Source organism: Coptis chinensis, chromosome 1, assembly GCF_015680905.1.
Source record: "Coptis chinensis isolate HL-2020 chromosome 1, ASM1568090v1, whole genome shotgun sequence".
Lineage (NCBI taxonomy): Eukaryota > Viridiplantae > Streptophyta > Magnoliopsida > Ranunculales > Ranunculaceae > Coptis > Coptis chinensis.
This window is the reverse complement of record NC_141456.1, coordinates 80,130,205-80,202,293: the sequence shown is the minus strand read 5'-3', so window position 1 is coordinate 80,202,293 and position 72,089 is coordinate 80,130,205. Positions and strand designations below refer to the sequence as shown.

General features: G+C 36.4%; 1 protein-coding gene and 1 long non-coding RNA gene across 4 annotated transcripts in view; one reads left to right on the top strand and one right to left on the bottom strand.

Annotated features, from left to right (window-relative positions):
* Positions 1 to 14,914: 14,914 nt before the first annotated feature.
* On the bottom strand, positions 14,915 to 19,577 carry LOC147525369 (uncharacterized). Of its 3 annotated transcripts, XR_015198036.1 has the most exons (4): positions 19,537 to 19,577; positions 19,155 to 19,188; positions 16,367 to 16,829; positions 14,915 to 15,131 (listed from the first exon to the last, which is right to left on the bottom strand). It is a non-coding gene; the product is annotated as an uncharacterized LOC147525369 (long non-coding RNA). The 3 variants fall into 3 exon arrangements; XR_015198040.1 differs by lacking the exon at positions 19,155 to 19,188 and having other exon boundaries at positions 19,537 to 19,563; XR_015198034.1 differs by lacking the exons at positions 19,155 to 19,188; positions 19,537 to 19,577 and having other exon boundaries at positions 16,367 to 16,956.
* A 46,313-nt stretch (positions 19,578 to 65,890) lies between these two features.
* LOC147525368 (uncharacterized) overlaps positions 65,891 to 72,089 on the top strand; it is an 8,451-nt gene continuing 2,252 nt past the window's right edge. Inside the window, exons 1-3 of the mRNA XM_086606743.1 lie at positions 65,891 to 66,117; positions 68,828 to 69,065; positions 69,148 to 69,252. Coding sequence (XP_086462869.1) covers positions 68,882 to 69,065; positions 69,148 to 69,252 — 289 coding nt within the window. The 5' untranslated portion in view covers positions 65,891 to 66,117; positions 68,828 to 68,881. The remainder of the gene's footprint in view (positions 66,118 to 68,827; positions 69,066 to 69,147; positions 69,253 to 72,089) is intronic.

Here is a 72,089-nt window from a genome sequence, read left to right as displayed (position 1 = left end):
ATTAGCTTAGACTCCATTAATTAGTTTTATTACATTGTTTTTAATTTAGTTATTGAATCATTGATAATTCTTCATTAGATTAATAAAAGTCGTTAGTTATTCATAAATTTAGTTTTGGGTTATTAAATTACTTAGATCTAAATTCAATTATTAGTTGTTAATCATTTCTTAATTGTTAATTCAGTTGTGAATCCTTGAGTAGTTCAAATTAGTAAATTTATAATCTTTATATCATGTCTTGGTTAAATTCATATAGAAATGATAATTTAATGATTCAAGGCTAAATGAAAACTTGATTTTGTTAGCTTAGAAATCATCGTGATAATCTATTCAATTCTAGAAAGTAATTAGTTCACCATGAGAATGGGTTTGATTGCTTCACATGCTAGTTATTATTTGGTAGAGATTGCCATAAATAATTAGGGATTAGAAATACCAGTTTGTTATGCGAAAGCACTGAAAATTGGATTACGACATTTCTTTGTTAGTTGAATTAAGTTGAATCAAGGTGGAATCGAATTCCCCTAATTCATTCTCTATTGTCAAGTTAGTATTTGAATTCCGTCATTTCGTGATTCGCATATTGATTAGTAGTTTCCCATCGTAGTATTTTTCTATCGTTACTTTGATTAACCTTGATAGACTGATAATCGTAGTTAAATTAGACTTCTAAAGAACTAGGAGTGGAACGAATCTTTTATTCCAACTGTATTGTAATAGCATCGAGAGTAGAAAACTTTGATAACATTAAGCACAAAAATAGTTCTAGTTTTACTTACGTTTGAGTCTCATTCCTTATGCGTAGGTAAAACTAGCGTTTTTTGCTTTTATCAAGGAGCAAAGGTTGGTTGCTAAGAAGTTCTATGATTAAAGGCCAAGATTCAAGGAGAGAAAGCCTCTTTAAAGCCCGGTCAAAGCTAAAAAGTCAAAGTCAACGCGGGCAGAAATAGCACAAAAGTCAGTAGAACTTTCAAATGCCGTATCTTTGGACTGAGACCTCGGAATTGGGCCTACCTTATATCAAAACGACCAGCTTGGAAAGCTATTTCTAATGGTTCAAGCCTTGACCCAATCAAAAGAGCATAAGTGGATGAAAAGACTGGTTAAGTAATTTCTAGCTGAAAACCCCTTTGTGGACTGAATTAATGAGGTTTTGGGCTCGATTTTTCGGCCCAAAATATGGCTCCTCAGCCCATACACGAAATTGTGGATCTAGCTTCTTCTATATAAAGAGACTAAGACTTAGCTCTTAAGATGCTTAGTTTTAACTTAGAGATAATTCATAGAATTAGTTTTGACATTCTAGAAATTAGTTTATATCTAGTTAAGTATCAAGAAATTAGTTGTTAGAATAAGAATTTAGTTTTTAGAATCAATTACTTAGTTTATATTTCAAGTTTTAGTTTCTAATTGAATTCTTAGTTAATTTTAGTTTTGTCTTAATTTCATAATTAGTTTAGTCATAAACTCAAGTTCTAAATTAGTTTTAATTTAATATTAATCCATTTCGAATCATTAGACTATTGTTCAATTAGATTTATAAAGTTAATTACTTATTCAATAATGACTTGTTCTTATTGCTTTTGTTTTAAAAATGATAGTACAATGATTCAAGGCTAAAACCTCCATTAGAGGGGTTTGAGGAAACCTTGATGATGACTTGATTTTCGATTAGCATGGATATAGTTGTAATGTTCTATTCTACTGTAGAAAGTAATTAGTTCACCATGAGAATGGGTTTGATTACTTCACATGCTAGTTATTATTTGGTAGAAATTACCATAAATAATTAGGGATTAGAAACACCCAACCTTTACGTGAAAATGTAAAGATTAGGATTACAACATATTCTATGCTATTTTATTAAGTCGAATAAAGGTGGAATCAAATCCCCCTAATTCCCCCTCATATTGTCAATTTAGTATTTTCGTAGTTGATTTATATCATCTTGATTGTTAATTCACATCGTAGTTAAATTTAATTCCATTACTCTCACGACTTCGTTAGCTTACGCGAACTAGGAAACTTTATATCTAAACAAGCTAGGAGTGGAACGAATTCTCTACTCTAAATATATTGCATTGATACGATAGTAGATAATTTTGATATATAAGTACGAAAATAGTTTTAGTTTTACTTACATTTGAGTTTCATCACTTATTCGTAGGTAAAACTATCGTTTTTTCCATTTATCAGTGACTCACTTACATAGGACCACAAAAAGAGTGATTGGATTCCAACCTTTCGTTCATATTCTCTAGATGCTCACCATATATATATAATAACTGATCTCCATAGTTGGCTCGGTCCTCTTCATTACCAATTTGCAATATTTGATTTTGCCTACCTTAACCAAAAAAAAAATTGTCGGTCTAAAATTGGTTTTCACTTTGCCGATCCAAATGGTTGGCAAGAAAAAAATTGTCTTAATTGATTTTTCAATTTTGGTACTCAAACAAATTTTACTTTGAAAAAGCTTATTCAACTTAATTGGTCGGCAAGCAAAAAGAATATTGATTAGATCTCATTTTTATTATGATTCTCTTATATTGAGTAGATCAGAATCTAATATTGAGCATATCAATCATTTTGAGTAGCTCAATGATAAAGATGAAACTTCAGTAACTACGAGAAATTGACATGCAACAAGAAATGGTTGACCTCATAATGGAACTCACATAGTCGATAGTAATCCAAACCTTAGGGCTCATCGACATGTTGATTTGTCCATATGATGATCTCGATAGCTTTCTATTTGTTGCCTCACTGAAGAATGGATCGACATATAACAAGGAGTGGTTAACTTCATCGTGGAACTCGCACAATTGATAATAGCCCAAAATGTTAGGGCTCATCGATATCCTCTTCTATCTATAGCCTTTTATTTGTTACCTCACTGAAGAAAGGATCGGAGCTAGAAGTGATTGACTCGTCATGGAACTCGCACAATCGATAGTAGCCCAAACCTTAGGGCTCATCGACATGCTGATCAGTCCATATATATGATGATGTCGATAGCCTTCTATTTGTTGCCTCACTGAAGAATAGATCGGCGTATAGTTGAAGTGATTAACCTCATCATGGCACAGTGGTCATCTAAGTTTATGGCTCATCGACATGTTGACCAGTCCAATATGATGATGTCGATATTCTTCTGTCTATAGCCTCACTGAATAATGGATTGGTATACAACAAGAAGTTATTGATCTCGTCAAGGAACTCGCACAATTGATAACATGTCAAGCCTATGGCTCATCCACATGTCGATTAGTCCAATATGATGATATCGATATTCTTCTGTTTATAGCCTAAATAAAGAATGGATCAACCATACAACAAGAAGTTTTTTACCACTGCTCAAAGAATGATGATACTTACAATTCTTCTGCCTCAAAGTCATATTGATTCACTGCAAAAAATATTGCAATTTATAAGGAATGACGACATTCACTTTATTACAAAAAGGGGACAGAGTCTCACATAGTCAAAATGAAAGACCATACATACATAGGGGCATCTTAAATATCATTTTACATTTATAATTTATCTATTATTCATACATGCATACATTTAAATTAGTATTCATATATAGCATTTCATTCAAAGTATTTTAATCATTGTACTATTGGGGCAGCGACACCCCAAATTTCATTACGTTATCATTACACTTTGGGGGCGGCGACACCCCAAATTTTATTACGTTATCATTATATCATTAGGGGGGGGGGGGGGGGGTGACACCCCAAATTCCATTACGTTATCATTACAGTACTATGGAGGCGACAACCCCCCAAATTCCATTACGTTATTGTTACACTATGAAGGCGGCGACACCTCAAATTTCTTACGTTATCAGTACACTATGGGGGTGGCGACACCTCAAACTTCAATACATTATCATTACAATATGAGGGCGGCGCCTCAAATTTCTTACGTTATTAGTGCAATATGGGGTGGCGACACCTCAAATTTCTTACGTTATCAGTACACTATGGAGGCGGCGACACCTCAAACTTCAATACATTATCATTACAATATGAGGGTGGCGACATCTCAAATTTCTTACCTTATCAGTACACTATGGGGGGCGGTGATGCCTCAAATTAACTTCAATACATTATCATTACAATCTGGGAGCAGCAACACCCAAAATTTCATTAAATTATCATTGCTATATATGGGGCGACATCACCACCCCAAATTTTTGAACACTTTCGATGAAGTGTTCAGCTTCGATAAAAACCGACATATATGGTAACCAATCCATTTTTAAATACAAGGACCTGCCAAAAACTTTGAGTTGATTTGAATTTGGTTCAGTTGACCAAGTTTCTCGTAGTAGTACTATTTCTCTAGTACTTTTTACACAAATTTGGCTTATCACTTTTATAGCTCGGTTTTTACGGTCCTCTATTTTTTTTCAACTCTAATTTGCATGTCAATCAATCCAAAACAAATTTCCGATCAATGCTATAAATACAATCCAAACCCGATCAACTTTTCGAAATCCGCCAAATTGCTTTCAACTCGATAGAAATTACCAATCAATCCTAATTTAATTAAATTGCCAACAAGCGGCAACTGAGTAGTGGTTATGATCCAACATTTAAATAGCCAATCTATCTATCAACCCATTTCAATAATTTCCGATCAAACCAAAGCCCGATTTTCTATGAACCCAATTTTACATACCGATCAAAAACATATACTTAACTAAACACACTTCAAGTACCAAAAATAATAAAAATAATAATCAATAAATCAATAAATTTACTTCTTTAGCCACACAGGCTTTGCCCATGTAATAAAGAGAGGGAGATATTCCGGCCCCCACAAATGCAGCACAATAAAAGCCCAATTCAATACAAACCCACACTCAGAATCCACGCTCAAAACCAGCCTACTTACCTACCTACAATAAAACTCATGCTCAGAGCCCAAAAAGCCCACGCTCAGAGCCCATGCTCAGACTCAATTTATAGCCTACCTACCCACATACCGCAAAGGATATTCAATTAAATATGTGTCTTGAACATTTGCGAGGAAGTTGTTTAACCGAATCAATCAATTTCCACAACTTCGTCCACATTCAAGATTCACTTCCATCAACATCAGATCGTGTGACGGTTCTCCAGCAAGTTCTCCAATTTCATCCCACGATTGGAATATTGGAGAACGATGAAGTAACTATCACCAATCCAACATAAAATCCAACATTGGTCATTTTCTAGAACTACGCAATCGAGACTTGATCCCAAAGCAATACAACATTTGGGTCTAAGCAGTTAAAATTGGTTTTCAAAACTAATCGGTGGAGGAGCGATACGCAATTAATCGGTTAATCGGTGATTTAATCGGTTATATCGGATGTATATATTTGACGTTTTCAAAATATATAATAGTATAATCATACCAAATATTTCTAAACAGTGATCCGAGATACAACAAAAAATATCAAATTCTCATAATCACATCTAACGAGCTCAATTTTGGAGTACTACAGATATGTCAAATACAAAAATTACGTTAAATATTTAAAGGAATAAGGGGATAGAGATGCGATAATATTTATTAGAGAGATAATACAATAATTTGTATATTTAACTTTCGTTAAGGAGGGGAAAATAAGTAAACTCTTAGCTTTGTGTATTGATTGGATTCTATTATTATTAATACGGTTTAAGAATCCAATTCGTTAATTTTACGTATTTTTTTGGATGGGGAACCGATATTTTTAATAATTTTTTTTTCTCGATTTAGCAAGAAATCGGTCGTCTCGGCCGATTAATCAGTTAATTCGGTGATTAAATCGGTTTGGTGAGAAAAAGTTAAAAAATTGGTAAAAACTAATTGGTTTACAAGCGATATGTGATTAATCGGCCAAGATATCCGATATTGATAGCATATATTTGGGTACATAGGCAACTTCAAACCGAAGTCTAGTCTCAACTCTCACCAACAACCATCCCCTTCGCAATCTCTTCCGAAAAGATCACTTCCAACCCAACTGGTGTGTTTTGGCAAAACTTGCTGAAACAGTCTTCATTAATTACCTCCCTCCCTGATGGTAACATCAAGAAATCAATCATGGATACAAAAGTGAATAGATATCTAGATAAAGATGAGGTTGTCTGGTCTCCAAGTAGATCTGGTGGGTTCTCGATTAAGTCAGCATATGCAGTCCTCATGAGAGTTCGTGCTAAGGTCAAATAGTATAGAGTTGTATAGGCCGGGGTAAGCTGTCCATTCCTAAACATTCCTTCACTCTATGGCAACTTCTTGCTAATTGTCTGCCCACACAAGACAGATTGATCCAAAAGAAAATTTTGCACCAATATATCTCAGTGTAGCTTTTGCAATTCTTCTACAAAACATTCCAAGAATCTTTTCTTCGACTGTCAGTACTCGAGCATCTTTTCTTCAACTGTCAGTACTCGAAAAAGTTTGGAAAATGGTCAAAAGCAACATTGGTATATCTAGTATTGTCAAGAACTCTACGGAAGAATGGTACAACATCTATCTTTAGGATATGTAGGCATAATTCTTCAACTGTGGAGATATACAAAGCTTTTGTTGGAGCCATGATGCATGAACTCTGGTGCGAAAGAAATAAAAGAAAGAAAAAGAACCTTAAGCTCACAGAACAGCAACTAATTAGTTTCAAGATCATGTCATATATGAAGATATATCTTCACCGAAACTTGTCGGATGTGAATGACTCACCAGCAAATCGAGCCATGCTGCTAGACTGGGACTAGACCTTAACTTCACTGTTCATGAGCAAATCGGTTGCACTTGGAAGGTCCCAGAGGAAGATAATTATATGCTCAACACAGATTGTTCAGTTCAGCAATCAAGTAATGGGTATGGAGGTACTATCAGAGACTCTCAGGGGAATGTTCTTTTGGGGTTTGCGGGCAGCTCATCTAAACCTTCTGTCATCTTCCAAGAACTCTTTGCTATAGTTGAGGGCCTTAAACAAGCCCAATTTTTAAGTATAGCAAAACTGGAAATAAATTCTGACTCTCTAGGTGCTATCAACATCATCAATGGCCTTGTTCGAAGTCCGTGGTACTACACCAATATAGTGGCCCTGATAATATACCTTAAAAGTTCTTTTGTGGATTGTATTTTTAAGCATGTTTATAGAGAGGGTAATCAGACAGCTAACTACCTTCCGAAGTTGTATAGATCATCAGTTGATCAGGTTATTTCCTTCTCCCCTCCTCTGGATTTTAAGTTACACACTATTATAGAAAAGGACAGGAAAGGAACTATGTACTTCAGAGATTATCTCAATACAGGTTGAGGTCGCCCATGACCTCTAAACTTTTAAAAAAAAAGTTTTCGAATATCACATGATCGATGGTTTTGTGACATGATTGTTTTGATGGATATTTTGAAAAGGATGGAAGGGTATTATAATGTGTATTTCCATATTTTGATTAGAGAAATTTGATTGTTGTTGTATGTGTTTGACCTTGGAAACAATCCTAGCCTTCTACCACAACTTTTGAAGATTATTGTGTTCTTGTTATTTATCCACGGTTGGATGTTTTATACCCAGGTGAATGTAGATCTTTCGATGTGTCATATTACCCTTATACGGGGAGGCTGTGAGGGAACCCAATGCCTTCGTATGAGGAGGAGTTTGACACAGTCGATGACAAATGTATTATTCTGATCCATAACCGTGGTGAACCGGCCGGATTATTTGATTATTATGCGTGCACTCATATACCTCTGACCGTTCAGTGTATCTTGAAGTGGTTGTCATGAATATATATGAGAGGAGACCCAATGTCATTTGGGGTAGGCTGGCAATGTGTGTAGTACGTGAGCGGCTATTGTGGACAAATTAGGCTGAGGACTATTTTTATGACATGAATTGCTAGGTTTATAAAAATAGTGTTTTGTGATATTATTTATAGGTACCTAGGTAGGCAAATAAATTAACTTTTATGCAGGGAATTGCCTACCTTATACAATCATCAAAATGGTAATTATAAGTGATTAGGTTTACTTATGAATATATTATTGTGCACGAGACATGATTTGTTGTGTTATGGTTTAATTCACACCAACTTTGCCTGACCAAGTGTGTACTTTTGGGCACTCTAGGTGCGTTTTGGTCCCGTAACGTAGATGAAAGTAGCCAGATCGAATTAAGAGCAGGATGCTGGAGAGCAGTGTTAGTTACTTTTGGAAGATTTTTTGTATAGTCATGTTTACTATTAGGATTACATTGTATATTTACGTATTTTGTGAGAAATATTATAGTGATCTTGTAGAAGTACATGTGTTTATTTTCCAGTGTATATATAAAGACTTTTTGCTGTGATATATAAGCGCTTTTGGTTTGAGATTGAATGCATTGCAGTTGGCGAGTATTGTTTATATACATTTGAGGTTCCATATCTCGTTACAAGTTTTGTAATGGCTGGAAATGCTACGGCCTACGTGTCTTATGCATTCAATTATTATGAAATTTGGGACGTAACAACTAGAGTATTTACTAGACTAGTAAATTGTAGGAGCACTGGAGAGAAAATAACATTTGTGCAAGCGAATAATGAATGAGTGTTGAGATTATTCCACCCCAATTTCTAGGTGTGTCCTGCTTATTTCTCTCCTGAGCCTCCTCTCATATTAATAGAATTGACCATTCACATAAGTTTGAGCTTATGGAGAAATTGACAATTTAACATGGTATTAGAGCACAGGTTTATAAGAGGTCTCGGGTTCAAGTCTTGCTAGGTGAAAGTTAAACAAAAAAAAAATAAAAAATGCTCACTTGTGTTTATTTCCTGCATGTCCCGATGTCCCGCTGAGGGGGAGTTTTGAGATTATTCCACCCCAATTTCTAGGTGTGTCCCACCTATTTCTCTCCCGAGCCTCCTCTCATATTAATAGAATTGACCATTTACATAAGTTCGAACTTATGAAGAAATTGGCAATTTAATAATGAGCGTCATAATCTCATAAGGTAAGTATGCTAGTGTCTACAGACATAACCTTTATTGTTAAGAACGTCAGCACTTATATATTGCTTTGCAATCTTACTATATGATTGCTCGAGGACTAGGCATTGTCACCAAATTTGGTGTTTTTTTGAAAAAAAACGCGTTTAAAAGCCCGAGATATTGGCAAGGCGTCTTTGTTCCAGCTTAAAACCCGGGTTTTTCCAAAAAAACACGTTTTAAACCCGTTTTAAACTTAAAAATCGTTTAAAACCCGAGATTTTGAAAATCTCCCTTTTAAAACTATATTAAAACTTTTTTTTTGTTAATCTAAAAGAAAACATGAGAAGAAAAAGGGGTTTTGGAGTTTACCTTTTTGAAGAGTGGGCGTTAGATTGACTTATTGAGACAGTTCTATTTTGCTTTGGACTATTAATAATTGGAAATTTTAAAATTATTAACTTATTTGTAGTACTTGATTATGTCATTATGGTTGGTATTTAGTAGCATCTTATTTAGAGTCGTGTTTTGGTACTGAATCTAAAACTTCTAGTATTTAAATTTGATACTTTCATGTATTTGAATTTTCTTTCATTTGTATTATTTTTATTTTTATTTTATGTGCCTATTCTTTTTTACACTTTTATAAAAAATCAAACTCCTTATCTATTATATTCTTTATCATCGGTTTTTACCGTTTCTTTTACGTATTATACATTTTAAACCCGTTTTACCGTTTTAAACCCGTTTTTTATGCCCTACGCTTTTTTCCATTTTTTTTCCCAATACGTTCCGTTTAAAACACGAACTATGTTTTTTTTAAGTACACCGTTTTAAACCCGTACTGTACTTGGTGACAATGGGACTGGGACTAAAATGAACCGAGATAGAGGGTGATAAAAGGGAAAACGCTAGTTTTACCTACGCATAAGTACGAAACTCAACACAAGTAAAACTAAAGCTAATTTCTACTTAAGGTTATCAAAGTTTTCTACTCTCGATGTTATTGCAATATAGTTGGAATAGAAGATTCGTTCCACTCCTAGTTCTTTAGAATTTTAAGTTAACTACGATTATCAATCTATCAAAATCAATGAGAGTAACGATGAAAATTATACTACGATGGAAATTGTACAAAAAAAGATACGATAATTCAAACTACGGAATTACTAATTTGACGATATGAAAAGGAATTAGGGGGATTTGATTCCACCTTAACTCGACTTAATTTACTAACGAAGAATTGTCGTAATCCGAATTGAGATGCTTTGCATAGCAATTTGGTCTTCCTAATCCCAAATTGTTCATGGTAATCTCTACCAAATAACAACTAGCATGTGAAACAATCAAACCCATTCTTATGATGAACTAATTGTTTTCTAGAATGGAATGGAATATCACGAACTATTCTACGCTAACAAAAATCAAGTTTCATTAAAGCTTCCTCAAACCCCTCTAATGGAGATTTTAGCCTTGAATCATTAAATTATCATTTCTATATGAATTTAAGAAAGACATGATATAAAGATTATAAATTTACTTATTTGATTTAAAATGGAAATCTAATCATGCAAGATTTAATTGAACTAGTAATGATAATTAATTAAATCTATGAATTGAAGCTAAAATGATTTAATGAAATGAAACTAGATTTATGAATAACTAACTAACTTTATTGATCTAATGAATAATAACAATACTGATTCAAAACTGAATTCAAAACAAGATAATAAAACTAATTAATGGAGTTTAAGCTAATTTATTTTCTAATCTAGGTCTAGCTAATGGGTTTCCCCCTTTCTTCTTTTCAACAAGAGAAAGAGATCCCCAATTTCGTGCATGGGCCTGGAGCCATGTTTTGGGTCGAAAATCTAGCCCAAAACCCAATTTCTTCAGTCCACAGAGGCCTTCTCAGTTAGATTTGATTTCAGTAGCCTTTTCGTCCATTTTTTCTCCTCTGATTGGGTCAAGACTTACACCATTGGAAAGCTCTTTCCAAGACGGTCATTTTGACCTAAGGTAGGCCTAATTCGAGATCTGAGTTCAAAGATACGGTCTTCAGATGTTCTATAGACTTTTACTTTTCAGCTTTGACTGGGCTTTAAAAAGACTTTTTCTCCTTTAATCATGGCTTCTAATCACAGAACTTCTTAACAACCAACCCTTGCTCTTTTATCTAGCAAAAGTGACACATTTCTGTACATAATTGACTCCAATGTCTGAAATACATAAAAGCACGTAATCAGCATTAACTCTTATTTATTACTCGCAAAATTAGTCTAAAAGTATTATTGTTAAGGGGTTAAAACTACAGTTTTGGGCTCTTATCAAACCACCCCCAAACAACATTTTGCTTGTCCTCAAGCAAATATGAGAAATTAGAATAAGTGACCAAAAATGGAGTTCTAACTAATCTCGTTTCGCCGAGTGCAATTGCATTGACCATATGCAACAAGGCCTTTAAACCACTAGGAATTCCCTAGTGGATCTAATTATAGCCTCGTGAGAGTTTTCCAGTGAAGGTACTCACAAACTTCATCTATACTACAACGACTAAGAAATAAAACTATTATTTCCTTATTTATTGTCTCAATTATCTATACATCTCACTAGCAATGAATACAGAATAATCAAGTCGAAACCTAAGCTAATATATGCATAATAATCAATCATCTACGAATAAACATATATACAATGAGTAATACTATGAAATGCACTAACAGGTTCTTTTCTGAAACTTTGGAATAGCGTCATTAAGTAGGTCCTCACATAAATATCAAGACAAAAATACTCTGATTTTTCCGCTCAAGTTTCGCTACTCTAGTGTGCAATAGGCACACTTTACGTTACAATCTCAATGACACACAAGAAAGCCGAAGTCGATCAAACACATCTACCACTTACTATCACATTAACCTATTCCTAATTAAGCTGGAGGTCTTATTTAGGTGTTGCGGGGATTAGGAGATGGTTTAAGAATGAAGGAAATGGATATTCAAAAAGAACCAGTCTGAGATAATAGAGTCTTCAGATTATGTAACTAAAGAAAACCTTGTTCTTTACTTTTGCTTCTACACTTTTGTTCCATCCTTAGCCATTTTTTTCTTTTTCTTTGTCTTTTGACTCCTTTGATTATGTTTTTGGAGTTCTATCTCTTTATTTATTTTTTTTTTTATTTGGATGGAAACTTTCTTTTCTTATTTGAAGTGACTAACAAATTCTTGATTTCAAAGATCTTTCTCTTTTCTATTCTTCATCTCTATTCTCAGACTCATTCAAAGAATGGGTAGGTTGATTTTTATTTTATTTTGTTTTGTAAAAGGTTAAAGGATTTGCGGTTTATGAAAGGCTAAAGAAAGGCTCAGAGGGGAGACTAGCGGAAAATAATTCATAGGTTTGAATTTATGGCTATATCGATCCAAAGAGGGCCTAAATTCTCGCTTAGGATATGGTATAGTGATCAAGCAATTGGACGTGTGATTTCTCTATCCGGATTTTACTTCTCCCTTGTGTAATTTCTCAATTGTTTCACTCATATATGGCTTTAGGCTATATTCTTACAGGATTTGTAAAATAAGTACTCTAGCCTAGATTTCAGAAACTTACTGCCAAACAATCATAGATACTCATGCAATATATTTATAGAAAGATGCAAAGATTATTATCTACATATTAACCTAAGTTTCTAAAAACTATTCTAATGTAAAAGATACGTGAGACTTCTAGATTATTAAGAGCATAGAGAAAGAAAACAATACCAATATTCCTAAGTATATAGCATAAAATTTTTATTTATACTTTGAAATTTTGAAATTTTTGAATTTTTACTATATATAAAACAAGTGCATATTGTACATATCTATATCCTAACAGATGCCTTAATTACACGTGTTTCTATGCCACCCCCAAATAAGAAGCATACTTTGTCCTCAAAGTATTGAAATAAAAAGGGTAGAAAATACCATGGAAACGCATGAAATTTTGGAGCATCTGCAAAACAAGGTTAAAACATACTAATATAGATAAAGAAAAATAGACGTAACTCTATATGAGTTCCTCCCGTTATGGGGATACAAAGAATCAAATTGCTTGGGACATAAGCAGACACTAACTGAACCCTAAAAACTTATCTTATCTCCCGCATTTAAACATCATCCTCCTCTATAAAGAAATGAGGTTCCTTCGCATCCTGCCACGCCATGGTGATTTGCCAGGCTTCACGCCATTTATCATCTACAATCGCTAACCTGTTTAGCGCCACTTGGTCGGATGGGGTGTAGGGGGCAACCCAATGAGGTTGCACCTACCATCCCGACCAAGTCATGGCACGGAAAGATTGTGTAATACAATTGGTAGGTCTCACAATGTCGACCCCAACCCCAATCCGTGAAACAGGCACAAAAAATAGGAAAGAAACATAGCGTAATACGGCAAAATAAACCAGGCATAAGAAGGTACTTATGCCTCATACTCTGGGATCGTGCTAAACTAGACATTAATGTCTTAGGAAGGTCATATAGCAGGCGTCCCTCAGCTAGAGCAAGCAAACGCCCAAGTGGCATCATTTGCAGAAGAAAAACGCCACTCCCCTTATATGTTTAGCATGATAAAGAACATGACTGTGCCCACATTAAAGGACAAGCTACCAAGGGCTACGTTATATGTCCCTTGGTCGTCTACACTGAAAATGTCGGCCCCATAAGTCTCATGCAAAAGCTCATAGTTGTAGGCAGAGAAATTATCAACTATGTAGCCCCATAGGTATTGAATCTCAATAGGCATAGGAAGCTCAACAACAAGAACCAACAAGAACTTGGTTATTTCCATTGTTTCGTCATCAATGTTGATGGAGAACACGTGTTCTCCATCCATCCCATAAAAGAATTTACAATGGTCATAAAAATGCAAGGCAAGTGCAGAAAAATAAAGTTAATCAGAACTTATCATTAAAGATTGTCATCTTGCTTGTATGATTACTTCGCGAAACCACGCACCATAGGTGTCACTTTGGAACAAGTCTTTAAAAGAATGTTCTGGTATGATACGAGGGGATGTCATCACAATAAATACTCTCTAGAAGAGCTGCAAACGATCCTGGAAAAACCCACAAAAAATTAGAATTTTTCGTGGCTACGAAGGTCAGGGCGCGGGTGTGCTTCGACTATGCCTTGTATAGGCACGGGTCGCGCTCAGGTGCAAATGGAGTAACAGGTGTGTCAGCGCTAGGCGCGCTCACAATTTGTCTTGGGAGGGCACGGGTCGCTATCCGTGTGTTCTGAACAGGGTGAAGTGAAAAATAAAAGGAAAAATTGGAGGTTTAAGGTGAGAGATGAAAGTGAGATGTGTGGGTTTTGTGTGGAGAATAAAGGAAGTTTATATAGGATTTTACTATACCATAACAGGCTATTACTAACAGTCAAAAACCGTTACAAAAAATATTTGTAACGCTTTTTATCCATAACAGTTTGGGCGTGGGTAATCTGTTACAAATATTTGTAACGGTTTAAAAGCGTTACAAAGCATTATTTTGCTAACGGTTTTTCCGTGGCGAAAATATTTACTAACGGTTTTCTTTGCTCAATTGTATTACTATTTAGTAACGGTTTTATAACATTAGTAACATTTTTTTAGTGTTACTCTTTGCTAACATTAGTAACGGTTTTATAAAATCAAGATGCGCTTTTTTGTGTTAATCTTTTCTAACATCGATATGATTTTATAAAATTAGTAACGCTTTTTTTGCGTTACTAATTTATAAAGTTTGTAACGGTTAATTTTCTTTTGGTAACGGTTTTGCTGCTTCGTAAGTGTTACTCATTGCAAAGCTTAGTTACGATTTTCCACCGTTACAAAACTATTTGATATGTAAAAAAAATAATTTCCGCCAAAAATACCCCCACTTATTGAGTATTCTACAATTGTCCATAATATAAACAATAAATTAATCTTATAAGTACATCCAATCACATAATCTTTTATTAAAATAACATCACCAAAACATCTTTCATAAATAGGATTTGCCACGAATGAAATACACACTATTTTCCAAATCAATGAGACTTGTTCTTAAACTCAAACTCTCACGTCATTTGTATAGAACTAGCACCTTCAATAGTTGTAAGCATCAGGAGATGATTTTGGGATGGTATCATCAGAAAAGTCTCTTTCATCCTATACACCAATAGAAATATATAAAAAGGAATCAGGCAGTAGAAAACAAATATGTATAGATATATACTTATATCATATTCTTAAGTAGTAGCTCCTTATACTCAAACTACGAAATTCAGAAAAGAGAATATGGTAGTAGGCTAGTAGCAATAGAAACATAGTATAGACATGAAAGTTTAAATAACTCTCCAAAACCCTATAACCTTGTCAGACACCTTGACGAAAGACATAAAAATTTCAAGAGTCTCCTTTGTATTTTCAACATTTCATAAACATAAATCTGTCATAACCTGAAAATCAAATAATATATTGATTCTTAGAACTAACTACTCAAATATATTGATTCAGTAGAACCGGCTACTTAACCATCTCGACCAATGCCGTTAAGTCAAATAACCAATCCTCGAATAAAAAGACACTATAAATTATATACCAAAATTAAAATGAAAACAACATATACATCACTTCCACTTATATCGATTGTTATACACTTCTATTAGTTCCAACCCGAGATACCACACTTGAATATATATACACCATACATTCACACTACTCACATATAAGAACCCATCTTCCAAAACAAAACTTCGTGAATAGACTGCATGAAGGAATTTAGACAACTTTTTAGAACGGAATAGACTACAAATTGTGCGGAGGAGTGGGGAAGATTTTTTTTGGGGGTTCAAGAATATGAAATGTCCATCTTACTTAGGCTTCAACGATTTTTTTTTTTTGTAGGGGGTGGGTGGGTGGGTGGGTTCAAGAATATGAAATGTCCATCGACTTAGGTTTCAACAATTTTATGCTCTCATACATACTTTCAGTGAACACTTAAATGCCAAAAATTCCCTCAATTTCTCGAAAGGCAATTACCCAAGAAAAAAAACACTTATTCCTAGCCTACTGTTAATCTTCATATAGAATTAAAGGTTACTCTTCACAAAATGAGAAACAAGTTTCAACAAAAAGAGTATGTTAAAGAGCTCCAACAACAAAGATTTTATTCTGTAACCAAAAAAGTGGGAAAATAAAATGGACTTCAAGCAGTCTGATCCCTCTAAAGGGCGAGGCAGAGGCGCAAAGCTTTGGGTTTCCAAAATATCCTACAACTATTTTCACTAAAAAGGCCGCCATAGAAGCCTCCTTTGACAATATATTGGCAACCAACCATAGACATCACAAGACTTAACCAAAGTCAAAATAATTAAACAATTTCAGCTCTGACAAATGCATACCCTTATTGAAGCACAAACTGCAGCAATGCGACTGGCCATCACGTTCAAACAGACATCATAGTGGCGAAAATTCTCAACATTCCCCCCGAAAACTTCCTCCATTGCTCTCTTATTATCTCTGATAATACCATACAGAAGAACTCAAAAGAATATCAATGATTTAGAATTAATCCCTTAAAAGATATACGGATCCACTGAAAGTATAGTATCTGTTACAGGATAGCAAACTGTTATTACAGGTCACACACTTTCCTCTACTATATCATCATTTACAGCTATAACATAATTAAAGATAAGTCTCATTCAGCCACATATGTCTGCTTTTAAACCTTTTTCTTCTAAATAAAGAAATTAGGTGTTCGTTTACATGCTCACCCAGTCTGAATGGACACAAAATGAAGGTAACTAACAAAAGTTGTAAGCACAATACCTGACTATCTATGACAAAATACTCCAAATTCATCTGCAAGTTCACACCCCAAATTATAGAGGATCACTGTTAAGCATATAAACTATCATCCAAAACCAAAAAAAAATCTTGTCACTCATAAATAGATAAATGAGGAAAGAAATCTCTTTATATGCACCTATTCGAGGTAATACACTAATATCATTCTTGATGAGGCTAACCAATTCCTTTGGAATAGGTACACACCAGCATCACAAGTTATTATTAGAGATTACTCCTAGGAAAGCAATTTGTCATGGCTGCGGCTTGTAAGAATTTCATCAACCTATTCGATCGAGTTCGTTCCTAATAATAGTGTCTATTTTCTGCTACTTCAACTCGTCAGACGCAAGTGCAACACCAACACCAACACCAGTCACTAGTGAAGCCGGTAGTAATGGTCTAATTTTCTCATCCCAACTGTCTCGAAAGCAAACATCTCATCCTCGGCATCCTCGCGAAGAATCTGCAGCTGTTGAGCCTTTGGGGCGGCGTAGACCAGTGAAGCTAACTTCAATGACAAGACAAGAACAGATTGAACGACAATTTTATCGTGATTCTACTAGATCATGCAACCGCAGTTTCTCAGCCTACCTACGTAGATTAAGATTACAAAACCCTTCAACGCCTCTTGTAGAACTGGTGGATCCAAACTGGGGATTTGAGAAAGGCGGCTACCATTGTTCAACGCGAAGATATGCAAACCGATTACGCGGTCTGGCTTGACGTTCTGCTGGTCTTGTGTGTCTAACCCGTGGTTCGAAAGTATTATTTTTATTGATCTTACATCCTTTGTTGTTTGAATTTAAAGTTGGCACGATGGCTAGAGATTTGATCTTTAAGTGTTTAATGTTTAGATTGTTTTATCAGATGCATGTGGACTTGCGGAATTATATAAATCTACAATATTTTTAATAAAATTATTTCTTTGATAATTAAAAACTATGCCTCGTTCAAAACCCTTAATCTACTTTTACTTATGTATATATTTTTCTTGGGGTTGGTTTATGAAATCTGTCGATGGACAGCATTGCCACTTTCCGACCATGAATCTAGTCAGTAATTCATACCAATGTGAAGATCGAGGGGGTATAAGTTATCTCTTTCCATCTCCTTGTTGGAGAAGTGAGAGATCACCGGTCACGACTTTTTTTCCCACTAAACTTAGGAAGGTGAAAATCTTGTACTAGGCGTGGCAATTCGATTGAGCAAAGGATGCTTTGTCACTGATCATCTTCAACATAAAATTCCAGTCTTACAATGGTAAATAATTACTAGCTTAGGTGACTCGTTGGGAAATAAACTACAGGAGGTTTTGAAACGGTACTCAGGATTGGCAGACTTTTAGAAGCAGAGTGGTGAATAACATGGGGGTATACCTTTAAGGACAATTATCAGTAGTAAAAGACACTAACCAGTTAAGGTCTTTCTTGAACGGACTAGGAAAAGCGGAATATACAAGGAAAAAAACTAGGCAGTGCATATGGAGCAAGCCGAGGAGGATGGTACCGTGAAGCTAAATGCAGATGGACACATAACAAGTCAAAAGTGATGATGGGAGGAATTACTAGGAATTTAGAAGGCCAAGTGAAGCTTTGCTACGCAGGAAGCGAGGGATCCAAGATGTGTTCGTTTCAAGAGCTAAAACCTATCAAATTTGGACACCAAGGATGTCGGATGTTGCAGGAGCAAAAGGTACTAAATTAGTAACCTCGAATCCTTAAGAGCAAAGAAGAATACTTAAAAGCATGGAGGTTGCACCATGGCATTGATGTGATCTCGAGCTACAAAATTTCCAAAAAACAAGTATTTTTTTGCTCCTTAGGCGGACCACAACTCTCAATACTTATATCTAGCATTTTTCTCGAACTTCTCAAAAAAATACTACCACCGAAAACACCAGCCATTAAGTGCCTTGGGAAAACACAAACGGACATAACCTTCCACTTCTAATTTCTTGTTTTAGCAGAAATAGTTGATTCCGTGACAAAGTTTCCCTTAGATCCCTAACCACTAAAATTGCATCCAGCATGCCTTCTGCAGTCTTACTGGTCGGAACAACGCATCCGGCATGCCTTATGCAGTCTTACTAATCGTCGAACAACGTATTTTAATTGGAATCCAATCCAATCTACAATCCAATCTATGTGTCTACGACTCTGTGCCCATATCTAAAGGTATGGTAGATAATGTCTACGGCCTATTTCAGGAGGTAGAATCATTTTATCACTGTTTCCGCATCAAGTCTACAACCATGTTAATCAAAGATCAACAAGAAAAATCTATTGGGAATCCACACTAAAACTAACAACAAAATTCTAAATTCCACCGTTTTCGTACCTTTTTCCCTGGAACCAAGAGATTGAAACAACATCTGCGAAAGGTGAAAAAATAGAACTTTTGAACAACGCCATAATTTTTATGAAACAATTTAAAATATTCAGCGAATATTAAGAGATAACCGACACACTTGTGTTCAAATACCCCTTAGCAAAATTAATTGACCCAATCAGAAATGTTGAGCGTACCATTGACAAAACCCTGCCTCGTTCTAAAAAAAAATCTAAAATCCAATTAAACCCAACGCCAATAATGAAAACAAGCCAAGAAAAGAATTGAAGAATATTTACTAATAACGAGAAAAATCCAAGAGGAAGGAGCGAAAATAAAAAATCTAAATTTTCCAAACCCAAAAAAGAGAAGAAGAAGACAAATAACTTACCATCAATTCTTTTTAGATCAGGTTGTCTAGATTTGAGCTATCCACATCTCGGCCCTCTGAAAGTGAGAAAGTGAGAGATGAGTGCGGCATCCTTTGGTTTTGGAATGTCTTTTATTTTTCTAATTTGTTTTTTCTAATGGTATCAATGTGTTAGCTCACCGTGAGAAATTAATTCTGATAATTATCTGAAATTAAGTAACGGAAAAAATTATATAGTTACGCTTTGTAAACGTTTGTAAGTGTGTCACGGTGAAAAAACGTTACTAAGTGAAAAAGGAGTGCGTTACTAAATCACCCTTTTGGTGTAGTGTGCACTTAAAAATATATCATCCCATAACTTACATAACATGTTTGATAGGAACTGAATGTGTACAAAATCACATGTGATAAAGATTTAGATGCGCCATGTTTAAAGGCCACATGTCAAACTGAGAGTATGCAAGGTAAAGAAACCAAGCATGCTGTTATTCACATTCCAATTTCACTCACATTATAATATATAAGTTTATAGTAGACCCTTAAGAACAAAACTAATCCTCTTCTACACCTTGCATTTGTTGCATAATGTGCAACTTATAGTTTTGTTCTAGAAAACATCAATAACAAAGAGCACAAGCACAAAAATACACGAAACGGATAAATAGCTCCAATTGTCAATCAAAATTGAACACTAAATAAATCAGCATACACCCATTTTTAAAGTAAATAGAACCATAAGTAAAACATGAATGAAAACATGAAATAATTTAACACAAGGTTGACTAAGCAACATTGGATGATATATGATCACTTTGTACCTACATAATTAAAGATAGATATAACCTAAGCTCTCATTGGCAACCATGTTGACCTAATGCTAGGAAAGAAGATAACATTAAGACTTGTTCTGAAATATAGGTGAGGTGGTGGGGGCCTATGTGCGTGCCAAAGTTGCACTCTACATGTTAGAACTAGCCCTGCTTGATTAGGAACAGAACTTCAAACAAAGTAAAAAAAACGTAAAATAACTTGAAAACTCCTGAAGGTCAATGCAAGATTTGATAGAAAATAGTTGATAGAATTATCTCTAAACAGATAACAAGTTTGTGCATGTATGTAAACTTGAAAATTCCAGAATGCTGTGCATGTATTAATATACCTATGTTTAGTGTCAAACAAGTTCACTACTTGTTACAACTCTAAAGTGTTTAAACTTGATTACTCTATTTTATGTTAGAGCGCCCCTTGAGTCTTAGCGTATGAGGCACCGTTTTGCTCATGAACCCAGGCATATTTCTATTAGAAGTTTATTCAAACAGTTCATATGCACTTGCGTAAAGACCCAAGGTAGTGTAAAATACTTAAATATATGTTTCATTATAATAGTGATAAAAAAAAAAAAAAAAAAAAAAAAAAAAAAAAAACTAACCATTAAGTTTAGTTTACAACCCTTCGAAAAAATTCGATGCCCAATGAAAGAAAAAGATAAATTTTCATTTAGAATCGAGAGCAACTACTACTTATGGCATGACCGAAAAAAAAAAAACTACTTATGGCATGTTACGCTGAAAAAATCTTAAATAGAATTTGCAATGTTAACTTCAATAATAGATATAGCTTAACCTAATCCACGGGTGAGATCATGATGATACACAGTGCCTAAATCTTCCAGATTGGAGAGGTTGCCTAGAGAAAGAGCCATCTGATCCATATAATCGTCTACCCAGATTGTTACAAGAATAGAAACTTGAGTATCAACCTATAAGGAGTCAATACACGGATGGGTTATTAGGAGACAAAAGACTAGCCCAAGATTACAATAAATAAGCTAGCAAAAGAAAGTAACAGTTTTAGAAGCATTGAGAATTCTTTTTCTTTTTTTTTCTTTTTTTTTCATATCTAGTAAGCTCAATGGACACAATGTAAAAGCTCATCATAGGGGGGTTTGTTGGACTAATTAATGTATAAATAAGTAGTGAATTGGACGTAAACCAAGAAGTACGGGAGGGTAACCAACAACACCATTAACAAATAGAAAGCACCTCAAATAAACCTCTTTTTACCTAAAATGAGACATCTGCCTAGAAATACTAAGGATTACAAATAGATGGTATTCAAGTATTTATGGTCCTTCAAATATTTAGACAAACTAGAAAATTGATGGTTGACTGGCATATCATTAATCAAATTTTCCAAATCAGGTATACCTAACAAAAGCCACAAACACCACTACAACTCAAGCTACTAGAGACCTATAATGTACAAAACGATATATCAACGATAAAATGATGTCGCACAACCCTTCAACAATGACTTGACAAATTGTATATTTCTAAGTCACAATAACTTAATAAGTTCCCCAAGTGCCTTACTTATTACTGTACTACTACAGTAAGAATCTAGCCTGGTTAATGGTTTAAGAAAATAGTAATGTCATCATATAAAAACCCAATTTCAGTTTGAATCCAATATACAAAAACTAGCTCACTGATCAAATAGGATAACTTAGTCTACTTTTCAAGACAAACAAACTACATGGGTATTTGAGTAAAGCTATTTCTAACGAAAATGGGAACTAATGAACCAATTAAAACAACACCATTCATGTACTTTGAATCATAAACCATTCAAACATACATAAACAAGAAAAGAGGACAAACCTGAAGGTGGAGAATGAGGGAGAGATAAAAAGCCACAGGTACCTCGAGATGTGAATTGATGAATATGGGTATGAGATGGAGAAATGAGTGGCATCAATTCATCTCCGTATATTACTAGACCTCTACTTGTTTTCTCTGCCATTTTGTCATATCAAGGCAGATTTAGAGTATTCTACCTTGAACTCAACTACAAAAAAACCAAATGCAAAAGGAAAAATTCAAAATTTAACTAAATCCCATTTCATAAATCATCAAAATTTATTAGAAAATAATTAAATAACCCAATTATTTACCTTGATGGGTTCAACCTCATGAAGTGTTACAAAACAATCTAAAAAATAACGAAACAAAAGATTAGTAAATACTGAAATCATAATTTGATTTTAACAACCTAAAAAAAGAAGAGGTTTAGTATTTGGTTGAGTGTGAGTGCGATGAGTGAGGAGATTTGAGATTTGTGGGAGTGAGAGAGTGAGTGTAAAAAGAAGACAGAGGGGGAAGGAGTACTTGGGGCCGCAGTGGGAGAGCACAAGCGGCGAAACCCTAGATGATAAGAGATTTTAGAAGGTTGAGAAGAGAGGAGTTTTTATTTTAGTTTGAGAGTTTTTTTATTTTCTTCCCAGAATTTCCCTCATTCCCAAATTTATAATTTTTAGTTTATTATTATTAGTTTTTTACACTGTTAACGTTTGCCTAACGATAAAATCTCGCGACCAAAATAAATAAAACCGTTAGAAATTAATTCAAATCTCACTCGCAATTAAACTAACGCTTTACCATCATTTCTCACGGTAAAAAAGTAGTAGGAATGCACTAACGGTAAAAAACTGTTACAAATTAAAAAATGTGTGCGTTACAAATATCCTGTTTTGGTGTAGTAGTTTCTAAAACGAATCGACAAGTTGCCAAAAAGCTTTAAGGCAATTGCCGGAAACAAAATATTTCTAAAACCGAAAACGGAAACAACCCATATTTCTTATTCCAAAACATTCCTACCAATCCACTGAGCTACAGCCAGCTGGTTGGTTCGCAGAGACAAGCTGGCGAACACAATGCGAACTCACATTGTAGTTTCCCTCCAAAACCATCTCTTTCATCAAAGGCTCGATCCCACCAATTTGGGATTCCTGCAATGTGGCTACTAGATTGCGTCCTTCTTCCATGCCGAAAATATGAGCCAACAAATTTCTATTAACTTCTCTCCTTATTTTATTCACCTTCACAAAAATTTTATAACCATCTAACTCCCTCGTCTTATAGAATTTTTGGACCAAATTGTCGTGATAAAAGTCATCTGTCAAATACCACAACTTCGTCCAATCCCTACGAATCATCTCGTCACTGTAAAACGGCGCAAAGTGGTCGGCAGTAAAAGCTTGTTCCGACAAAATTCTTCGTCTTTGAGCCATTGAAGTTTGGAGTTGACTTGTGGGTTTGAATAAGGTGGAGGAGACGAGTTTGAAGCAAACTCACTAAATATTTGGGAGGTGGCGTGGTGGTGATTCGAAATTTTTTATAGTTTGGTGATTTTTTTTGTATTTTCGGTGGTGCAAAAGGTTGGAAAATCTGGTGGAGATGTTGTGGAGAAGATTTGGAGTGGGTGAAACTATTTTGGCGTGGTGGTGTTTAGTTTTTTTTTTTTTAATTTATCTAGGGTTTAAAATCGTTAATGGCGGAAGTGAGAAGATGAAGAAGAAGAAGAACGCAATGCGTTCTTGGTTTTCTGGTTGATTTGGGCCCAAGCCCAATTCGATTTCTGAAATTTTCCGATTTTTTTTCGCGCAACTTCAAACTAAAATTGCCGATTCTTTACCGGTCTGATTTTTGCGATTGAGATATGGAAACGATCAGGAGAGAATTTCCAATCCAATGATCTATAAAACACTTTATTCTAACTGTGGATGACATATAAAAAGATGGAAAACACCTCGAAGTGCGTATGTAACGTAAGTTATGCGATCGAATGAAATCTAAATTTATAGATAATGTCAACCCGAATCAAAATACGATTAAACGGCATAAGCAATACAAATGGAAAGTTTAGCAATCACGGATGGAAAGACCGACACCCAACCCCCAAACAAATTTTAGAAAAAGATTTTAAAAAATTTGTTTTAAACGTGGGTCTTTTAAAGTCAGATTCTCGAGACTTACTAGATTACTATTTTTATGATTTAAAAAAAAATTACTTTTTATGCATGATATTTACTATAAGAAAAATGAAAATCAATAAAGACATAATTCACACCATATTGGAACATGACTCAAAAACCGAGAAAACATGCAAGAGTGGAAAACGTAAATTATGTTAACCGTGGACTTAGGATCTGGTACTTACAGTCACACACTCCATAAGGAGGGCCCAATTACCTGAATGGTGCATTTATCAATATATGGAAGTGAAAGGAAGTACACAAAGCAACAAAGGTCAGTCCTCATAAACAGGGTCCTGTAAAAGGACTTTCTCCACATCAGGGGACATTAGCTCGTGAAAATGTTTTAACCGTTGGCCATTGACTTGAAAGGTACTATTGTCCTTGGGATTTGCAAAGGTGATTGCCCCGTAAGGGGTGACTTCAGTAACCAGAAAAGGACCAAACCAATGTGTTTTTAATTTCCCTGGAAAAATATGTAGACGGGAGTTGTAAAGCAAGACCGTACCTTTTGACCTACCACAAACTCTTTGTGCAAGATTTGCTTATCATGAACACGTTTCATGTTAGCTTTATAATCCTTCACGAGATCATAAGAATCGCTACGAATTTCTTCAAGCTCATTCAATTGCAACTTGCGTTTGACACCTGCCTCATCAAAATTAAAATTAATGCTTTTTATAGCCCACATAGCACAGTGCTCCAATTTAATGGGCAAATGACAAGGTTTCCCAAATACAAGTCTAAAGGGAGACATACCTATAGGAGTTTTAAAAGCAGTTTTATATGCCCATAAGGCATCAGTTAGAAACTTTTACTTGTCCGCTAGTTTGTGGATGATATGGAGTTGCTACCTTATGTGTAACTCCATACTTTTTCACTAGAGATGCAGCAACTCTCTTTCAAAAATGTGTTCCACCATCACTAATGATGGCTTTAGGAATGCCAAATCGACAGAAAATATACTCCTTAACAAAGAAACACAAATGTCTTATGGTCATTGCTACGACAAGCCATGGCCTCTATCCATTTAGACACATAGTCCACGACAACTATAATATATATATATATAATCGTGAGAAACAGGAAAAGGACCCATGAAATCAATGCCCCATACGTCAAAAACTACTACCACCATGATTGGATTTAATGGCATCATATTACGCTTCGTGATTCTCCCAAGTTGTTGGCAACGAACACACGTCTTACAATGCACTTGGGCATCTTTAAAAAGAGTAGGCCAATAAAACCCACATTGAAGAATTTTAGCAGCTGTTTTCATACCACAAAAATGGCCACCACACTCTTTGTCATGGCAGAATGATAGAACCTCATTATATTCCCACTGGGGAATACAACGACAAATAATCTAATCCGCATAATACTTAAAGAGGTAGGGCTCATCCTAGTAGTATAGTTTAACTCTGGCCAAAAACTTCTTATGTTCATTTCTTGACCAATTATCGGGAGAATATCAAACGCTAAATAATTAACAATGTCAGCATACCATGGTGCAGAAAAAATAGCATACAGATGCTCATCAAGAAAAGAGTCCGGTATGAACTCAGAATCACTATCATCGTCATTTGTTAATCTAGATAAGTGGTCGGCAACTACATTTTCACTTTTGTCTTTTATTTCTAATGTGAACTCTTGCAGGAGAAGAATCCATCAGATTAATCTCTGCTTAGCATCCTTCTTTGCGAGAAGGTACCTAAGGGTCACATGGTCCGTGTAAACTAAAGTCTTATAACCAACCAAATAAGGATGAAACTTATCTAAAGCATAAACGACAGCTAAGAATTCTTTTTCAGTAGTTGTATAATTCCTTTGAGCATAGTTTAAAGTTTTACTAGCATAATAAATAACAGTGGACTTATTATCTAGTTTCTGTCCCAAGACAACACCAACAACATAATCACTAGCATCACACATGAGTTCGAAAGGTTTAGACCAATCGGAAGGCTGTATAATGGGTGCAGAGATTAAGGCGGCTTTTAAAATTTCAAAAGCCTGTTTACAAATAAAATTAAAATCAAAGATGGCATCCTTTAAAAGCAGGTTAGTTAAAGGCCTAGCTATATTTGATAAAACGCCTATAAAAACCTGTATGGCCTAGAAAGGCTCTAATATAATGGACAGTCCGTGGTATAGGTAGAGATGCTATCTTATCTAGTTTGGCCTTATCTACTTCGATGCCATCACTAGATATAATGTGACCTAGGACAATTCCCTTTTTCGCCATGAAATGACATTTTCCCAAATTTAAAACCAGACTCCTCTCTTCACACCATGTCAAAACCTTCAATAGGTTAGATAGGCAGTCAGTGAAAGAGTCTCCATAGATAGAAAAGTCATTCATGAAAACTTTCCATTAAGCGTTCTACCATGTAACTAAATATATGAAGCATACACCGCTGGAAGGTACCAAAAGCGTTACAAAGGCCAAAAGGCATTCATTTATAGACATATGTTCTAAACGGACATGTGAAGGTAGTCTTTTCTTGATCATCAATATCAATAATAATATGAAAATAGCCAGAGTAGCCATCCAAAAAACAATAAAAAGCATGACCAACTAAGCATTCAAGCATCTGATCTATAAAGGGTAAAGGAAAATGATCCTTTCATGTCATGGCATTTAATCGTCTGTAATCGATACAAATTCTCCATTTCATAGGACCATGCGTTGCAACATATTCACCCTTGGCATTACCTACCATGGTAATCCCTGATTTATTAGGAACTACATGAATGGGACTTACCCATTCACTATCGGAGATTGGGTATATGATACCCGCATCGAGTAACCGTAAGACTTCTTCCCTGACCACCTCTTTCATGGCAGGGTTTAAGCGACGTTGAGGTTCGCAAGAAGTCTTTACGTTATCCTCCAAATGGATATGATGAGTGCAAACATTAGGGTCAATTCACTTAATGTTGGCTAGGGACCAACAAATCGCAAAACAATATTCCCTAACCACCCTAATCAAATGTGCCTCTTCATCCTTAGATAACATAGAAGATATAATTACCAGATGACTACCATCCGGATCAAGTTGAATATACTTTAACTCAGAAGGAAGAGGTTTAAGCACCGGGGTGGAAGGAATGTCGATAAATGCTTCTGGAGGGTCCTCATTTTGAGTAGTGAAAACTTGCTTAGGCAGCAAGTTTTCAAACTCAGTAGATGGAGCTACAGAAGGGTCTACGATAGGTGTCGACTCAAAGATGGTGTTGACTTCCTCTAAGTAGGAGTCATCGGCGAAATCTAAACTTCCAAAAGAAAGGAATTTATACATCTGGTTTTCGGGAAACGTATTATTAAACTAAGCTCTCAATCATGCTAACCTCCCCATCAACAGACGAATTTGGTAACTATTTCATCATTTTAAAAACATTTACCTCAACAGAAAGATGGCCAAAAGACAAGGACATTGAACCATCGCGATAATTTATAAGCGCATTGGCAGTCGCCAAGAAAAGACGCCCTAAGATGATCGGAACAGAGTCGTTAACGACTTCCGTGTTGAGGATAACAAAATCAGCATGATAATAGAAATCCTAAACCTTAACAAGCACATTTTCAACCACACCCTTAGGATACTTAATAGATCAATCCGCTAATTGCAATGTCATTTTAGTAGGTTGCATCTCCTGTAGCCCTATTTGTTTGTATAGATAATATGGGAGTAAGTTAACACTCACCCCCAGGTCTAATAAAGCGGTGGTCGTGTGGGAATCTCCTAAGGTGCATTGTACAATAGGATGACCAGGGCCCTTGTACTTAATGATTCCATTATATTCTGATAAAGTTGGAAACTGTTCAGTTAGAAAGGCGTCTTTAAGAATATTTGTCTTACGCCTAGTAGTGCACAACTCTTTAAGAAACTTAGCATGGTGAGGTAACTTTTTAATTGATTTGAGAAAGGGTAAGTTTATCGTTAGATTTTTAAAAATCTCCCTAATTTCGTCAAAGTTTGTATCCTTGTTTAACATTGCTAATCTCTGGGGAAACGGTGGTTTCTCTCTATATTTTGCATATGGATCAGCAGAATGTCTAACCTTCGCTTTTTGTTTCTTAGGTTGTGTCTTAACTGGTACCTCTATAGGGGTAGGATCTTCAATTTCTATTTCGGTATCTAGTTCAATATCCGGTGTAGGACTACTGGTGGGGTAACTATAGGCATAGTTACTTTGTTATCAACCACTCTGCCAGAACGAAAAGTGGTGATGGCATTTAGCTCACCTATGTTTTCATTATCCTTACTAGTATTATCGTTTACCTCAAAGGCTGTGTTTGTTGTTTTAGGATTAGGTATCGCTTGACTTGGAAACACACCTTTGGGTTGTACTTTCTCTTATGCTAACTGCTGTAAGGAAAGTTGGATGGCTTGTAAAATCTGTTGTTGGGATTGCATAAAGGCATCAAAACGATCCGGTTATGGAGGAGTGTTAGCTATAGGTTGTGTGACAGGAACTATGTCACGTTGATTATTAATGGGTGGGTTATAATAGTTATTATTTACCGGAACGATACCTCTATTAGCATTATAATTATTATTGTTATAATTATTATAATTACCCTGACCTTGTCCTTGTCGTGGTGGAGCTTGGTTGTAATTGTTTGTTGGCCTAACATTTTGATTATTAAACCCTGGATGTGTTACTTGTTGATTATTTCTCCAACTGAAGTTGGGATGTTGTCTCCAAGGGGCGTTAGGAATAGGATAACTATTAATTGAGCAAACATTATCTTGTTGTGATGTTTGTTGCTCATAAGCGAGAGGACAATAGGAGTCGGTATGCTCAAGACTCAAACAGAAATTACATGGATTGGAGTTGACATTCCTGACGGGGATATGCTTTTGTTGAACAAAAATAGCCTCTACATTTTTAGTGAGAGATTCGATTAAAGTTTTTAGTTCAGGATCGGGTTTAATCTCAAACATACCAGCGGCCTTAACTGTTGTAGAAGAACTAGCGGAGCGGGAGATATCGTCACTAACCCCCAAACTACCCCCATTCATTATGTCAAGGACTTCTTTATGGTGGTGTAAAAGTCCTTCAAAAAAGGCACGAACTAACGTGTCTTTCGCGAGGTTATGGTGTGGACACTCTATAAGAAGATCGATGAAACCATTCCAAGTCTCTGAAAATGATTCATGAGGATTCTGTCGAAAGAAATGAATCTTGGAAAGCATTTCATCTGTCTTCCAGTGGTGGGTAAAAATGTTCCATAAATAGTTGAACAAGTTTGGCCCATGAGTCCACGTAATTAGGCTTTGGGCAGTTAACCAAGACGCTTTTATCGGGCTAAGGTGAAAGGAAACACCCTCAGTTTAATTTGTTCAGCACCAACCGTAGGATGGTAGAATGTGGTAAGGACTTGTTCAATCCTACACATGTGCTGATAAGGTTTTTCATGGTCTAACCCATGAAAAACGGGTAACAAATTAAATATATTTGGGGAGATTCGGAAATCCCCCACTGGGTCTGCAACAACGATGCAAGATTTTAGGCTATCGTTCAAGGCTTTTTAAAATTCAGAGAGATTTGACTCTCTTTCTTCAGCCATTATTTTAGGTGTAGTGTGTGGTATATTAGCTAGAGGTGTAGTAAGTGGAATACTAGAAAAGTGTGTTTGTTGACGTTAATGGTTGATTACATTAGGCGTTTTTCGTCTACCTGACTTTAATCTCATGCAAGGCTAAGACCAATCTTAACTAAACACAATAACACTAAAAACAATCCTGATATGCTAGTATAAACCTCTAACAGGAGATGCGAGGAGTGGAAGAAAGAAGTACCTGAATGCCTCCTTGCTTCACTTATGAATACGTCTTGTATATGCTAGCTCAGTGTGTGTAACAAGTTAGAAACACTGAATAACTTGAAGTAATGGAAGTTTGAACTAACCAGTGAAAATCGGGCTTTTCCAAAAGAGGGCGCTGACACTGCCTCTTTTTTGTGTTAGATGTGGTATGGTCGTTGAACAAAAGAGAAGCGTATCAAAACCTAATTATCCCTCAATAAGTAAAAGATGAGTAGGGTATCGTTCCACTTTTAAGTGTATGTTTATATGAAGGACATGATTGGAAAGGGGGTTTGAGGGATTAAAAACTATGATTATAGATATTGTAGATTCTAATGCTAAACTAAACTAAACTAACTAAACTTATACTAAAGCTAAGAATTGGAAATAAGGAGAGAATATGAGAGAGATAGATTCAAGAGATTCAAATCCAACAATGCTTTTGATTCAATGATCTTTTGCTTCATGTTGTTCTCCAAGTAGACTACAATCGGGCAATCGAGTGAGTGCCGATGCCCTCTTGGATGAAACATCGTTAACAATTAACTCTACTCAAGGTTGTTCCTATGTTCATGTTACTAGTATCTTCTTTCTTTTTATGTGAGCTTAGGCAGCTATTCAATGAATCACCATCTAAGGCAAACACAAGGAATACTTCCCTTACTCTAAAACACTACACAACTAGAAGAAAAATAGAGAATAATAGTATAATATTCTATTACAATAAATAAAACTCTATTCTAGCATTATATTCAATTGCAATAAATAAAAGCATGTTACTAGCAAATATTCAATTGCAATAAATAAAACCCTAAACTAGCATGATATTCAATTGTAATAAATAAAACCTTAATCTATACTTCCATCCCCGGTGTGCACAATGGAACTAATAACTAAAAACATAAAGAACTAACTTTGATTGAAGAATACCATGAACCGGAAGAATCATTAAACCTTAAACATCGGCTTTCATCTCCTCCTTGAAGGAGAAGATTAGCCTTCCATAAAGAAGGAAGAACATGAAGAACGAGAAGAAGAGTCGAAGAACATAAGACTAGAAAGACTAATTTATTAAGACTCAGCTAGTTAAAACCGATCTTTTATTATTAATCTCTCTCTGCCTCAAGTTCTGGAGACAAGAATATAAGTGAATTGGCCAATTACATGAGGCACTTAGGTCCTCTATTTATAGGGGTTACAATGAGTTCTAGAAGCATTCCAAACCGTCATTTGTTTCCTAATACAAATAGACTTCTTCCAGAGTCCGACTTCGTCTTCAAAACTAAGAAGGAATTGGCTACAGTGTCGATTCATGCGTCTGGACGCATTATTCATGTGTCCCAGACTTAATCAATGCATCTAGGACGATTCGATTTATCGTCTCAATGCATTTTCCGTCTGGGCCTTTCGATACATCCCCCAGACGCATAAGCTGATTTTCTCTCTTCTGCTCTATCATTCTATCCTCTTTTGCGGGCTTTGGTCCAAACAACGAATCATTTGGCCTTGGGCTTCCAAATAGACTTTAAAATAGGTCCAAGTCGCATATTTAATAGCTCCAATTCCTTGACCTTCTCCATGATTGTCCACGGACCTCCCATGTGATCATTAATGTCTCAATTGAATTGCGCGTTTTACCCCATTTTCTCTAATATTCTACAAAACTCTCTTTTTCACCTGTAGAATATTAAAACACAACTTATAAACATTATTAGTCCACTAAGATGGCTAAACAAGAGGCATAATCGAGGGTTAAATAACACTTTTTGAGCACTTATCACAACTCCCAACTAGCCTTTTGCTAGTCTCTTAGCAAATAAGATAAAAAATAGATAAGTGATCAAAATCATATCCTAATAACAAAAATAAAATCCTAACTCATTTTCGCAGGCATCGCGATTGCATTTACCATATGCAACAAGGCTTTAAACCTTTATGTTCCCCAAAAAGGACGAGTTATAGTCTCGTGAGGGTTTTCTGGTGATATACCCACAAAATCAATCAATAGCATGTTCAAGAATGATAGTATTTTTCAGAGAGAGAAATTCCTTACCCACTTAGTGCTTACTCCAACAGACGGTATCCATTGTTAACTACATTGCTGCAAAGACTCATAGATTATGATGGGAGATAGTAAAAATTGACAAAATTCTCAATCAAGGCTTATGTGTGTACTTAGTCAATCTCCTATACTCTCCTATCCAAGAAACGAAATCCCTAGTTTACCATAGGTAGATAATCTTGACTTTCAATCCTCACCGGTAATACTCTCGAAAAAATCTCGAGGAAGATGGTCTACTATTTTACCTCGTGTATGTGGGGAAAAGAATAATACATATCTGAACATCCCACATACTACCTTGAAAAACAAACTTGAATAAAAGTAGTCTCATGGAAAGAATGTCAATCACATATAAAGTGTCGGGTCCTTCACTTTAGCATCCTCTCACCTATTCTAGACTTAGGTACCACACCAGTAATGATAAGTCATGGGTTGTAACTTGGCTTGGGTATTGGTTTATATGAAGAAAAAGGTAAAAAGGATTCTAAGGTTGTTTCGAAAACACTAAGGGTTTTGCTTCTTTCTTTGGAAGATTTCTTCAAATTCTCGTATTGCAGAGAAAATTCTTTATCTTAGCTTTTCCATCCATTCTCGCTTTTTTTTTTTTTTTTTTTTTTTTTAAAGCTCGGTGGTATATCCTTGATTAGTACTTTGGATATGCTTGTTTTCCACTAGCTTCTTTCACTTTGAACGAATGATGGACTTCATTGTATCTCTCGATATTTCCTTGTAATCTTCATTTTGTGGTCTTTCTTCCTCCTCAGGCCCTCGTATTCTCGTAAACATATGGGTATGGGCTGATAAAGATTTTGGCTATACTCCTTGTCCGAGTTGGGTGACGGGTAAAGGGTTTTATGAAAGAAAATGGTTTATTGTAAGGCTCAAAAGGGTTTAACATGATGGTCCTACTAGGTGGGATAAAAGGCTGAATGGGTTCACTACTTGATTTATCAAGATGATACTCTGTTTTGAATAGACTACAAGACCTAATGGCTATCTCCCCAGTTGATGTCACTTCGTGATTAACCAAATTAAAGAATAATGAGACTATATTACAACGACATAAAGAACTGAAAGATGATGAGTCACTAAGACTCGGATTTTTCGTAAGAACTCTCCAAAGAATGAGTATAAAGCTCAAGTCTCACGGGCTAAGTCTAAAAATTCTACTTCCAGTTTACTAGGGGTTTAAATCTCTCTTCTAGCAAAAGTACATAAAACTGACAAAGTACTATGGTGGTGCCTTGATAAAGGATTCTATCAATAAGAACTATGTCCGAGCATAATAAATAGTCTAAGCGGTAATGAAATCAATAATATCAACTATCTATCAAACTCAACACTAAGCAGTATAGAATATATATCCCAGACTCATCATTAAAATTCATTTTTCTCATACTCTACCGATATAGAAACAAAAATATTTTAGTTTTTGAAAACTAATTTTCGAAATTCATTTCTCAAGTACACCCTCCCCCTACTTATGCATGCATTGACCTCAATGTATAAAGAAGTAAATGAAATGGATGAGAAAAAGGTAGGATATTACCATTGATGCCGAATTTTTAGGTCTTTTACGCGGATCCCCAAGACGTAATGTATTATCAATTTGGAGTGAGGAGATCAGATTTTCTTACCCAAATCTGACGAATGTTTGGAGGACGAGGAGGTCTCACCTTGTGGGTTGTTAAAAATATTCCTTGATATGCTGGAAAGATTACTGGTGAAGTTGCTTCTTTACCTTGAACTATTTCAGGTCTGATGATTGTGTGATAGGCCTTGTGGTTCCCCTTTATAGAAGATTGATGAAAATCTTTCTTTCTAACAGGATAATAGTATCTGATGTGTCCTTTACCACCACAGTAATGATAATGGATGTCTGGCTGACTATGCTCAAGGTGGGCGGTAGACTGGTTCACATACTTCTCTCGTTTAGACAATAATGGTGTAGAAGAGACTTCAATAGTGCAATTCTTCTTATCAATATGGTCCACTTTCTGCTTTAGAAGACTCATTTCAGTTTCTAGATTCTGTTGTTTTTCCAAAACTTCTTTAAGCTGATTTTCTAGTAACTAATTTTTCTGGGCAGAAGTTTGTTGTTCATCCTGAAATGTAGAGTTCATCTTCTCAAGATATGATACTCTCTCTGTCAATTTTCCATTCTGCTCACTTAAATCTTGAATTTTTTGCAGAGATTCTAAGAACATGGCTAGCAACGTCTCTGTGGTGGGGTTCTCAGGTTCATCACAGTTTTCTGTAGATTGAGCACTCTCAACTGTATCTTTGAATGGGGCGAATTCTTGTATCATGCTATCAAGGAAGTACACCTCTCCACCTTCGGCTTCATCACAATCCTTATGCAACAGGTGAAAGATATTTATGTCCATGGACATCTTACCAAAGTTGATCTTCATTTCACCGTTGTGCCAATTTATCAAAGCTTTTGCGGTAGCGAGGAAAGGTCGACCTAGAATAATTGGAATTTTATCAAAGGTCTCCTTGGTGTCTATTACAATGAAATCCACTGGATAGTAGAAATCGGCTACTTGAACAAGAACATCCTCAACTATGCCTCTGGGAATCTTGGTAGAACGGTCAGCTAACTTTAATTTGACTTTTGTAGGCTTTAGGTTCTCCAGGCCCAACGCTTGGTACACATGATATGGCAAGAGATTAACACTAGCACCAAGGTCTAAAAGAGCATTACCCGTGAATTTTTCTCCTATCCCGCATGATATTGTAGGACTTCCCGGATCTTTGAGCTTTGACCGAGCTTGGCGATGGATAATAGATGTTGTTTGTCCAAATTAGAAACGCCGCTTTGGAACATGAGTACTTCTCTTTATGTTGCATGCATCCTTCAAGAATTTGGCATATGATGGCAACTGCTTTGATCGCTTTGAAAGGGGATATTGATGTTATCTTTCTCAAATGCTTCCTTCATCTCTAAAATTGCTTGTCCTTTTTGCTTTGAGCAAAAAAACATAGGAAAAGGTGCCTTCGGTACAAAAACACGCGACATGTGTTTGCTCTTCTTCTCTTTGGCATTCTTGCATATCTTGTCTTGGTCATCTTGACAAATGGGAGTGGAAAGGATTTCCCCCACTTCCATTTGAACTTCATTTGAAATCTTGACCGATTGCTCTATAGCAATGTCATCATGAGAAGGTAAGTCAACCTTGTTGTCTATCTTCAATCTCGACCGAGAGTAGTAACTGAGCTAACATGATCATGGAGTTGATCAATTACTAGAAGTTGTCCCAATATGGCATACATCTTCACTCTTCGATATTGGTTCCAATAAGCTAGGTTGAGTGGCTTGTGTCTTTACAGACAAAGCAGTGGTGAGTTGGTTGACCTTAGCCTCTAGAGACTCCATTCTAGAACATTGACTTGCCCGAAGATTCTTTGGAGATTGAGTGAAACTGTGCAAGAAGCTCTAGAACACTTTCAAACTTCTGATTTTTTCGTGATAGCAAAGTAATTGCATTCTCGGGTTGGCAGGTCGCGGCATAATTTCTCCTAGGATCGGTGCACTAACTCTCCACTTGTTTTGGAATTTTGTTGAAAGTATAATTGTTGTTGAGGGACCAACCGTGAAACTTGACTTGTCCGTGGAATATAACTTTGATCTTGAGAACACGGGGGTCCAACATTCTGTCTCCAATAATTACCTTGAAAGTTATTACCACCTTGGTTGGGCCTCTGAAATGAGTTTATATTGTACTCTCCAACTGATGCATGTTGATAGTAACCAGGACATTCTAGAGTTGCATGGGAAGTGTCCGAATAGACTTCGCAGTATTGGCTAGCTTGCATGACTGGGAGAGATTTATCTTGAGACTTGTTGAACTTGGAGGGATTCATAGAGAACTGATTAAATTTCTTACTCAGAGTTTCAATGCTGGTGGCCAGGCTGGCCAATGTAGACTTCAGTTCTTGATCTGATTGTTCATGTGCTTGGTAACCAAATTGCTTTGACTCCCCCTCCATGCTAGTGACATCCTCGTTGCTAGTAGTCCACTGTTGTGTTTCTTCAGCTAAATTCTCGAGAAAGTTGTAAGCTTCCTCTCCATCCATTGATGTAAACTTGCCTTTGTGCATTGACTGTATCATCTGCTTGTTCATCATCGAGAGTCCTCGATAGAAAAAATGAGCAAGTGTGCTCTTATCATAACCATGATGTGGACATGAGACTAGTAAATTATTGAATTTCTCCCAGCTTTGATGATATTCTTCATTAACTTTTCCTTTGAAATTGCTGATAGCTTGTTGCATGGCATCTGTCTTCTGGGGTGGGTAGAACTTGTTCATAAACTTTGTTCTTAACTTCTCCACGGTTGTTGATTGAATTGATCGGTTTGTGCGCTTAACCATTCGGATGCTTTTACCTTCGAGTGAGAGTGGAAAAAGAATTAACTTGATACTCTCATCCCCGATATTCTGGTTCTTGAAAGTCCCGAGGATCGATAGAAATTTGTTCATGTGAACATAAGGTCAACATTAATGCGAACCATTGAACTTTGGAAGCATAGAGATTACCGATGCTCTAAGTTCAAACCGGTTAGCTTCAGTATCTAGAAAAAAATACCGGCTGGGTGGTCTCCAATGATTGGCGAATAGAAATCGCTCAACTTCTTTCCCTCATTGCGGTTTTGCATGGGTGGGATAGCTTCAGATTATTGGTGTCTACAACACCTCCATCATTCGCGGCCATTATATCAATCCTGTCTAATATTCTTGCTATGCGAAGATGATGAAAACTATCCTACTATGCTTGAACTAATGCAACTATTATAAATTATACTAATATGCAAAACTACTTTCCTTCAACTGGGTTGGGCTTTGCAGCCTAGTATCTCGCCCGTTGATTATCTAAAAGTCGTCTCTTCTAGGGTTATGGTGAATCACTTGATTGCTTAAGTACCACTACCACGGATGATAGTCCGGATTCAAGATTCGGACAAGAAACACTAGAGTTTGATGTTTCGCTGTGTTGGCTTACAACTTCAATTGTTGAAAAGGTCCTAAATGCAATTATACTAGAAAGCAATAAAACTAAACTATGATGCAACTATACTAAGAAAGCAATAAAAAGAATGAAGATTCGACTAACCTGGATGGTAGATCTTGTCTTCGAGATGTCCTTCAAGCTTCTTTCTTTCTCAAAAGGTTGGATGATGCAGCTAAAATTACCTCAATATCTAAAGTTCTAATCTTAAAAGAAAACCTTAAACATAAACAACTTAAAACGGCAGCGGCGCAATTGACACTACCTCTTAGGGCTACAATTAATTATATCCCCGGCAGCGGCGCCATTGACACTACCCTTTTTTGTGTTAGATGTGGTATGATCGTTGAACAAAAGAGAAGCGTATCAAAACCTAATTATCCCTCAATAAGTAAAGGATGAGTAGGGTATCGTTCCACTTTTAAGTGTATGTTTATATGAATGACAGGATTGGAAATGGGGTTTGAGGGATTAAAAACTATGATTATAGATATTGTATATTCTAATGCTAAACTAAACTAAACTAACTAAACTTATACTAAAGCTAAGAATTGGAAATAAGGAGAGAATATGAGAGAGATAGATTCAAGAGATTCAAATCCACCAATGCTTTTGATTCAATGATCTTTTGCTTCATGTTGTTCTCCAAGTAGACTACAATCGGGCAATCGAGCGAGTGCCGATGCCCTCTTGGATGAAACATCATTAACAATTAACTCTACTCAAGGTTGTTCCTATGTTCATGTTACTAGTATCTTCTTTCTTTTTATGTGAGCTTGGGCAGCTATTCAATGAATCACCATCTAAGGCAAACACAAGGAATACTTCCCTTACTCTAAAACACTACATAACTAGAAGAAAAATAGAGAATAATAGTATAATATTCTATTACAATAAATAAAACTCTATTCTAGCATTATATTCAATTGCAATAAATAAAAGCATGTTACTAGAAAATATTCAATTGCAATAAATAAAACCCTAAACTAGCATGATATTCAATTGAAATAAATAAAAACCTTAATCTATACTTCCATCCCCTGGTGTGGGCAATGGAACTAATAACTAAACACATAAAGAACTAACCTGATTGAAGAATACCATGAACCGGAAGAATCATTAAACCTTAAACATCGGCTTCATCTCCTCCCCTTGAAGGAGAAGATTAGCCTTCCATAAAAAGAAGGAAGAACACGAAGAATCGACAAGAAGAGTCGAAGAACATAAGACTAGAAAGACTAATTTATTAGGACTCGGACTAGTTAAAACCGATCTTTTATTATTAATCTCTCTGCCGCCAAGTTCGAGACAAGAATATAAGTGAATTGGCCAATTACATGAGGCACTTAGGTCCTCTATTTATAGGGGTTACAATGAGTTCTAGAAGCATTCCAAACCGCCATTTGTTTCCTAATACAAATAGACTTCTTTCCGAGTCCGACTTCGCCTTCAAAACCGGAAGCGAATTGGCTACAATTGTCGATTCATGCGTCGACGATTATTCATGCGTCCCAAACTTAATCAATGCGTCCGGACGCCTTTCGATTTATCGTCCCGTGACGTATTTCACGCGCCCGGGACGCCGATACATGTGTCCCGTGATGCATAAGCCGATTTTTCTCTCTCGCTTCTATCCTTCTATCCTTTTGCGGGCTTTGGTCCAAACAACTAAACCTTTGGCCTTGGGCTTCCAAATAGACTTTAAAATAGGTCCAAGTCGCGATATTTAATAGCTCCAATTCCTTGGCCTTCTCCATGATTGTCCACGGACCTCCCATGTGATCATTAATGCTCAATTGCTTTTTGCTTTATCCCATTTTCTCTAATATTCTACAAAACTCTCTTTTTCACCTGTAGAATCTTAAAACACAACTTATAAACATTATTAGTCCACTAAGATGGCTAAACAAGAGGCATAATCAAGGGTTAAATATCACTTTTTGAGCACTTATCAGGCGCGGGTCAAGCTCAGAAATGGCCTTAGTAGGCTGGTCGCCTCGAGGTCCAACTTCGAGTTCCAGTTCCAGTTGGGGGAACTTCGAACTTTGCCTCGGTAGGGCGCAGGTCGCGCTCAAGTCCAATTCGAGTTCCAAGCGCTTCAGTGCTAGGGGCGCTCGAAGTTAGCCTTGTATGGGCGCGGGTCGCGCTCCGGCTTGTTCTTTGAAATTTTTTTAGTTTCTGAACTAGACAATCACTGTTAGAATCAAACAAGGGTGGGTGGGTTTAATGGGACTTTGAAAAGACTAACAATACTAATGAAAACAATTCTAAATGGAACTAAGATGGCAGCGACGCCATTTGGTAAAAGGAAAAATGCTAGTTTTACCTACGCATAAGTACGAAACTTAACGCAAGTAAAACTAAAGCTAATTTCTGCTTAAGGTTATCAAAGTTTTCTAGTCTCGATACTATTGCAATATAGTTGGAATAGAAGATTTGTTCCACTCCTAGTTCTTTAGAATTCTAAGTTAACTACGATTATCAGTCTATCAAAATCAATGAGAGTAACGATGGAAATTGTACAAAACAAGATACGATAATTCAAACTATGGAATTACTAATTTGACGATATGAGGAGGATTTAGGGGTATTTGATTCCACCTTAACTCGACTTAATTTACTAACAAAGAATTGTCGTAATCCAAATTGAGATGCTTTCGCATAGCAATTTGGTCTTCCTAATCCCTAATTGTTCATGGTAATCTCTACCAACTAATAACTAGCATGTGAAACAATCAAACCCATTCTCATGGTGAACTAATTGTTTTCTAGAATGGAATGGAATATCACGAACTATTCTACGCTAACAAAAATCAAGCTTCATCAAGGCTTCCTTAAACCCCTCTAATTGAGGTTTTAGCCTTAAATCATTAAATTATCATTTCTATATAAATTTAAGCAAGACATGATATAAAGATTATAAATTTACTTATTTGATTTAAAATGAAAATCTATTCATGCAAGATTGAATTGAACTAGTAATGATAATTAACTAAATCTATAAATTGAAGCTAAAATAATTTAATGAAATGAAACTAGATTTATGAATAACTAACTAACTTTATTGATCTAATGAATAATAACAATACTGATTCAAAACTGAATTCAAAACAAGGTAATAAAACTAATTAATGGAGTCTAAGCTAATTTATTTTCTAATCTAGGTCTAGCTAATGAGTTTAGCCCTTTCTTCTTTTCAACAAGAGAAAGAGATCCCTAATTTCGTGCATGGGCCTAGAGCCATGTTTTGGGCGAAAAATCGAGCCCAAAACCCAATTTCTTTAGTCTATAGAGGCATTCTCAACTGGATTTGACTTCAGTAGCCTTTTCGTCCACTTTTGCTCCTCTGATTGGGTCAAGGCTTGGACCATTGGAAAGCTTTTTCCAAGAAGGTCGTTTTGACCTAAGGTAGGCCCAATTCCGAGGTGTGAGTCTAAAGATACGGTCTTCGAAAGTTCTGCTGACTTTTACTTTTCAGCTTTGACCGGACTTTAAAAAGGCTTTTTCTCCTTGAATATTGGCCTCTAATCACAAAACTTTTTAGCAACCAACCCTTGCTCCTTTATCTCGCAAAAGTGATACATTTTTGTACATAATTGACTCCAATGCCTGAAATACATAAAAGCACGTAATCAGAATTAACTCTTATTTATTACTCGCAAAATTGGTCTAAAAGTATTATTGTTAAGGGGTTAAAACTACAGTTTTTGGCTCTTATCAGAAGGAGATCGACAGAGGAAAAAAAAAACCGATCTCTTCTTTTGAATTACTCTTCTTCATCAGCATCATCAACCGAAATTAAGACACAATGGAGGTCACTTTGTGGTAGCTGAACTACTTCTGCTAGTGAAATATCTGGTTTTCATTTAAATTGTTTGTCAATTTCAAGTGTTTGAACTGTCAATTATATTGGGGACTCAAGAATAACATTTTGAAATAGTTTGTGAGTGTTCTCTGTGGGCGATTTAAGTGGTGTATCTTGTGTGAGTTTTTGGGTAAAGTTCTCAGCTTTTACCATATAATCTCCATATCACTTCTTTGTAGTCGATACGAGAACAGATCAGCCTCTTTTATGATGATTTTGGTCCTTGGTTAGGTGGAGACAAATTGGGTTTTAAATTCAGTGATTTGGAGTTGGTAGCTGCTGTATTGCCTTAAAATTTTCTATAATCGGTGGTGAAATAGTGATGAGGTCTATGTGGTTGATTAGATAAAGACTGACGACTGAGGTTTTGGTACTCTGTGTTGCATTGAGGAGGTCTGTAATAGGTTTTTGATTGCAGTACTTGAGGTTTATTTGTACCCTAGCAGCAGTGTTACAGTTACAGTGGAAGAAGCACTTTCTATATTTCTGGTTAGTGAAGAAGGAAAGGGTGGACTCCCAAATTAGGCCAACACGGATATAATGTTGTTGTGGAATTTCCGGGGAATGGGTACCTCCATGGTGATTTTAATGTTATTCTTAGCATGGATGAAAAACTTGGGGAAACAAAGTGAATCTCAGAGCTTTGAAAGAGTTTCAAGACCTAACCTCTGATATGAACCTCATGGACCTTGTCTTTTTCTGGTCCCAAATTCACTTGGTGCAATAACAAAATGGATGAAGTCAATATCAAAGAAAGATTAGACCGAGCCCTAACCAATATAGATTGGTTTCACCTTTTCCCACAAGCAAAGATACACCACCTACCTAATGCAGCTTCAGATAATGTCATCCTCCTTCTAAATTTCTTCCCTCGAAAAAATAAAAAAAAAAAAAACCTTTTAGATTCTAGGAAATGTGGACCAAGGAACCTTCCTGTCTTCAAGTCATTAAAGAGACATGGGATGTTTCGATTACTGGATCGATCACCTTCTTTTGTTCTCAACTCTAAAATTATTAACCTTCAAAAGTCTTTATCCTTCTGGAATAAAGAAACATTTGGTAACATCTTTCATCAGATTAGGGTGTGTGAGAATAAGTTGGCTTCCCTTAATAATTAATTTGCCTTCTTCTGATAGCACAGATTTGGCCATTATCAGAACCGTACTAGGGCCACTTTGGAGGAGTTACTTCTTAGAGAGGAAACTTATTGGAGACAGAATTCCAGGAATACTAGGATTAAGTGTGGAGACAAAAATACTAGATTCTTCCATACTTATGTTTCTTACAAGAGAATTAAGAACTCTATAGACAGACTTATCTTAGAGGATGGAACATGGTCCTCTGATCCTAAGGCTATTGAGCAGACTATTGATTCTTTCTATACTAATCTTTTTACCACTTCTGACCACATCATGAATCCAAACATTCTTTCTCTCTTCAATCCTTATGTGACCGACCTACAAAACCAAAATCTCATTTTTGTACCATCACAAACTAAAATTTTCAAGGTCTTGAAAAAAATGAGTAAACCTTAAAGCACCTGGTCCAGATGGTTTTCAACCTGTGTTTTTTATAAGAAATTTTGGCATGTTGTTAAAAAAGATATTATTGATGTAGTGCAAACTTTCTTTAGGGAGGCTCATTTTGGCATTAGTCTCAACAAGACCTTCGTATCTCTTATCCCAAAAATTTCCAACACTAATAAAATCCAGCATTTCAGGCCAATCAGTTTATGTAATGTCATTTACAAACTTATCTCCAAGTTGTTACCAAATAGATTGAAACCTCTTCTCTTTTCTATCATCTCCAAATCTGCAAGGTGCCTTTGCACCTAATAGAGACATTGGTGATAATGTTGGTGTTGTCCATGAAGTTATGCACAAAATCAAGTCCATGAAAAAATAGAAGAAAGGATGGTGTGCTTGCCACTAAACTAGATATGGCTAAAATTTATGATAGGGTAGAGTGGAGTTTTGATAAGCACTCAAAAATGTAATATAAATCCCGTAGAGACATAATATTTTGGTAAAATATGTGTTTAATAAATGTAAATTAATTATGTTTTTGTGCTTTTACAGGTTTCAGCATTCAAATGACAAAATGCAAGCAAAACTTGCGTTTTAGCACATAATACGGTCGAAAAAAGCTTGGTCTTGAAATCTTTCGTCCGTCTCAGCCTTTAAAGCTCACAGATGCCAAAATAAAGCTCATGGACTCAACGGGCCAGAACAGGTCAATAGTGCCAAAACGTCAACCAAATTCTGGAGCTCATATCTTCTTATTCTGAACTCCAAATTATGCAAGTGACTTGCCCAAAAGATCAGTGCAACATGCTCTATCAAATGCCAGATTTTGCAAAAAGTCAACTTTCGGGTCTCACTGGTAAAAGCTATAGGTCCCACCACAGGAATGGGCCTCACTATGGAAAGAGTTATGAAACAAGTCAAAAAAACAAACCTAGGCCCCTGAGCCAGCCAAAAGAGCTATTTTCGGGTCAAGACTTGGTCAAACTGACCTAAAACAACCCGAGAATTAGGAGAAAGTTTAAACGGCGACATCTTCCGTCTCTTAACTCTGATTAAAGCATATGACTTGTCAAAATGATCAACGCAGAAAACTCTACGCAATGGTATATTGCTTCTACAAAATGGACTTATGGTTTGAAATCAGAGATAAGCCAAGCACATCATTATTCATCGAAGATGATGTAGATATTTTAGATTTTTTATTATTTAACTTTTTGTAAAGTCAAAAGATGAATAGTTCTGAATAGTGTCAAATAGTGATTACTATTCCTTAAAATTAAAAAGTTGAATAGTGATCAAATCTCAGTCGTTGGATCAAATTTCTGAGATTCGATCATGACCGTCCATTCAACTATAAATAGAAGGGTCTAGTTTTAGTTTTTTTCTCATTGAATTGTTAGCATTCAATCATAGGATTTAGAGTAGTTTTATAGTTTTTCTAGTGTAATGAAGAATTTAATTTCCAATTTTTCATTAAAATATTTTTAATTCAGTTTTATTTTCTATTAATTATAATAACATCTTAGTTCTGTGATCTCGGAGCAGAAACTCTGCTCGAGTGAGAATTATCTCCGTTAGGGTGGGTGTTTCAATAATTATAACGATTAGAAATTGAGTAAGTTCACCCAGAGATGGGGTTCTGAATCGATTCCACGTGCTAATAACGCTCGTTCAGAGATGAAGAGACGTTATTTGGGATAAAAAATTGAGACTAACTCTTTTAATAGAGATATGATTCGCTCAAACGGATTTTCTATCTCCGAAATCAAAGTCCATTTTATTTTATTTTCATCATTTTCTCACCTAAATTCACTTTCACAAATTCATGTGATCATATTAGTTTTGTTCATAAATAATGTTTTGCAATTTTATTTAAATGTGAACGAAATGACAAACCCGACCGCTGTTTTACAGACTGATTAAGTTTCATTGCACAATTGTTTCAAAGTTTGGGATTTTCTCAAAAATGGATCACTGATATTAGCTTTTTACTACGTTAGAGATTTGACTCTCTAATTTGGCGAAAGAGCGAATTCAAAGTTCCTTACTCACGATCTTCGCGTTCGTAAAGTTGAAGTAAGGATCGAACCAACCTAAAGGTTAGGACGACTACAACTTGGTTGTTACTCTTAGGGAACTAGTGAGTAAGTTTATATTAATACTAGGTTTCTTTCCTACACAAACATTAAAGAAAAACATTAAGATTCGAAATATGCAACTAAGACAAAATACAATTTACTAAAGAAAAGGTGGAGAGCTAATCCTCCTCATGTGAAAATAACATTTAGTTGTTGATTTGAAAAGGTTCATTTGATTCTTCCTAGACTCATAGACAAGCCCTAATGGAAGAAAACTTGATCCCTAACATGTATGGCTCATTTCTAAACTCATACATGTTAGTAATTGGAATCAAGCAATGACTTATCTCTAAGCTCATTACTTGATTCCTAACTAGACACTACACCAACTATCGTTTTGGGATAGGATGTAGATCTAGTTGTTCTTCCTAACAACCTACCAAGCCAACAACAATTACTTTCCCTCACATGAGTTGGATTAACTCCCCAAAAGGGAAGTTAGCTCATGATCCTTGGGATAAAGAATTACAAACTAGAAGAACAAAAAGAGAGAGAGGAAAAGGAAGAAGAAAAACTAACTAAACTCACTTGCTTTTTATTTATTTTCTAGAAGAAAACCAAAGTTTCCTCCATTAAAACTATTACAAGCTTTTCTTACAAAAACTAAAACTAAATAATAAAAATGACTAAGGAACTAAAATAATACAAGGCAAGGAAAAGAAGTCAAGAGAGTAAATGGAGTGTCCCCCCCCCCCTCCCCCCTTGTTTTGTTTTCTTCTTCATTTGAGAGACATCTCATTTCCTCCCATGTGAAATATCAAACCACATTTACTTCATTTTTATCCACCACATTAAAACAAAGTGACACCTTGCCTTTTTTTTCACTATTAACACCTAATCTAATTAATTACATGCAAGGTGTCAACTTTGCACCAATAATTTGTCATTTTTGTCTTGACATGCTCCATGATTGATGACTCATCCAATCTTGCGGGCCCGTATAGTGGGTCCCATGTGCAGTCCAGTGGCGATCCGGTCTTTGGGCAATTTTACAACTTCCCGCCTATGCGTAGAGTTCATCGTCCTGATTGTCTAAGCATCTCACTTGTCACATTCTGTCACATTCGGAGTCCTGGTTCAAGAGGTAGGAGCTTCGGAAGTTTGATGCTTCTGTGCGGATTTGGAAGATTTCATATATATGTCGTTCCTCGTGCTTTATCGCAGGTTTAAACCATATTTCCATGTCTACTGCGAATACCTGCAAAAGTATGAAAACATATTTATTTCATGATTATTAAACACATAGTTAACCAAATTTATATGTCTCAACGGGGTTTCATAATACACTTTTAGGTACTTATCACACAACCCCCAAACAGCACTTTGTTTGTCCTCAAGCAAAGAAGAGACATTAAAACAGATAAGTGGCCAAAAATGTGTAGTCCTAACTAATTCTCGTTTCACAGAGTGCGATTGCATTGACCATATGCAACAAGGCCTTAAACCACTAGGAATTCCCTAGTGGACGAGTTATAGCCTCGTGAGAGTTTTCCGAGAAGATCTCGACAAACTTCATTTATACTACAATGATTTCGACGTAAACTCGTTTCCTAAATTAATCTCAGATATCCATACATCTCCTTAGCAGGGAACGAGGATTGATTTCTTTAAAACTCAAGTTAATATGTATTCAATAATTAAAACATCTACATATGATCATGCATGCAGTGAACTTTTCATTGAAATGTACTAACAGGGTTGTTTCTGAATCCTTTGGAGAGTGTACCTGAATGGGTTCTCACAGGTATGTGTCGAAACACAATTTCAATCAAAAATTTTCCACTCAGGTTTTGTTAACTCCAGTGTGCAGTGGGCACACATTTCCTCACATCTCAATGACAGTCAGAGGAGCCGATGTCGATCAATCACGTCTACTACTTATTATCACACCACCCTACTCCTAATTGAGCTAGAGGTCTTTATTAGGTATTATGGGGCTTAGGTGATAGTGTATAAGAAAATGGAAATGGATAATTAAAATTTATGAGTATGAGATAATAGGGTCTTCATATATTTACACTAGAGAAATCTTTGTTTTCTTTCCTTCTTCTAACTGAGTTTTCCAACCTTGTTCTTAAGCCTTTAATGGATTTTTTTTTTTTTTTTTTTTATCTAGATGGCTTAAGAACATGATTCTATTTTTCTTTCCTGAAGCAAGTAACTGACTTTTATTTGGGACAAGTCTTTCTCTTTATTCTTTCCACATTTCATCCTATTTCTCATACTCATCACTTAGGTAGGTTCTTTTATTTGGTTTAATAGATGGGTAAGGAATTTTTTTGGTGAAAGTGAAAGGTTAAGGTTGGAGTGACTAGCGGTAAAATTTGTAAATGTAAGAATTTTTAGCTATGTCGATCTAAAGATGGCCTACATTCTCGCCTAGGGTTCGGTGGTGATCAAGTAAGTAGATCGTGATTTTCTCTAATCGAAAACTACTCCTCCGTGTCATCACACACAAATCACTCATGTCAAGGTTTTTAGTTAGATTCTCACAGGATTTATAGTTTAAGTAACTAACCGTTGGTTCCAGAAACTTACTGCTATGTACAATCAATGATTCTCAGTACATGAATGTTCATGAAAAGATGTATAAACTATTGCATATATATTATCTTAAGTTTCTTAAAAACAAATCCTAATTCAGATACTAATGTGAGATTTCTAGACAATTTTCATCATTGAAAATGAAACAAGACTTTGTCACTAAGTACAATTATTAACATGAAAATAAAAACTATATACATGTTACAATTTGCCTAATATTTGCTACAGGGTTAAAGAACCCCCAACAGAATGATGCTTAGTCCTCGAAGTATCAATAATTAAATAGAGAAAGTACCTGAGAACCGTGAGCAAAATTAGGGCTAGATTGCTGGAACAGAAAGGTTGGAGAACATAATATATTATTCAGAAAGAACAAAAAATGTTCAATAGCACACTAAACATAGCACACCTAAATAAAACAATAGCATCTAAACATGAAAAACAATAGCACACCAAATATAAGGTTTAGCTAGATATATGTACAATGGCAAGCTCAAGTTTACCATCCAGCAGGATGTGAAGTTCTAGCGACCTCTTGAAGGAAATGCATTTCCTTAGCATCGCGCTAAAAGATAATAGTCTGCCAAATTTCTGCCCATTCTTCGTTTCCAGATTTCCTCAAATGTGTCTTCATATTTTCATCCCGGGTAACAATGAACATGCCTCGTGTAATCGAAGCGGACACTTCCATTGCCAAAACCTCAATGAACGAATGATTCTGTTTGTTGGGCACATAGAATCTACCTTGACCCAGTCATGAAAAGTAGCTGCAAACTGTGGGAAATGTGTCTTCATGATTCGGCAAGCGGTGACCGGTAAAAGTATATACTGATCCTGAAAAGTGCGAGCTCGTTTCAGGTTGGAAATAACATAATCTAGGATGTTAAATAATGTATGACCTTGAGCTAGTGCACTGAATACGACGCAAGCAGCCTCATTGGTAGTAGAAAAATGCCAATCTCCCATAATGTTCAGGAGTACAAATAACATAGCAGTCCCCATGTTCATGGTCATGCTTGCTAAGAGAATGGTGACGTCACGCCATACCACATGGCCATTTCTTTCTCGTTTAATCTCAAGACCATCACCGTAAGTTTCACGAAACACTTTCCACTGAAAGGAACGGTAAGAATTATGATAGATGTAATGCCATGATGCAACAGGTTCGTGATATGGAAGATCCAAAGTTAGTGCAAGTTGTTGTTCAGAAAAGATATGAGGTTTGTCACCAACTTGGATTGTGAACCCGTCTAAGTAGAAACCATGCACATGGTTGAATGCTGGTGTGTCTTCCATACTAGTATAAAAGTATGCAGCCAAACTCGGAGAATAAGTTTGGTCAGTTTGAAGAATTAAGGAAGACCATCCAATGTTTGTAATGTAGTCACGGAAGAGATGGCCATAGGTATTAGAATCCATCATAGACTGAAAGGATTGCTCAGGAATGAGTTTGGGAGATACCATGTTTGATGAAGATGCAATTGATGAAGATATCATAGTGGATGAAGTAAAGAAATAGGTAACGACAAAGGTAAACTGGATGGATAAATGAGTATGTAAGAGAATAGACCCTCCTGTAAGCACATGTTAAATTATATTAGTCACAACGCAAATGATGACAATCCTATTAAGCATTTCATACAAAACAAAACACAAAAGTAAGATAAAATTCATAATACGACGAAAAATCTAATAACATATACAAGTATTTATTTATTGACTTAGTAATATTAGAAAATTATGGATTGTTATGTTGATCTTGGAGACGATATCGCACCGATCATTTAGTTCTTCCATTTGTTGGCCGAGTTGCATCCGAATGTCCCTTTTGGCAAAGAGTACAGCTTTGATTTTCCATTAGAGAGCGTGATTTTGCAAGGATCGAGAATGATTTTCCAAGATCTCCTCCCGCTCAACATCATGCATTGCTTGACAATCTTGGAAATCTCAAGAGTTGTGATGATGATATTTCGACGAGCGTGTAGTTCCCTCAAACCATGATGAAGAAGTTTAATGCCTTCCATGGGATTAATAATGTTCATCATGGCATTTTCATCAAATAAATGGTCAGAATTTGAGCTTGGGTCGTTCTGTTCATCTATCAGAGTATCAGGAGTCCAAAAACCAATGGAGTAGTCTGTTTGGAGTACTTTTATATGTGCTCTTTGAAGGGGTGTTTCTGGAGAAATTACTGGATAACCCCAACGCATCATAATCTGTGTTACTAAAGTGGGTAGGGGTGCTGACCTTCTTGTTTTCTTAGTGATTACGTTCCAGAGGTGTTGGATTAGACAAAGGTCATCTCTTTGAGTCTGCAAAATCCAAAGTAGGTGAAGTTGAGGTTTTGTGACTTCTGATTGGTGTGATGTACCTACCACATTGTGTCCCAACCAGTGGAGCACAACACGTTGATTTTGTTTCAAAGAGCATTGAAGAACAATGTGATGTGTATTTCCGACTTCGTCATGAGATACGGTAGCTCGTAGTAAAGTTTTGGCGGAATCAAATGATGACTCTTGAAAAAGGAACTCCTGGGTATTCATTGGGATTTGAAGTATGTTAGAGATCATTTCCTTAGTCAATTCCGATCGTCGTCCATAGGCATTGAAGTAGAATTTTCCATTTTCAGATCCGCTAAATTGGTAGAACATCAAAACCAATTCTCGGGAATAACCAGCTGATGAATGATATAGAAGAGGCATCCATCCGCGACATTATGATTTCGGTGTCAAAATAAGGAGAAAATCGCCATCTTCGAAAGTTTTCGTGTAGTCTTTCTCTGCCGTTATTTTTTTTCGGTTGATCCATTGGTAGTATTTATCGAGGGAAGGATAGTGAAAATTGTTTGAATAAGAATGGCTGAAAAAGAAGAGATTTATAGCCAATCTATGAGTCTGTACCAATTTGGATTCCAAGTGTAGTTAATGACCCATGTGATTATGAACAGCATCAATGGGGATCCATAGTAAGTCTTGTCATGTCAAATATCCAAATACAATTAATGAGATGGTTCAATGTTAGAAAATACGGAGGAAAGTTTCACAGGGTAGTTAGACTTACACGTAATTTCAGAAATGATGATCTTAACTCAGCAATAGAATATGGATAGAATAATCGAGCTGCATGTGTGACAAGTGTTATGCGTACCTTGTAGCGTGCGCGATCTTCTCTGAACACCATGTGTATCAATTATTTTGGTGAGATTGGGATGGAGTTTCTTTATTATGGTTTTTATTTTTTATTTTATTTATTTATTTATTTATTTATTTATTTATTTATTTATTTTTTTTTGTTTTTTAGAGAGTAAAAGACAACTAATATACACAAATATTTAATACGGAACTTCTCCATTTATTACGTAACCCGTACAAATGTGTGAGAATTATTTAACACACCATACTAATATACAAAATGAAAATCATAAAAAGAGATGGTTACATAGATGTAGATGTTCTAGATCATGTTATGCATGAGTGACAGGAGAATAATGATAAACACTGTTATCACGAATGTTGTGATAGCCCATTCGCGTTGCTCCTTTTCTCATCGCTCTATTTGATTCATTATGTTCAAGAAATTGAGAATTTGTGAAAAAGAATTTTTGAAGAGGGAGAGAAGGGAATGAGTGAAAGTGGAAAAGGAGAGTTGTATTTATAACTTGATTTCTGACCGTTGGGCATCTGACCGTTGGAATCAGTCCGTTTGGTTCTGACCGTTGGGCTTTTAGAGTAGGCCCAATGCATCAAGGGATAACTAATATAGTAGGAATTACAATAATTGCATAACATAAATAATTTCTCATTCAAACCATTTGGAGATACAAAATTATGAGAAATCAACCGATATATAATATTTTTATCACAAGAAAACTAAAAATGCAATGCATAAGGGAAATAAACACTTCATCGAATCCTCGGGTTAGCGTAAGATGAACCGGGTTTCTACGCCGCCGGCCACTTAATTTAACTTCGGGCCGAAATGACCGGTCTAGAATGTGGCATATAGACTGTAGCAATTGATCTTTGAATTGCAGCTGATTTGCCATCATCATTCTCTAGAAACAGCCTTGGCGATTTTGCATTTCTTTCGGAAGTCATTTTGGGAAGTAATCATCTCTTCCCGACGAAGAAACATCCCCGCGCGATACTAGTGTTCATGTGTCTCAAGGCTTCCATGGGAGTGTTGATTCGGTGCATGGTAGCCTCATTAAAACAAATCGGGTGGTGAAGGGGGGAGGAGGAGGTACGTTATCACTCTTAATGTCATCTCTAGCTACCGGGTCCCAGTGGTCCGAACACAAGTCTCGAAAATTTCAAATTCTTGAAAGACCTTGTTTGAATGAAAGGAGTAGCGGATCGAACCCTAAGTTAAGCATAAAAGCCGAAAGTAACAAGTACAAAGAAGAGGAGTCGAATTCGTTTGACGCGGGTCAGAAGAATAAGGCCCGTGAAATGGACCATACAGAAAGTGTTCTTCTTCTCCGGAGGAGGATCCACGAAAGAGGTGCAAGAAAGTCTTGTTCACGCCGACGCCTTTGAAGTTCCAATGACGTTGTGCGCCACCTATTAAGTGACGGGCGAAGTTGGTTACGCCCGAGCAAATCTTTGGTACACGCAGATTCGAGCCAGTGTTGTACTCTCCCTCGAGAAGCGTGTCAAACATAAAATCCCTCATAGTTGGATACTCTGACAATAACAGGGTCAGACTATCAGAGTTTATCGGAATCTGTGCTGTATTCGATATTAACTCCAGCGTGAGTTCACGTTCCAACCCATCCGCCGTAATCCAAAATTCATCACCCCGGAAACCTCCATTGTTGTAAAATTTTAACACTAAATCTTCGGAGTATTGAGCTGGAATTCGATGCAATAGATATTCTCACTCTCTACTAGCAATTTCCTCATCGAAAAATGGGTGAAACATCCCGAAATTGTAGAGATTTTCGAAATTTCTCTCAACTGTGATTCTCCTTCGTGCTGCCATAGCGCAGTGTAGATGATATTTTGAGGGTGGAAATAGCTAGGATTGGTGGAGGAGATGGTGCTGGAGGAAGGATTTTTAATTTGGTAGAGTTTGACCCGCATGCGCGGGTTGAATTCACTTCTGTAGAGTCGCGTGTGCGAGGGGAGTGAGGGAGACCAAGATCCAGATTTTTAGGGGGAAGAAATGAGAGGGGTGGACGCGTGGGTGCCCCGCGCGTGGGTTTTTGTAGCCGGGTCAGTGATTTTGGGTTAGGTCTAATTTTTTGCCCAAGCCCAAATGATTTCCAGAAATTCCCCTTATGTCCCGAATTGTTCCGAAATTTCAAACTTGGAATTTCGATTCATTTTAACTCCAAATTGAACCAATGAGATATCAAAACGATCGGCATTAAAAATTACATCCACTGGAATATGACATAATCACATTCAAACTCATTTTTTTTTTTTTGGATTTTATTTATTTACACATTTATATACAAATGTACAAGACGAAAGGAACGTGTCAACAACACCGGAAGTCCAAATAAAACAACACATCACAATAGCTTAACTCAGGCAACTTTCATGTCGGCTCTGGGGCGAACCCAATCCAGCTAGACTGTGGCTTAACCTTTATGTTATGGGGGCCTAGGGTTCAGGACGGTACCATCCCTGACCAATGTGCAATGGTCTAGTAATAATATTACCCTTAGTACATATGGTATAGCCTCAAACCCCCCCTTGATACAGTCACATAGAAAACCGATCGGGGTTGGTCTGGTGGAATCCATTGCCCGCACGAACTAGGAAATGTCCGATGTTGCATATCACGACTCTCTTTGGGCACCATGCTTAGTGCTAAGAGAAAAACGATTATATACATGTTGAGTCTTTTAACGTCAGATCCTCAAGACGAATGTGAGTCTTTTTAACGTCAGATCCTCAAGACGAATCCCAACCTATGGGAACAACGGGACGACGACGAAGTTTATCCTACTGAGCTGGTGTCAGACAATAATATACCTTATACCGCTCATCTCGGATAGAAGATCAAGACCGGACAGAAAGGAGTTTGCGGTTCATACACCACCCCATCCTTTTAAGCCGCCGCTTTTCGAGCAAAAAGTACTACACGACCATTACCTATTCGAGATGGGTGAGATTTGGACCAAATGATGAGTTGGAGTTCGCGAGGAAGAGAATAGAAAAGGGAGGAGAAAGAAGGAGTTGAAATTTTTGGTACCCATTGTTTTCCAGGAGGCACGTTTGCTCGATTATCAAAAGACATTTATACTCAGTTCTGAAGTAGAGTTTTTGTGGACTATGGTTCCGGCGTTTGAAACCACACACTCTAGGGATTTTAAGAAAAGAAAATAGAAGAGGGCTCGGCTACCCAAATGGCGTACTTTCTCTGTTTAAACACATGGAAAGAAGTACACCATCAAATCTATTAGTCTATGTAGACTGGATCATTGAGAAGAGTCTCTTCGACATCTGGGGAGCGCAACTCATGATAATGTTTAAGGAGTTGGCCATTTACTTGAAATTCGCTGTCATCATTTACGTTTTTCAAAGAAATAGCCCCATAAGGGGAGACAGCAGAGACGGTGAAAGGACCAGACCATCGAGTCTTTAATTTTCCTGGAAAAATGTGTAATCTTGATTTGTACAACAAAACTTTTTGACCCACTTTGAATTCTTTTCTCAATATGTGCTTGTCATGCACTCTTTTCATGTTGGCTTTATAGGATTTCGAGAGATCATAGGCATCACTCCGAATTTCCTCAAGCTCATTTAATTGCAATTTTCTCTTTGCGCCTGCCTCGTTAGTATTATAATTGAGGCTTTTGATGGCCCATAGAGCACGGTGCTCAAGTTCAACCGACAGATGACAAGGTTTTCCAAAAACGAGGCGATAAGGAGACATCCCTATAGGTGTCTTAAAAGATGTTCTGTATGCCCACAAGGCATCAGATAATCATAGAGACCAGTCTTTTCTAGATGGATTGACAGTTTTTTCCAAAATGGATTTGATCTCTCTATTAGAGACTTCTACTTGACCACTGGTTTGAGGATGATACGGAGTTGCCACTTTGTGCGTGACTCCATATTTCTTTACTAATGATTTAAAAAATTTATTGCATAAATGTTTTCCCCCATCACTAATTATAGCTTTTGGAACACCAAATCGAGAGAAAATATTTTCTTTTACGAACAAAATGACCGTTTTATGATCGTTAGCACGACATGCCAATGCCTCAATCCATTTTGATACATAGTCAACTGCTACTAGAATGTATAGGAAGCCATGTGAATTTGGAAATGGACCCATGAAGTCGATGCCCCATACATCAAAGATTTCCACAATTAAAATGGGATTTAAGGGCATCATATTTCGTTGAGTAATGCGTCCTAGCTGCTGGCAGCGATTGCATGATTTGCAATGCTCATGTGCATCTCTAAATAGAGTTGGCCAATAGAATCCACATTGTAGGACCTTGGTCGCAGTTTTCTTACCATTAAAATGACCACCACAAGATTGTTCATGACAGAAGGATAACACATCATTGTGTTCCCAATCAGGGATGCAACGGCGGATTAGTTGGTCGGAACAATACTTGAAGAGGTAGGGATCATCCCATAAATAAAATTTCACAGTGGAGAAGAACTTTTTCGGGTCATTACGAGACCAAGATGAAGGGACTTCTTTGGTAACTAAGTAATTTACTACGTCAGTGTACCAAGGGGACGAAAAAATAGAGTACAAGTGTTCATCTGGAAAGGAATCACAGATAGGTTCGGTATTAGTATCAACATCACTGACAAGTCGTGATAAATGGTCTGCAACCACATTTTTGCAACCTTTTTTATCTCTAATTTCTAGAGTAAACTCTTGCAAAAGGAGAATCCATTGGATCAACCTTTGTTTTGCATCTTTTTCACAAATAGATAACGAAGTGCCGCATGGTCAGTGTAGACAATAGTTGGAGAACCCACTAGGTAAGGACGAAACTTAATTATCCAAAGCATATACAACGGAGAAACTCTTTTCGGTGGTGGTATAGTTACGTTGAGCTTCATTAAGGGTTTTACTCGCATAGTAAATGACAACTGGCTTATCTTCTTGGCGTTGCCCTAGTACAACTCCAATAGCATAGTCGCTCGCGTCACACATTAATTCAAAATGTTTAGACCAATCAGGTGGTTGAATTATGGGAGCGGTAGTTAATGCGGTTTTTAAAATTTCAAAGGCTTGTTTGCAATTGAAACTGAAATCAAAAATGGCATCTTTAAGCAGGAGATTGGTTAAAGGTCGAGCAACCTTTGAGAAATCTTGAATAAATTTCCTATAGAAACCCCGCGTGTCCTAAAATCTTGTGAATGTCTCGAACTGATTTTGGTATAGGAAGTGAAGCAATTTTTTCTATCTTAGCTTTGTCGACTTCAATTCCGTCCTTTGAAACGATATGTCCTAAAACTATTCCTTTTGTAACCATGAAATGACATTTTTCCCAATTAAGAACAAGGTTTTTCTCTTCACAACGTGTAAAGACTTTTTCAAGATTTGATAGACAACTATCGAAAGAATCTCCATATATGGAGAAGTCGTCCATGAACACTTCCATAAAACGTTCAACCATATCATTGAAAATGTGAAGCATGCAGCGTTGGAAAGTACCAGGTGCATTGCAAAGGCCGAAAGGCATTCGTTTATATACAAATGTACCAAATGGACAGGTGAACGTGGTCTTTTCTTGATCAGCAGAGTCTATGACTATCTGAAAATAACCTGAATAACCATCAAGAAAATAGTAATATGCATGACCGGCTAAACGTTCGAGCATCTAATCGATGAATGGGAGTGGAAAGTGATCCTTACGAGTGATGGCATTAAGTTTGCGATAGTCAATGCATATTCGCCATTTCACTGGGATACGAGCGGAAATACATTCATCTTTATCATTTCTCACAACTGTAATGCCAGATTTCTTGGGAACAACGTGTATTGGACTCACCCAAACACTATCAGAGATAGGGTAAATAATACCCGCATCGAATAATTTTAAAACTTCCTCTCGTACCACATCTTTCATGGTAGGGTTTAGTCGACGTTGCGGTTCACGCGACGTCTTAGCATTTTCTTCAAGGTGTATGCGATGGGTGCACACCGTAGGTTCAATGCCTTTAATGTCATCGAGGGACCATCCAATCGCAGAACGATGTTGTTGAATGACATTAATTAAACAAGCTTCCTGATCGTCAATTAATTGTGAAGAAATGATAACTGGGTGACGACCATTTGGATCAAGTTGTACGTATTTTAATTCCGAAGGAAGAGGTTTTAAATCAGGGGTGGGCGGAGTGGGTATTAAAGATTCTTGAGGAAAGTCATCATCCATGCAGTAAACAAATTGATGTTCATCCAAGTTACTGGACATCACAGTCGTAGAGTCAAATAATGGTATTGACTTTAATAACTCATTTACTTCTTGTGTATAGTCATCATCCTCAAACTCGGATTCGCTAAAGGAAAGAAATTGGTACACTTCATCTTCTGGAAAATAGTTTGTTAAATACTCTTGCGGAATGCTGTCAACCCTATTCACCTCACCATCAATGTCAGGCTCTAGAATTTGTTTCATCAACTTGAAGACATTTACCTCTACCGATAGATTTCCGAAGGACATGGTCATTGAACCCCCTACAGTTAATAAGAGCATTAGTAGTTGCTAGGAACGGACGTCCTAAGATGATAGGAATGGAATCACATACAACTTCTGTATCCAAAATAACAAAGTTTACAGGATAGAAAAAGTCTTGGACTTTTACAAGGACGTTTTCCACAATTCCTTTTGGATACTTAATGGAACGATCGGCTAACTGTAGAGTCATGGTGGTAGGTTTGAGCTCATGAAGACCTAGTTGTTTAAATAAGTAATATGGAAGTAAGTTCACACTAGCTTCTAGGTCCAAGAAAGCTAAAGAGTCGTGATATTTGTCACCTAAGGTGCATGGAACCGTTGGTCTACCGTGGTCTTTGTATTTGACTATACCATTATGTTCGGTGATGGATGGAAACCGCTCAAATGAGAACGCTTTGTTGAGGAACATTAGTTCTCCTTTTTTGTGGTGCACATATCTTTCAGAAATTTTGCATGTTTTGGTAATAGTTTTAAGGCATCGAGAAAAGGTAAGTTGATTGTCAAATTTTAAAAGTCTCTCGAATTTCAAAGAAAATTCTCATCAAGTTTATTCTTTGCCAATGCATGAAATGGTGCCTTAGGGGCAGAATTTGGAAAAGGGTCTTCTTGCTTATTTCCTAAATTCTGAGATGTTGACTTTATTTGATCTGGTGAATCGTCCGTAGGTTCATTATTAGAAATAGATTCATTGGAACCCTCGGATTCCTTTGGTTGATTATCTGGCATACGTATTTAATTGTCTACTATTTTTCCAGATCGTAGAGTAGTGATTGCATGCACCTCACCTTGGTTGGGGGTGCTTGTACCAGGTGCATTGGTGAGTTCAAAGGCCATGTTTGCTGGTTTAGGGTTTGGAACTACTTGTGCAGGAAACATGGCTTTCTGACTCTTTTCTTGCGCCAATTGTTGAAGTGATTGTTGGATAGACGTTAAAATTTGAGACTGTTGGTTCATGTAAGCTAAGAAAGTCTCGTTTGTCCTATCCAAAACGGGTTACGCAGGTTGTGCAACAAGTAGTAGTTCACAATTATTGCTGAGAAGTTGTTGATTATAGTTGGGATCTGGATTAGCTGGAACAAGGCTGCGATTGGTTTGATAGTTAGCATTGGAATTATTTTGAAATTGACCTTGTTGGTATTGTTGATTATTTCCTTGGCGGTATGGAATAAAGTTGTTGGTTGGTAGAACAGGTGGATTAGCGAAACCTGGAGGAACCCCCATTTGTTGGTTATTTTGGCACCAAGCGAAGTTCGGATGTTGTCTCCACGGTGCATTGGGAATGTTGAAAGCACATGCCTCCTCCGACTGTTGAGTAGGGGAAGCATATAACAAGGGACAATATGCATCAGGATGGTCAAGACTAAGGCAAAGGACACATGGGGCGGTGTCAACGTTCATGACTGGTTTTGGTAGTTGATCGCTTACTTGAACCGCAAGGGCATCTACTTTTTAGTTAGGGATTCTATCAAATTTTTATTTCGGGATCGGGTTTTACCTTAAAAAATAGATGTGGCCTTTGTAACATTGTCTTTTGATGACCTAGACGACTCGTGTACCCCAAAGGTGTACCTTTTTTGCTTGTTTTTCAAGAAAAGTATAAGCTTCAAGAGCTCCTTTGTCCATGAAGCAACCGCTCATTATATCAAGAGTTTCTTTTGATGATCGAAAGACCATTAAAGAATGAACTAACAAGGACGACTTTGTCCGCTTTTGGTGATAAGGACATTCTAACGTAAGATCAATAAAACAACTCTATGCTTCGTAAAAAGGATTCATGAGGATTTTGATTTTAAAGAATTGAATTTTTCAAGCATTTCAGTTTTTTTTTTCTGAGTGTAAAACTGAAGCATGAAAGCTTGAACTAGTTTATTCCATGTGTCTATGGACTGTGGCTGTTGTCCTGCTAGCCAAATTGATGTTTTTTCCGCTAAAGTGAATGGAAACAATCGAAGCAAGAGTTGTTCCTTAGAGACTGCTGGATGGTGAAATGTTGTTGCCACTTGTTGAAGCCTACGAAGATGATTGTAAGGTTTTTCGTGCTCCAAACCATGATATATAGGTAACAAACTGAAAATGTTTGGTGGGATACGAAAATCACCGACAATGTCCTCAAGTTTGATACAGGAAGAATGTCCTTCCTGTAATGCAGTATAGAAGTCCGAGAGGGGCTTCTCAGCTGGTGGAGGATCGTCGGCCATAATGACAGAAGTTGATGGCAATGAAGGATCGTGATGAAGGTAATTAACAGAAGAAGAACAATTTTTAGGTGAGAACTTACGCAATTGCTTATCGTATTTTTTTCGACGATAGGTATGTTCAATTTCTTTAGTGGAACCAGACCTTAATCTCATGCAAGCATAAAATTAGATCTAACTTATAGAAGGAATTTAGTAGGACTCGAATTTTATTATTATCTTAAGCATTATAGTTGAACAACATAGGCCTAAACTGCTGCTAACGTAGCAGTGAAGCTAGGAATAAACCAACAGCCAGGTCACAAGAGAGATACGAGGGAGGCTTTCCGTGCAAGCACAGTTCTAATTAAATAACCTCAATCTTTTAAGTTTCCTAGACACCATTGGAATATGATTAAGATTTATGGAATTAAAATTTATGCAAAGGCGGTATTAATTTTAATTTAATTTGTTTTTTAATTAATTAATTATTATTATTTTTTTTAAGATTTATGCAAGGGTTAAAATACAAACATGCAAATACGATCTACTCATACAATACTAGGTGCAGTAGCATGTGAAGATACTCTACTCATAATGATATAGATATCATGAATAGGCAAGTTTGTGTCATCGATAAATATTTCCATATGCGCATGCAGGCAAATATACATCAAGAATAATGATATGTATGCTAATTTGTAAATCGACATTAAATAAACGATATATCAAAAGAAATGTGCAAATTTGAATCATTCATAATGATCTAAATACATTAGCATGCTAATATAGTATACATAATGCAGATAAATACGACAAAACTAAACATGCAAAGTATTATACATAAACTAAAAATCGACTCTTATATTGCATAATAATTCGATTTCGACAATACTCATTGAGATTGCGAAAGTGTCATATAGAGAGCAGCTTTTACCCCGTAGGGGTTTAGAAACAACTTACCCAACTCAGATTTTAACCCTCGTTGGAATGTTCTCCTCTTTCTTGACAAAATCGACTTATTAGACAATACCGTAATGATAATAATCGAGAAATACTAAACATGTAATAATAGACACTTATACATATAAATATAGATAACCATGCAAAACAGTACCATTGGTATGTACATATACATTAATATGCAATTCATACCCACTTAATCGCATATAAATATTTACGGGCGTATTAATATGATTCATGCATATTTCTAGCCTAAGACATAAATAATAATCCATAAACTAATTTATAATAACTACGTACATGGCATTCATGCAATAAAAAAAAAGTAAAACGTTGGAACCTGTAGCTTCCCGCTAGTCCGCCAAAGAGTGAAACAGACGTTTCAATCGTCGACGTGATTAATCCCAATAGATATTCAAAATTTCAGGTACAGGTCCAGAGATTTAGGCCTGGATATGGATCAAGGTAGATCAGGGGATGCTGGAGGTAAATTATTAGCACCAACAGAACAAATGCACCCGCGGACGCGGGTAAGACCAGCGGACGCGTGTCCAATACCGCGCACACGTGTCTTTGATGTCACAATGAGTTCAACTTTTCACAGAACTCTTATAATCGGTAATTATATAATTGTTAGTCACTAACCAAGTGTACTTTCCCAGTCCTAACTTTTGGTACCTGGAAGTACAGCAAAAAATCCGTGAGCGAACAGGTTGTTTACGAGTGAAAATTCAAAAAAAAAAACGTAAAAAAAACGAAAGGGAAGAAAGGAAGAGAGTGGGGGTTCCCCCTTGATGCAACTTCCAATCTGTAGAACAAGGCCTATGCCTTTAGAACAGCAGCGGCGCCATTTTGATATAAGCTTTTTACTACGTTAGAGATTTGACTCTCTAATTTGGCGAAAGAGCGAATTTAAAGTTCCTTACTCACGATTTTCGCGTTCGTAAAGTTAAAGTAAGGATCGAACCAACCTAAAGGTTAGGACAACTACAACTTGGTTGTTACTCTTAAGGAACTAGTGAGTAAGTTTATATTAATACTAGGTTTCTTTCCTACACAAACATTAAAGAAAAACATTAAGATTCGAAATATGCAACTAAGACAAAATACAATTTACTAAAGAAAATGTGGAAAGCTAATCCTCCTCATGTGAAAATAACATTTAGTTGTTGATTTGAAAAGGTTCATTTGATTCTTCCTAGACTCATAGACAAGCCCTAATGGAAGAAAACTTGATCCCTAACATGTATGGCTCATTTCTAAACTCATACATGTTAGCAATTGGAATCAAGCAATGACTTATCTCTAAGCTCATTACTTGATTCCTAACTAGACACTACACCAACTATCATTTTGGGATAGGATGTAGGTCTAGTTGTTCTTCTTAACAACTTACCAAGCCAACAATAATTACTTTCCCTCACATAAGTTGGATTAACTCCCCAAAAGGGAAGTTAGCTCATGATCCTTGGGATAAAGGATTACAAACTAGAAGAACAAAAAAAGAGAGAGGAAGAGGAAGAAGAAAAACTAACTAAACTCACTTGCTTTTTATTTATTTTCTAGAAGAAAACTAAAGTTTCCTCCATTAAAACTATTACAAGTTTTTCTTACAAAAACTAAAACTAAATAATAAAAATGACTAAGGAACTAAAATAATATAAGGTAAGGAAAAGAAGTCAAGGGAGTAAATGGAGTGTCCCCCTTGTTTTGTTTTGTTTTCTTCATTTGAGAGACATCTCATTTCCTCCCATGTGAAACATCAAACCACATTTACTTCATTTTTATCCACCACATTAAAACAAAGTGACACATTGCCTTTTTTTTTCACAATTAACACCTAATCTAATTAATTACATGCAAGGTGTCAACTTTGCACCAATAATTTGTCATTTTTGTCTTGACATGCTCCATGATTGATGACTCATCCAATCTTGCGGGCCCGTATAGTGGGTCCTATGTGCAGTCCAGTGGCGGTCCGGTCTTTGGGCAATTTTACAACTTCCCGCCTATGCGTAGAGTTCATCGTCCTGATTGTCTGAGCAGCTCACTTGTCACATTCGGAGTCCTGGTTCAAGAGGTAGGAGCTTCGAAAGTTTGATGCTTCTGTGCGGATTTGGAAGATTTCATATATATATGTCGTTCCTCGTGCTTTATCGCAGGTTTAAACCATATTTCCATGTCTACTACGAATACCTGCAAAAGTATGAAAACATATTTATTTTATGATTATTAAACACATAGTTAACCAAATTTATATGTCTCAACGAGGTTTCATAATATACTTTTGGATGCTTATCAATCACCCTCATCAATTTCTATCTTAGAACTATTCAATATAATATCCTAGTAAATGGTATCCCTTTGAAAACCATAACTCCTTCTAGAGGCCTAACTAAGACAGGGTGATCCACTGTCACCTTATATCTTCATTATGGTATCTGAAGCCTTATCTAGGCTTTTCTTCAAAGCTGGGCAAACAGACATCATTTCAAGCATTAAAGTGTCTAGAAGAGCTCCTGGTATTTCTCATATGCTTTATGCAGATGATTTTATAGTCTTCTGTAGATCTTGTATTAAGGATGTTGAAGTGGTGAGTGACATTTTGGATGACTGTGAAGCATCAGGTCAGCTCATCAATTATGATAAATCCTCGATCTCTTTTAGCCCCAATACTCACAGCCACCAGCAAAATATAATCAAATCCATCCTATGCATCAATTTTGTCAGCCTAAAAGATTTCTATTTGGGATCCCCTCTATCTTTCTCTGCCTCCAAAGTCCAAGATTTCTCTTATTTAATTGATAAAGTGACAAAAGCCATTGAGGGCTGGAAATCTAGTCTCCTGACTCTCCTCTCTCAAGCTGGGAGAACCACCCTGATCAAAACTGTTGCCCAAGCCATCCTAACATATACAATGGCCTCTTTTGCCATTTCAATATCCATATATGAAAGACTAAATAAATTATGTAGAGACTTTTGGTGGAAATAAGGTATGCCTACATCTAAGGCAATACATACATACACATGGGATAAGATCTGTCAGAAGAAGGAAGAAGGCAGTTTAAGTTTGAGGAAGTTTAGAGAATTCAATTTAGCTATGCTGGCTAAAAGTTGTATTGGAAGATTATCACAAGAGATGATAGTTTATGGAAAAATATAATGAGGGCCAAATATATATGGAAGCTTTCTTAACCCTATGTTAGATGATGCAGGAAAACGTTCAGAAGCTTCCTTTATGTTCATAAGCATTTCAAAGGCTAAAGATATAGTGGCACAAGGTAGATGAATTTATGGAAAGATCCATGGGTGCGTTTTATGAGAGAATACAAACCTTTAAAGTGTTTGGTGAACAATCCAAATCTTAGCATAGTAACAGTCCAAGATGCCCTTTTATCTGAAGGTAGATGGAATGAAAACCTATTAAGTTTCTTACCCATGCTCCTTTTCTATGTTGTAACCTCCATTAAAGCCAGACCAAACATTCTAGACAAACTAGTATGGCATCCCACAAGGAAAGGGGAGTTTTCTGTAAAGTCTGCATACCATACAACCTGTGTTGCATGAGTACGGGTATGAGTGTCGGGTTTGGACACGGGTACAGCGGTTTAGACACGGCGAGGTCTAAAAATCAAGACACGGGGACACGGCTAATATTTTAATTTAATATTATATTTTATTAAAACATAAATTATTTTAAATAGAAATATATATATATATATATATATATATATATATATATATATATATATATATATATATATATATATATATATATATATATTTAAAATTAGCCATTTAAAACAGTTTTTGTTAAGTTTACATCTTGAATATAACCATTCCAAAAAAGCCCAAGTCCACATTGCTTATTAAATGCCCAATTAATCCTATCTAAGTATCTATGGAAAAAAGAAGCAAAATAGCCCAAGCCCACATCCCTCTTATTAAAAGAAACAAACCATAGATCTTAGATGCGGGTTGCGAAACCGCCCACCATAGAAGAAGATGGTCACACCGACCACATCAATCCACCATCACTTAATTCAGTCACCTACCTACTTTCTTTCTTCTTCTTAATTTCTTAATCTTTTTTATTTAATCTTCTTTTTTATTTTTGAAATGAAAATAGATTCGAATGCGACCAGCGTCGATTGTCGGTGTCGGGTGTCGACGCGACCGACCACGGACGAGACACAACCGAAATAATAGGCGTACCCATGCAACATAGCATACAGCAGTGTCTCTATCAAAGAAATCAAACAATGCATCCTCTAGCTCCCCTAATCACTCTATCTTCCCCCTTATTTGGAAGCTCAATATCCCTGCAAGAGTCCAAACTTTTATCTGAAAGGCTTCACAAAATATCATTCCAACATGTGATGTCTTAATTAGACATCATTTGAACATTGACCCATGTGTTGTTTCTGTAACAATGCTTTAGAGGATCTTTACCATCTTTTTTTCCTCTATCCCTGGACAAGAGGTGTATGGTTTATCTCCAACTTTTGTATAAGAACTGTTGCAGAGGATTTTGAAGCTTTAGAAGGGGTACAACTATGTTTCAGAATGGAAAAATAAATCACCTAATGTTGAGTCATTTTGCCAATCCACTCTTTTCTGTGCACTTATGGATGTCATATGGCAAGCTAGGAGCAACATGAGGTTTAATAATGTCAGGCCTAGTCAACAAGTTGTGTTGATATATGCCTATAGAAGTTGTAGTGATTGGTATAAAGCTTTTGAACCTGTTGTCTTAGAGCATGAAGGACAAGATGTAGTGAAAAATATCCTCCTTCCACCTGAACAACAATGGATTATGCCACCTCCTGGATGATGTAAGATTAATTTTGATGCCAGTTTTCAGAAAGGATAAAGTTCTTATATATGCTCATATAGTTGTGATTGGCAGGAATAGTGATGGTGAATATCTCAAAGGAAAAATCAGCAAGGTCAAAGCCTTCACACCTGGGGAAGCAGAAGCCTTGGCAGTAGAACTGGCAGTAGAGTTTGCAGTAGTTCAACAACATTGGAAAGAGGTCATCTTTGAAGGTGATGCAAAGAGGGTTATAAAAGCATGTGAGAATCTTGATGCAGTTTATTTATGGTCCTGGCAACCAATGTGTTTAAATATAACTAGTAATATTAGGAGTTTAAACTCTATGTTATTTAGATTTACTGCTTAGAATATGTAATAAGTCAGCTCACAAACTAGCCCAATGGGTATGGACTAAAAGGACTGGGAGAAAAGAAGACATTTGTGCACGCGTGCGAAATAATGAATGAGACCGCCTTGTAACCTTGTAAGGGTCTCATTAATAAGTACACTTCAACGGTCCACCCATAGCATAAATCTTGCATACTATGTAACAGTCTATGTTAGAACAAGTTTTTGTTCTCCACATCACCATGAAGACATAATAAGCCAACCCTTGATTGTAACACTCTTGATTCGATATTTTCATAGCCTTACATATACCTGAGGACTCGTACATGATATATATAAATTGGAGCACGTTGGGCAAAAGATAGTGGACGTACCATATGAATATATGGAAAAAAGAGGTGGAATTCTTGGTGTCAACTGTCAACAGCAATATTAAAAAAGGAAGGGGGTCTAAAGTAGAAGGGAGAGTGAAATTTAGCTAGGCAAGGGAGTGTTAGGTCTAGTAAGACATTTTGGTTCATTCGCGTTGGATTCTACTTACTTGTAGCTTCCAGTAAAGGGCCGACACCAAAGTTGGCCAAGTGGCAGTCGACAACAGATGAGAAAAGCAGCCTGGGTCTAATAAAACACGTGGCAGTCGATATTTGTTTTCGAAATTCTCGCTAGCGAAGCCGCCAAATCAGCCTCGCTTCGCTTTCACTTATTTCACGACAACACAAAACAGCTCGAAAGAGGAGAGAGAAAAAAAAAGACGAGAGTGCAAAAAAAGAAAAGAAGAAGCCCAATTCCTGATTTCGAGTCTCTTCCCTTTTTTCAGTTTTTACAATGACCGAAAAAACCCTAACCCTAAACCACTGAATGAGGTACGTTTTTCTTTTTCCTTTTTGCAAAACAAAATTGATTAGCGTTGTTAAATGTATTTTTCGTTTCAATTTAAAGTTTAAAATTTGTGTTGCTGTAATTAATAATATAAAAAGATGAAGAGGGAAATGAGGAAATGTGGTTATTGTACTTGTATGAGGGTCATTGGTTAGCCCTAAAGAAACTGCACCATTCTATTTTACAGACTAGTCTCATTTTTTTAAGACAAAATGGCTTCAGTGTCATTTTAGTCACAGGAATCCCATAAAATCGCAAAAGAAACAACCATCTAAAGGTGAAGAGGATGGGCACTGGAAGGATCTATATGGTAAGCAATTATAAGAAAACATTATGCGTAACTCACTCTAGATGTTTAGGAATGACTTGGACAACAGTAGGACACTGAACGATGGAAAGTTTACTGTTTTTCAAATAAAACCATGGTAAAATGTTTGGGCATAACAGCGTTAGGGTAGGACATCTTAATGATTTCTAGACTTTTAGGAAAGAAAGTGGTGAAAGGATCCAATGGATTACACCTCTTAATTACATTTTGTTTCGACCCTTTTTATCCCCTTTAGATTGAATGAGTTTACCCCAGGATGTTCACATCCCAATTCGTCAGTATCACTTGGAACCAAAATTCAAGGCGACCTTCTTGACTTCTGTGAGAATCTGTATTGAGTAGTTCTTACAAGACACAAAGAGATGAGAACTTTGTAACCGGTTTCTGTATCACGAAGAAATAGTACTTACCGGCTATACTAGTATGCTGCTAGCATCAATCCTTATCATGGATCTACATTATTTATTTATGAATCCTCAAGAGCTTAGATTCGTTTCTGATATCCATTTCACCCCAAATTAAGTTTTATTTTGAAAATTAAAATATTATCAGATATGAATTCTAAAGCTTCCCTTCCTGCCCACCACACCACACACGTGTGCACACAAAACCAAATTAGTAGACATTGTTGTGAATGTGTTTTCCTATATGTCATGGTTCAATTGTATCTATTTCTTGGGCTGAATTAGTACACAAAATTTTCCCCTGTTTTAGGCCCTATGTGAGTATGTTCACTGCCAAAAGAATTTCGTGTTTTCCACCCTATCTGTCATAGGTCAATTTTGTTTCTTTCTTTATCTATTAATATTCTCAACACCAATTCACCAGCTACTTAACTAGCATGATCCCGAGTCAACTAGTTTGTATCCATATTGGGGTGGAAGACTAGTTTGCTTCAAATGACAACTTGATAAAATCACGCAAGGTCCTATTTTAGTCCATTGGATCAACTGTACAAGTTAAGCAATCTGAGGTATTGCACTATCGTAGTTATTATCTTAAATTCACTTCATTGCCTAACGAACTCTGAGAATGTAAACTATGGCAGAGGAGAATGCTTGTAAACATCAGTGCATCACTGGCTCTCTGATAGTTGTCTTTCTTGGCGTTCATACTAACATAAAAAATTGGTGAAAATGTTCTTAGAGCTAAGTCATATTGACACGGATACGTGTGTCTGTGTCCGACAGGAGGGCGACCTATATGAGCAGGGCACGGGGACACAGCTAACTTAAAAGAAACTTATTAATTTTTGGGCTGAAAACCTTACAAAGTGCCTCCTCACAAACAATTAAATATGAAAGTGGCATATCATGGAGTTGTTACTATGTCAGTAGATTATTTTCTTAGCCTTTTAGGTTTTAGAAGAAACACTAGTTTAAAATCGTATGCACAACGTGTCTGTGTGTCTGACACGGATTTTATGAAGTGTCCATGTTACTTAGATTTGGAGGGATATAATGTTTTTTATATATTGCTTCTCAAATTGCCTTAGTTTTTCTCTGCTAAGCTTGGCCTCAAGGGCTGTGTCTTGAGTTTTCAAGTTTTAAGCTTCATAAGAACTAGTCATGGCTTACCTTATGTTTTTAGTTATTTGAAATGTAATTGTTTTTGGTACCGTTGTTAAGTTGCCATGTTAATGTCAAAAATCATTATGTAACTATTCAATGGTATGAGTGTATTTTGACCTATGCTGTTAGCTTTACAATGGACTGAGTGTCCTCTTCGTCTATTTTTCCCTCTCTCTCACAGACACATGCACGACAGCGGATACACTCTAATGTCATCCCACATAATGGGTTCACTTCTTTTATCTTAGTTTTTTGTAAACTTATAATCAATTGGACTTTATGGAAAGTCGGTGCAAACCATTTATGTATTAGGTCTTTACCACACTCTTGGATTATAATTTAGACTCTGCCTGCTTAACATTCCACATGTAATCATGTATATGCATAAAGTACTGCTATATGTATGAGCTTAGATTTTAATTTTACTCTTTGAATCATAAACCGTCCTAAAAGCGTGTTAAAAGTAAATTGCAACTAACTTGAAGGTAATGTTACCTTTATCAAAGTAATTATAGAGCAGCTATCTTTATATCATGGAAATGATGGATACATATTTACTGAATTGAAAGCCTTGGTCCAATGTAATTCCCTTCCCTCCTATCTAGAAAAGCATCAGTTTTCTTATTTGGTCCAAAGGTGCATGAATGAAGCTTGCGCTTTTTGTATAAGTATATCTATGGTGCTAGCTGTTTTGCCATTTCTCAAGATCTGAAATTCAGTAAATAACTACATATAGTTTTGCGTCATTCTGTATCTTATACATAGCAATGAAGTTTACCTGTGTTATTGATTTAGGTCATATCTGACTGCTTCAAAGCCTTTTCGTTTAACATCCTGCATGCTATCAAAATGAAACCAAGAAGGAATGGGAATCCCAGTGCTCACAAAGCAAGGAGTTTACAGGGAGAAGGTCCGAATTGGGTCCTTATTGCTGGTGGGGCGCTGTTAAGTACGTTATCTATACGGCTTGGTTACAAACTTAAACAGGTTCTTGATACAAGGGGACTGGACAATGCTAGTACTTCACTGAAAGGTCTTTATACATCACTGATTTGTGAAATTCTAGGTTCTAAACGTTCACCATTGATAACTAAGGAAAAATGTTGCTGTTTCAGGAAACGGAATGCCTAATGAGAAAAAGAGGTCAGGAGGTTGTGCATCACATTCAAATATGTATTCTTTTACGCAGGATGAAGATGCATGCTATAGTTGCCTTTCTGGTACGAAACCTTCCAATTTATCTATTTAGTTTTGGACTTCTTGCTAAGTATTGTTTTGCTGACGCCCATCACTTCCTATTTTGATTTTCCGCTTACATAGTTACATGTATAGGAGGGAATTGTCATGTGACTAACATGTCTTAATTTTGGTAGTATAGAGCTGTTATTTATTCTGCTGTGCTTTATAAAAAATTTCTTAGATCTTATTAACCAGTGTAGTGCAATACTAAAACTATTGTCCTATATGTTTTTTATATAAAGAGACCCGATCCAGTGAGTTACCCTTCAGTAAAGCTTTATATTTTATTGGTGGAACCATTGTGGAACACATTTGATAACAAACCATGCTTATAGGTATAAGCTCAAAGGTTTGAGACCGAAAGGGTTGAATCACGGCATAGTATGCTTTCATCTTTTGAAAATGCTATTGAAATTAATATAATCAATTGTAAAACTATATACTGGGGTGGAATCTGAGTTGAAAGCTTGCATATGTGAGTTCATGAATCCATTTTCCAACGAAAAGGAAATGAACACTGGGGTGCTCCTAATTCACGATGTCCGGTGTGTATACCCAGACCATATATGCCTCCAATAATGGGTAACATAACTAGACCTGCCTAGTTGTGCAGTATCATCTCTGAACCTCTATCTCAAAGGGGTATCTACCTTTGCAGTTAGCAATCTTTAATCAACAATAACATGGTAGCATCGCATGTGATGTTCCTTCTCTGTGACAGGACAAAGATGTGCGCCTTTGGTTTTAATAGAACGAGAGAAGCTCTCCTCCAATGCTTTTGTGGTTTAAGTTTGAAGAGGACCTACCCCTCCTCCCACTTAACAATTCTACATTTCCCTGGCCCAAAGATATAGGCTTTAAGAGTCCACTCAACCTCTTTCTATGGGTTTTGTCTTGGAGCACATGTTGACAAATGATTATTATTGCTTAATCAGAAGAGGATATGTTGACTTTTATCCAATTTCTTGGTTATAAAGTGAACCAGTAGGCGATACCTTAGTGCATTTTTTCCTGCATGAATTGGTCTTTTTATTGTATTCTTTTAAGATGGTGATGATTAAGTCTCTACTCATGTGTGGTTGTGCCTCTGTTCCTTATTTTGGTGCTCTGTAGTTGCTATGTGGCACTTCATGCCCTTGTAATTGGTAGATAGTTGATGTTGATAATGGGATGGATTACATATGAGCTCAGTTCTCTGTTCTTGTGAGGGCTATGGATGTGTTGGATCATTTGAGGAATGAAAAGATTTTTTATACGAATGTTGAAATTTTTGTTTGAAACCCTGTTTAGCAGCATTGTTTTCAGATGGACTTGCTATTGCGTATAGAGTAGCTTTAACATAAAGACGTGGAACTCCAATCTGTTTTTTATGTTGTATCTCTTGCTGTGCTCTTATTTGGTTGTATTCTGTTTTATATTATACGCTACCTCACACCTATGATGCACGGATACGGCACTTTACGCCTTGTACCCGTGTGACACTGGTATGATACCGATACGGGTACGGGATACGGGTCGGGTACGGCACATATACTTCCTCAGGAAAAAGAAAAAGAAGAAAAAAGAGAGGAGGAAAGAAAGAAGATAAACAGGTGCTTTCATCTGCAGATCTGGAAGAAGAAGACGAAGTTGCTGTCAACTGGTGCTTGCAGATCTGGAAGAAGAAGAAGAAGATCTGGAAGAAGAAGAAGAAGAAGAGAAACGTACGTGTAAAGTGAAACACGTGACCAAATTATAATGAGCCCACTTGTTTAAGTTATATTGAGCCCATTTGCTTAAGTTACATTGAGCCCACTTGTTTAAGTTATAATGCACGGATACGGCACTTTACGCCTTGTACCCGTGTGACACTGGTATGATACCGATACGGGTACGGGATACGGGTCGGGTACGGCACATATACTTCCTCAGGAAAAAGAAAAAGAAGAAAAAAGAGAGGAGGAAAGAAAGAAGATAAACAGGTGCTTTCATCTGCAGATCTGGAAGAAGAAGACGAAGTTGCTGTCAACTGGTGCTTGCAGATCTGGAAGAAGAAGAAGAAGAAGAAGAGAAACGTACGTGTAAAGTGAAACACGTGACCAAATTATAATGAGCCCACTTGTTTAAGTTATAATGAGCCCATTTGCTTAAGTTACATTGAGCCCACTTGTTTAAGTTATAATGAGCCCACTTGTTTTAGTTAGCTTTCAAGCCCATAAAATTAATTAAAGCCTGTATAACATATCTGGACATTTGGCCCATTACAAATAATTAAAGCCTGTATAACAGATCTGGACATTGATACATAATTACCAACTTTAAGGCCCATTCAACAGATGGTTTAATATGAAAAATCAACACGTAGTTGTTATTTTAAATAAAAATAATATTAATTACATAAAAAATAGCCATACCCGTATCCTAATTTTTAAAAAATCCCGTATCGTACCCCGTATCCGTGTCCCCGTGTCTGTACTCGTACCCGTATCCGTGCATCATAGCCTCACACTATTCTGATTTATTTATAAGATTAATAAGATAACTATATGTTTATCGATCCCAAAAAAGTATTGGTATGCTAAAGCTTATACCAATTGCCTTCTTTCCATTTTGGCTGATCTTATTACATTTTTGTCCGTTCTTGTTTTTGATGAATTCTTGTTCAAATTCTAATTCTTCTAGTTGTATCTGCTGTCTAGGAAGTGAATTTAAAATCATGCTTTGATATAATTATTGATCCATTTTTCCATATTGAATACCTTGATGGATTTTAGTGATGCTTTTGGATATTATAATTGATTAATTGAAAGAATGTACACATGTGCGCACGTACGCTGAT